Source organism: Zeus faber (assembly GCF_960531495.2).
Source record: "Zeus faber genome assembly, chromosome: 10".
NCBI lineage: Eukaryota > Metazoa > Chordata > Actinopteri > Zeiformes > Zeidae > Zeus > Zeus faber.
Window position 1 is genome coordinate 21,764,540 of NC_137199.1, and position 64,733 is coordinate 21,829,272.

The 64,733-nt window shown below is 44.9% G+C and overlaps 6 protein-coding genes across 8 annotated transcripts in view; 3 read left to right on the forward strand and 3 right to left on the reverse strand.

The window, feature by feature from the left end:
• Positions 1-9,721, reverse strand: part of lonrf4 (LON peptidase N-terminal domain and ring finger 4) — a 14,014-nt gene extending 4,293 nt beyond the window's left edge. Inside the window, exons 1-8 of the mRNA XM_080007802.1 lie at positions 9,236-9,721; positions 6,651-6,769; positions 4,935-5,057; positions 4,069-4,251; positions 2,423-2,552; positions 2,153-2,228; positions 791-905; positions 1-84 (exon numbers count right to left, since the gene is read on the reverse strand). The exon at positions 1-84 is cut by the window's left edge and continues 38 nt beyond it. Of these exons, the coding sequence (XP_079863928.1) occupies positions 1-84; positions 791-905; positions 2,153-2,228; positions 2,423-2,552; positions 4,069-4,251; positions 4,935-5,057; positions 6,651-6,769; positions 9,236-9,560 (1,155 nt within the window). The 5' untranslated portion in view covers positions 9,561-9,721. The remainder of the gene's footprint in view (positions 85-790; positions 906-2,152; positions 2,229-2,422; positions 2,553-4,068; positions 4,252-4,934; positions 5,058-6,650; positions 6,770-9,235) is intronic.
• Positions 9,722-12,917: 3,196 nt separating this feature from the next.
• med7 (mediator complex subunit 7) lies at positions 12,918-14,571 on the reverse strand. 2 transcript variants are annotated; one of them, XM_080008598.1, is made up of 2 exons: positions 14,450-14,571; positions 12,918-13,769 (listed from the first exon to the last, which is right to left on the reverse strand). In XM_080008598.1, the coding sequence occupies exon 2, from the start codon at positions 13,758-13,760 to the stop codon at positions 12,996-12,998; it is 765 nt and encodes a 254-aa protein (XP_079864724.1). In that variant the 5' UTR covers positions 13,761-13,769; positions 14,450-14,571; the 3' UTR covers positions 12,918-12,995. The 2 variants fall into 2 exon arrangements, with proteins under 2 accessions (XP_079864724.1, XP_079864725.1); XM_080008599.1 differs by having other exon boundaries at positions 14,472-14,567.
• A 2,965-nt stretch (positions 14,572-17,536) lies between these two features.
• Positions 17,537-22,733, forward strand: itk (IL2 inducible T cell kinase; the record flags this gene model as incomplete). The annotated part of the gene is made up of 17 exons (XM_080008196.1): positions 17,537-17,674; positions 17,795-17,899; positions 18,098-18,179; positions 18,309-18,434; positions 18,708-18,742; positions 19,389-19,540; positions 19,631-19,699; positions 19,798-19,852; positions 20,178-20,257; positions 20,498-20,634; positions 20,942-21,013; positions 21,330-21,507; positions 21,614-21,830; positions 21,921-21,985; positions 22,119-22,234; positions 22,317-22,474; positions 22,605-22,733. 17 exons carry the CDS (start codon positions 17,537-17,539, stop codon positions 22,668-22,670), a joined length of 1,851 nt encoding a protein of 616 aa, XP_079864322.1. The 3' UTR covers positions 22,671-22,733.
• Positions 22,734-30,016: 7,283 nt separating this feature from the next.
• On the forward strand, positions 30,017-47,283 carry cyfip2 (cytoplasmic FMR1 interacting protein 2; the record flags this gene model as incomplete). 2 transcript variants are annotated; one of them, XM_080008449.1, is made up of 29 exons in its annotated part: positions 30,017-30,133; positions 30,220-30,309; positions 31,016-31,093; positions 32,343-32,444; positions 32,996-33,177; positions 33,287-33,383; positions 34,073-34,201; positions 34,314-34,418; positions 34,511-34,599; positions 35,681-35,918; positions 36,624-36,776; positions 36,890-37,029; positions 37,599-37,746; positions 40,007-40,160; positions 40,669-40,825; positions 40,959-41,055; positions 41,165-41,241; positions 41,336-41,444; positions 41,594-41,713; positions 41,842-42,041; positions 42,144-42,231; positions 42,459-42,602; positions 42,727-42,817; positions 44,073-44,203; positions 46,023-46,095; positions 46,221-46,315; positions 46,480-46,718; positions 46,877-47,024; positions 47,116-47,283. In XM_080008449.1, the coding sequence occupies 29 exons, from the start codon at positions 30,017-30,019 to the stop codon at positions 47,281-47,283; spliced, it is 3,759 nt and encodes a 1,252-aa protein (XP_079864575.1). The 2 variants fall into 2 exon arrangements, with proteins under 2 accessions (XP_079864575.1, XP_079864576.1); XM_080008450.1 differs by having other exon boundaries at positions 34,517-34,599.
• A 3,078-nt stretch (positions 47,284-50,361) lies between these two features.
• On the forward strand, positions 50,362-57,477 carry hmmr (hyaluronan-mediated motility receptor (RHAMM)). The gene is made up of 20 exons (XM_080008419.1): positions 50,362-50,487; positions 50,680-50,778; positions 51,120-51,205; positions 51,322-51,399; positions 51,489-51,677; positions 51,816-51,902; positions 52,042-52,153; positions 52,262-52,327; positions 52,410-52,483; positions 52,755-52,828; positions 52,907-53,229; positions 53,338-53,486; positions 53,819-54,054; positions 54,230-54,346; positions 54,421-54,624; positions 54,717-55,403; positions 55,521-55,590; positions 55,693-55,869; positions 56,905-57,070; positions 57,174-57,477. The coding sequence occupies exons 1-20, from the start codon at positions 50,442-50,444 to the stop codon at positions 57,188-57,190; spliced, it is 3,057 nt and encodes a 1,018-aa protein (XP_079864545.1). The 5' UTR covers positions 50,362-50,441; the 3' UTR covers positions 57,191-57,477.
• Positions 57,478-57,821: 344 nt separating this feature from the next.
• On the reverse strand, positions 57,822-58,898 carry insb (preproinsulin b; the record flags this gene model as incomplete). The annotated part of the gene is made up of 2 exons (XM_080008197.1): positions 57,822-57,967; positions 58,706-58,898. 2 exons carry the CDS (start codon positions 58,896-58,898, stop codon positions 57,822-57,824), a joined length of 339 nt encoding a protein of 112 aa, XP_079864323.1.
• Between the last annotated feature and the right edge of the window lie 5,835 nt (positions 58,899-64,733).

The following is a 64,733-nucleotide window of genomic DNA, read 5'->3' on the forward strand; positions in this document are numbered from 1 at the left end:
CCTCTCCTCCAGCTCTGCGGGGAAGAGGTGCGTCATGATGTCCTGCAGCAGCACGGTGGTGTTAAACTTCCTCTCTTCAAAGTACTGAGGCGGGGGAGGGGGGTCGGGTATTGGGTATTTTGATGATCATGGTCAGTAGAAGGAGGGCAAAAAAAAAAAAAAAAAAAAAAAGCAAATCCACAATAAAGTACTATATTTGAATCCTTTGGAAGAAACAACGGATGGTAACCATCACAACAGGGGTCTCAGGCTGAAACGACCCGGCATTTAGCCAGGTCGTCTTCTCCTAGGGGTGGTCATGTTGACCGTCAAGAGAGAAACAACGGCCCTTTCTCAATCTGCGTTCTTGTCCGTACTTGTGTTCTTGTGGACTTGTGAAATGTCATCAGTCGCAGCCCAAGTACTGTTCCAATTCAAAGTACGCATCAAACCAAGTCCAGTCCAAATGCCCGGATGTGGACTTGCTCCGCCCATTTTATCGAGGATGCATCGGTGGTGACTTATGTGGACTTGGGAAAGCCAAGTATCCCAGAATGCATTTTGCACCAAGCGGTTGGTAATGGTATTGGTCCCCGGGAGTCTACTCCCGAGTCCAACTTGCCAAGTCTGAACTGCCAAGTCCGCAAGTCTGGACTTCGCCTACTTGGTATTGAGAAACGGCCAACCTGTTTTTCACCCCCCGGGGGCCTGTCGTTTGCAGGCCTGTCGTTAGCGTCACAACGTGCTACAACAGCACAGGCCCTGTCTCGGGGCGAAATGAAATTGTGGAAGTGGTAGAGGCGGTGGTTACCTCCTGCAGCGGCTGCTTGCAGAGGGGACAGCGCAGGTTGTGGTCCAGGCTCCTCTTGGTGCAGTTCTTGCAGAAGGTGTGGCCGCACGGCGTCGTCACCGGCTCGTGAAACAATCTGAAAAGGGGGAAAGTTGGGAGAAGGACAAAGAGATGGAATACACTGAGCAGATCAGCGCCGCAGTCGAGGGATCCAAGCCAAATCACGAGAGAGCGAGCGATACCCTATGGCGCCTCAGAGTGGACAGGATGGACGGATCATTGCCGATGCGACTCTACTTTAGACCTTTTTTTTTTTTTTTTTTTTTTTTAAGATGCTCATTCTATTTTAAAATGATTTTCATGGCCAGAAAGTTTGGAAAATCCCCAAACAGCCACGCAAACACCAAAAATGAAAACATGAATGGGAATTTCACTCCTGGAATCAGGAGGACGCAGGAGCCACACCCTGCTACAGCTCATTTCAGATGTAGATAAATAACTGTGTCTACATTTTTAGCTGCTGCAGAGGTGAAAACAGCAGCTTTGGAAAGAAAAAGCCTTCCACTGTATTTTCAGTCAGCCATCTGGAGTTGGTAATATAAAAAAAAAAAAAAAACCCAGGGGTGCGACTACGACAGAATCCAAGCCGATGGGGAATGACTGGGACATGAATCAATATGCATCAAAACTGTGCATAAATCCAGCGTTGTCCAATAACATCAAATCATTCACGCTGTGACAGAGTGTGAACAAGTCTCATTAGACGCAGCATTAAGAGCCATTTAGTTTTCAAGACACAAGCGACAAGAGAAAATCGTTTGCGGCGTCGCAGCTGCCGATGCCTGGTGACCAGACAGGAAGGGGGTTGTTTGGTGAGGTGCTCCCGATGCGCCACAAACCGACTGTGCTCAGTTCATCTCGATTCGACTGGGTCTCTCTCTCTCTCTCTCTCATTACTCCGCGACATTTCTTTTTGCCACGGCATCATGGGAGATTTTTACCAGCTACTGACTCCGCCCCCTGTTGGCGTTTAATGCCCCGCGCCCCCTGGGGTGCCGGCGGCTCGACACCGTCAGCTTTTGAAATACAATAATGACATGCGCTCGGCCAGCATCCCTTCCTGTTCAGACTGCTTGTTGTTTTGTACCATGACGTTTATTGGAGTATCAGCTGTGCCTTTCAATCTAAAGTTGTATTTACAACGTTTAGTGTTTTAAATACGAAAATAAATGAAGAAATCTATATATGTATGTAAAAAAAAATTATAATAACAGCACAAACAAGGCTGAATCTCAGTCAGGGTGTGTGTGTGTGTGTGTGTGTGTGTGTGTGTGCGCGACAGGAATGCATCATTGGTTAGAATGAGCGCGGTGTACAACCCACCTGATGCAAAGCGGACACTCAAAGTCCGAGACGCTGAGAACAGCCAGGGTTTTATCTCTGCCCCGACCGGGTTCACCTGCGGGGGAACAACCGCACGTTGAACTGACGTTCTCCGATTGAGGAAAAACCTCACGATGGAGGGACGAGCAAGAACCAAGGAGAACAGGGAACGGCTTCAAAATATCATTCGACAACGCCGTCGCTGACAATATTATTCAGAAAACAACAGTGATGCGGCTCTAATAAAAGAGGGCTTTCATTGGGCTGTACCTCGGCCCTGCCGCTCCTCCTTCCTCGTCATCATCTCCTCGTCTTCGTCCGGGGTGGGAAGGAAGGAAACCGCTTGGCAGAGGCTTAGGCAACACTCGGTGCTGGAGCCGCCGGGCTTCACCCTGGAGCTCTGGGGACACGAGGACCCGGATCAGAGGTTTTAGAATTTGCCAAGTTATCAGGGATTATGACACTGCTATTTGAGCCAAATACATATATTTAAGCCTCCAGTTGAAATGAGAGACCGGTGCAGTAGACGCAGGAAAAAGCCATCAGAGCATCTGAGCATAGTCAGGACAGGCAGACTTTGTTGTATAAGGCATTTTTATTTTTCTAAATTTAATTTCTAACTAGTAACACCCAATAAACGAGGACATCCAATTTCGCATTACATTCAGATAACACAAAACATAACACTTAACGTAATATTTTCAAATGACCCAAGTCTCCTTTGTGTATTAAACTGTAAATGTCAGTGCTCCCAGGACTCCGGTAGGTCACTGAAACATCTCTCCTCATGAAAACTCGGCATGGCGGCATTAAGTCCCCCCGGTTGAGGAGAGTAGTTTGAAATGATGTCGTAGAAATTGATTCATAAAAATTACAGCATTATGTAACGTTTGGTATTTGCGCCCCCTACAGTTTCTGAATGCAATTGCACTTTTTTACGCCACAGTGGTAAAACTCGGTTTGGTGGACAAATGTGAACCTTACCGGTCACGTTTCAACAACAGTCTATGTTACAAACGCAGATTGAATGCACGTCTAGATTACGCCGCCCCTCGCCGCTTCCATGAGCCACGAGGAGAGAGGGCGTGGGGAGGGATGGGGCCCCTGCTACCGGTGTCAGGTGCCAAATGTGCAGATCGGCTGAGGGCGAAACAAAACCCGCCGCACGGAGAGAGTGAGGGCCGGCGGGCGGGGGCAGGGGTGCGGGCACCGTGCGCTTAGCTGGCCCGTCTCAACCGCGTTGTTAGAGGAGGTGGAGCGGCTACCTTTTGTACGAGCATTAGTACAGGACACTTTGACGGGCATGTTTATGATTTTTCAGGGGGATTTTTTTTTATGCATTTTACCAGGCAAACAAAAGGTTATTACCGAAGCCAAACATCAAGCGAGTGACCTAGTGCCGTAAAGTGTAGCGCACTTTTCCCGTGTTTTTGAACACAGAAATTACATTATGCAAGAACAGGTGTTTGGGGTGCCAGTCTCCATATTACAAGTCGGTGTATCATCCAAATGATTTTGAAGCTGTTGTTTTTCGGTAAAAAGTTGCTTTAAAGTGAACCAAATCAAGCTCCTTTTCACTCCAAATGAACTTAAATGACCTCAAATCATACGTAATCCAAGTGCAGTATAACGTTGCAAATGTACTTAATTATATAATTATTTTATAAATATAATTTAATTAAGAACAAAGTAATGTCAAGAATTCAAATATTTAGCAATGTTCTCCCATCGGGGCACATTCCCTTGGCTCTGTTCACTCCTATCATAACACAATGAAGGAAATAATGTTTCATATTCATTTCATATTGACTGGTGGAGGTTGGATAAAGACGCAAATCATAGATAAATTGAACACTGACAATTTAACAACGTACCGGGTAAGAAAGCGAAGTAAATGCCTTCTCAGAGAAGCCTACCTGGTTGGCCGCCCGCGCCCCCTCTTCATCTCCCTCCTCCCCTGCCGTCCTCCCATCAGAGTTTGCGGGCCCCCGGGGGTCGCTGAGGCTGGTGATGGGGCAGGGCTCCTTCAGAAAGTCTGACACCACCTGCAGGATGCGGGGCACCTCCTCCGGCACTGCCATGCCCTCTGCCCGCAGGATCTGGTGTTCCCAAACAAAAAATTACAGTTGATAATATCTGATAACATCCCCAAATATAGATTGATAGACAGACAGACAGATGGACAGACGCTCACATCTGAAGTAGGCAATAATAAAAATAAAAATAGAAAAAAAAGGAAATGGTGACATATATTAAGCCAAAAGAATGACTGGAAGATCGATAAATTGGAAATATACAACAAATAAAAACAAACCAAACAATTAACCTTAAACAAACCTAGAGAAACATTGAACAATAAAAAAATGGCAATATACAAGAGCCTAGAAAAAAAAAAATGTACAATCAATATAAAAAGCTAAATTTGGCAATTACCTAGAAGTTCAGTATAAAATAAATGAGCCATTTCTTAGATTTTTCTGTAAATATCTCATTTGAAGAAAATAAACAAATTTCTGTATTTCCGTCTCAATCTTTAAAATTAATATTACCTTGAGCTCGAGGACATTTTTCTGAATAAGTGTTTACACGCTACGCTCTGGTGTTCTATTTGGGGCCCAGCCGTCGCCCCAGACACCCCAACCCGGAGCCGCCCCCTCCCTCCAGATCTCCCCGTCCCGGCGAGAGGAAACACCACGGGACAGGAGCTCACTCGCACCGGGAACAAACACGCCCGTTGGCCACCTCCGCTCAGGGTTATTTCGGGGGGGGTTTTGGTCCAGACCTTTTTAATCTGGCTCTTGGCGGGGACGAGGTCGGCCTGGAGGGTGAGGCAGCGATGGAACTGGATCAGGGCCTCGGTCTGCCGGCCCAGCTCCAGTAACACGTTCCCTTTGAGAAAGAAGCCCTGACACACACGGGGGGGTGGGGGTTTATATATATATATATATATATATATATATATATATATATATATATATATTCACACCTTGCATTTTCGAAGATAAAATGCTATTGTTGGGAAATGCATCTTTGACAAGTCAAAATGATGGTACCAAAATGTCCACATTCATAACAAGTCAGAATTTTTACTTTTCTCCCCGACCAGACGGTATTTTTAATGAGAGCTTCATTTTTAACAAGTTCAAATCGCAGTTGTTTATATCAGAAAATTTATTCTTCTATCAGCAACTGAATTTGAACAACCGAACAAAATAGTTGATAACAAAAAAATACTTGATATCAATTATATTTTGACCACATGTTATAAGAATAATAATAATAATAATAGTTGAAAATAGAAAAGGGAAATTAATCTCTGATACATACTATTTCATTTCTAATAAAAATAACTGATATTTTAATTTGTTTAAATTTAATTTCACATAATATTTAAAAAAAAACATGTCTGATAGAAATTCAATTTGAATTCTGCATACAATTCAAATTCAATTTGTAATTACTGATATAAATTTTATGGATATCCGTAATTACGATGTTAATTTATCAAAAATGTCAAAATCTCATGAGTTAAGATAAAATGATGAATAGCGCTGACTAGTTTGAATTTAAATTCTGGAATAAACAACATAATTTTTATTCTTATTATTTCCTATTTATATTTAATATGAATAAAGTATTAAGTAGTGAAAATTAAAATGCGGATTGTATATCTGAGAAAACTATGAATACAGTATATGCATTTTCTGATAAAACAAAATATTCTAACTATTAAAAATGTAACTGCTATATTACTAAATGAATAAAAGGCTTAAATGGCTTGGCATAACTCTGAGATTAATAAATGTACATAACTTGAACAACGGGCGACATTCATACAACAAATGTTAAGAGACATCACAGATAAATAAAAAAAGACTTGTGTTAGGAAAGCAACAATGACATAACTTTAATCGGGCATGGTCGCGAGCTACCTAAGGTCCTGGTGATTCAGCGGCATGGTGACATAAGCAGTTTGCATAATTTGGGTAATGACATAACACCAAGCAAACACTTTGTACATGAAAAAGCATTGCGGGAAAGGTCAACTTGAGGATTAGGTAAACAAACAAAAAATAAATAAAACACTCAAAGTCAAGAGAAATAGCGACAAAACGTTGCATAAGTTTGTTTTCAGTTCGTGCAGGTTTGTGCAGCTTTATCTCCCATGCTCCTGAGTGAGCGTCCAGTCTCCTGCTAAACGTCCAGGTTACTAATATTTCGCTCACTGACCACCTCAATAATTCCATGAAAATGACTCATTCAATTACTTTAAGATATAGTCTTTTTTTACCCTTTGGAAAAACAGGTGGCAATAACCAGGTTTTGTTTTTTCCCCCACTGGTATCAAGAAGTTCATTGCAGCGCTTCAATTATCAACCCTCCATCAATCGCCCTAATGGAGAGACTGTAGCACACAGTGTTTTTTTAGGAATAGAGCAAACCAACAAGTGGAACAAACAACCCCACACGTTACGTCACACCTGGCACAGTCCCTCACCTCGGTCCAATTTGGGCGAAGACAACAGAGGTGGTTTAAGTCTTCCAGGGCGTCCGAGAGGCGTTCCAGACCCAGATTGGCCTCCGTTCGGTAAATCCTCAAACTCAAATCCTCCGGGGCTGGAGGAGACAGAAAATAAGCGGGTTATTTGTACAGATATTTGACATAACATTTGCGATGACCGTTTTCGTAGGCAAATATTCAACATATTGAAAATAAATAAATAAGTCAATAAATAATGAAGGTCACATGGCGGGTTACAAACACAGGCACGATAACGAACATCCCTAAAAATGGAGTTAGAATTGGCCGTCACTAAAGCAATTTGCCGCGGCGTAGCCGTCCCAGAACACAGCGGCAGATGAAAACGTGGAAACAACACATTACAGCTGTTTTGAAATACAGTTGTGGAACAGCCTCATGCATTTCCTTTGGATATGACATAACGCATGTGTGAATATAAACAACTTACCGTGAAAATGTAGAACTATAGTTTCCAAGGTCTGTGATTCTTAACCGTTCTTCACCTCAGGAACCCTCGATTTGAAACACATTAGGTCACAGACCCCACGTATGATGTGATTTGACTCTTATTGTTTTATTGTGATTTAGTCCAAATTTTCGAGACCCCATCTATGCTATAGTAAGAGAGATAACAGTGAGGGATCGGTCTATTAATCAAGCCGGGGGGACCCCCTGGGACCTCTTGAAGGACCTCCCATGGGTCCCCAGGCCACACCTTGAGGAACATTGTCCTCTGTGATGTGAGGAAAATATCTGCAAATGTACGACGAGCGGTTTCTCTTAGTTGTTGTGATTGATCAGAAAGCCCCCGGGGAGATACAAACTCTACCCCATCTTGTTCACTTTGGACGGGGAATTACTCCCCGGCAAGCTGCGTCCGCTCACCACAGCCTCTCCACCGTCCGCGGATTCCATTTCAGCTTGAAGAAAAATGAAGGTTTTCATTTCGATCTGTCGCTCCATTGCTGAAACGCCGACCTTGCGTCGGCAATTCTCAATGGCGATGCTTCCACTGAGCGCCGTCGCGTTCTTTTATGAAACGACGTTACTCAGGTTACACGATGCATTCATGTTGCCACCTTCATTCCCATGTAGAGCCAGGTCCATGTCAATTGTTTATGATGGGGGAAAAAAAATTACAAATGGCTGGTAAATATACAGTATGTAAAGTATACAGTATAATAGACAGACTGTATATATTCTTGAACTCCTTCTTTCCGCCAAATGTTGATCCACCATCCGACATGCAGAACTAAGGATTTAAATAGGTAAAGGCAGTCTTTAATTGGATTGGCAGACAGGGAGCGCACACACACTGGGTTGATAATCCATTACAACACAAACACCCCCACTATTCCCACACCCCGCACCGAATCGAGAGGGGGGGGGGGGGGGGGGACGACTTCAAGTGAGGTCAATGGGGAGGCTTTTTGTTTTTTTTCGGGATGAAGCCATATGGCGTGGCAGCCCACATGAAGGACCTGCCCACAGTATGTCTCTACTACCTGCAGGTGTGGTCTGCTGGACGCTCAGTGACGTTTCACCGCCAAGATCCCAGGAGCTATGCTGACGTAATGATAACCTCACAGCGGTCACGTATACAGTGGACATAGGTTTTATAAATGACCCAGGCTTTATGTATAAAAACTGGGCCATTTATAAAACCGGGGGAATTTGCATTTTATGTAGGGCACACATTTAAATCATTTTACCAGAAATGTGCGATCACTTGGAAAATAATCTACACAGGGTTTATACTGATGCCCCATTATATGCGCATTCTTTATATTTATGGTCAAAAAGGAGGAGACATATCTAACGTGACCTTGTCCTAAGCACAGTGCTAAGAGAAGCTGTTTCATAACCCAGTTTGAAGCCACACCTTCAGGGCTGCAAAAGTTTATTATTAAAAGGGACTGCAGAAAAAAATATATAATAAAAAAATTAATAATAAAAAAATATATATATCTACATTGGAAGCCAAACTTGGAAGTCTTGGATGGAGCCTCGGGAACTCCATTGACACCTGTCCATATGTTCACTTTGTTGTTACGCGGCAGAAGAGGAGACATTGTGAAGGATGTGCACGGGTAGAGGCAGAGGGACATCTATATCTGCAATCACCACGGGACGTGTACATGTAAGCCAACTTGCATAATGCCAATAGGAATACTAGTTACCACGTTACACAACGCATAGCCTACTTATCTGGTTGCATAAGGATATCCCCCCCATGGGTTCTACTCTGTTTTTCCTCCTCTTCTCAGACTTCACATGCATTGTCATATATGTGTATTATGTGTATATGAGAATATGTTACATTATATATCTATATTTCACATGCCATTCATGTTATAGGTATATAAGTGTATGCACTGTATATTAATTAATATATGTAAGATCGTATGCATATTGCCATGTCTGTTTTAATTTTATTTTTTTTGCTGTTGTGCTGTTGTTCATTTGTCTTTACTCTGCCTGCTTTGTCTGGCGCAGCCGTCGGAGTTGCCCTCTTGGGACGAACGCAAAGTACCTCGACCGCCTGTCTCTGTGCCACTCACCCGATCGGATCGCCTCGTCGGCGACGACCAACGCCTCGGCGAACGCTCGCTCCCGGATCTTGCTCCGGATCCGGTCCCTGGCCCGGGTCCCCTCCGGGTGGCACTTCTCCAGGACCCTGGCCGCCAGGACGGTGGTGCTCCTCCCGGCGACCCCGCTCCCGGCGGCCGCCTCGCCGCGCCGCCCCAGACGCTCCCCGCACAGCGGACACCTGGGCGGGAGGAAGCCCGAGCAGCAGCGGCGGCAGAACGAGTGGCCGCAGGGCGCCGTGGCCGGATCGTGCAGGAGGAAGCCGCAGGTCGGGCACTGCAGCGGGCGGTCGTCCATGGCGACGGCGGCGGTGGCGGGGTCCGCCGCCCCCCGGGGACGGCGCGGCCGGATCACTGTGGTGTTGACGACGGGCGCGGGGTCATTCCGTCCCCGGTTCTCTGTTCGGACGCAGGCACGTCGGGCCCGGGAGGAAGCTCGCCACACGCTCTCACCGCGGCGCGTCTCGACCCGAAACGCTGCGTTACGTAAATAAAGACCCCGTGACCGGAGGCGGGCGCTCCGATTGGACGAGAGTTCGGCGTTCCACGCTGTTGTGAAACCCGGCGACGCCGAGTTTCATAACGAGATATATATATATATATATATATATATATATATATATATATATATATATATATATATATATATATATATATATATATAATAATATCTCTCTCGTTATGAAACTCGGCGTCGCCGGGTTTCATAACGAGATATATATATATATATATATATATATATATATATATATATATATATATATCTCGTTTCGAGATATATAATATATAACGATATATAATATATAACGAGATATATATATATATATATATATATATATATATATATATATATATATATATATATATATATATATATATATATATATATATATATATATATATGTCAGGCTGTTGGATTTAAAAAATCTTTATACAATCTTTTTTTTGTGTGTGTTTGTAGTGATGTTATTATTATTATTATTATTATTATTATTATTATTATTATTATCATCATCTCTCTTTGTGAATCGTGGCACAGAATTTCTTCCATATTCTTCCACCGCTCTGTCTCGTACCTTTTTTTTTCCCTCCCCCCATTTGATATATGATTAGCGTGTATTTTTTTATTTATTTTTTACTATTCTCAATTTAAAAACGGAGATAATAACTTGTTTATTTTACTGTGACAAAAAAAATAATAATAATAATAAAAAATAAAAAAATAATAATATATATATATATATATATATATATTTTTTTTTTTTAAATTGAGAATAGTAAAAAATAAATAAATAAATAAATACACGCTAATCATATATCAAATGGGGGAGGGAAAAAAAAGGTACGAGACGGAGCGGTGGAAGAATATGGAAGAAATTCTGTGCCACGATTCACAAAGAGAGATGATGATAATAATAATAATAATAATAATAATAATAATAATAATAATATCACTACAAACACACACACAAAAAAAAAGATTGCATAAAGATTTTTTAAATCCAACAGCCTGACACAGAGGCTTCCCTCAGTCCGGGGCTGGGATTCACCTTCATCGGCGCTTACGTATTGTAGTTGTGTGGCAGACAATTTTTTCAATGTGTTATTATTTTTTTTTTTACAATTGTGCAACAGGAACAGGGCAGATGCAGGTAGACAGGCACGACGAGCGGGTCAAGAGGAAGGAGCATAGTAAAAAAAAAAAAAAAGCAAAATTGGACGAGCTCCACCTTCACTTTCATTATTTATTCTTTTTTTTTGTATTACAGTCAATTTAGCCAGTTAAATGATTCAGTGCGCGTTTCAGAAGACACCGACTTTACTGTACTCGGTCATTGCTGTAACAACCTCAGCTCCTGCACTCTCACGTTTCCTCTCCTCGCAGAGCTGCTCCATTCACACCCAGCAGCCCAGCGCAAGTGTCTCATGAGCATAGCGTCCCACCCAAGAACTCAGGATGATGCAATACTAAAAAAAAAAAAGTACCACTATTACACCGTATTATTTTAATTGGTGCTTGGTACTTGAATTGGTTAATTCAAGTACCAAGCACCAATTAAAATAATACGGTACCAACTGCAACGGAAACGCTGTCCTTTTTCAATAAATCTTTTTTGACCTATTCATCAATTCTATGTGTTTACACAGGGATTGTTTAATTATATCATTGTAGATAATCTATATAATAAATATAATTTTACAGTATCAAAATATATGCAGTATAGATCTGGCCACCAGGTGGCGGAGCACAGTCCTTGAGTTTAACGAGCAAGAATGACCAGAAATCTTATGAAGTTGACTCTTCACTATATTTCTGCAACATAAAAGGTCAAAGTCAGAGGTGAGCACAGGACTTTTTACTTTTCAATGCCACTGGCAAGGGAATGGTTTGCTCTCCATTGCTTTCTCGGATTGGATGACCCACAAGGTTGTCAGCGGATTAAACTTGCACGACATATTGTTTACATCAGGCCTTTATATTTGTCTGAGTTGTTTTTCTGTTCTGTTTGAAAAAACATTTTTTTTTTTAGTACTTGCTCCTTGTATAGTAATGAATACCAAAGTTAAACCTGAAAATGTTCTGTTCTTGCATGTCATTGATTTTGCTATGATTTTATTCTTCTTGTTAAGGAACAATAAAGGCGCTTTTATTTTGGTGACTGATTATATTATTGATCGATTAATTTTATTTTCAAACCTGAATTTAAAATTTTGAGTGAGGTCATTAATTTAAATGTGTCCAAGACCACATTTAAGAGTTAACTAATATGTTGAAACTTTTGTTGATGCTAATGAGCTCAGTGTCATTTTAAGAATGACAGGTTTTACGCCACCATACATTCCACACTTGTAATGAAATATTAAGCCCATACATCCCGCAGCTCTCCAAACCCTTCATCTCATGGGGAAGGCTGAGTAAGATTACCAGGTTGCAACGTGAATGAAAAGTCCAGTTGATGTGTACAATTACCATCAAGTTCAAAGTTCTACAGATGTGGCTATCAGTGTTTATGGATGCAAGAAAGGTACCTGTGGCAGCGGAGGAGCTGGATGCACCCTCCCAGGAATAAACTCTTGCTGTGGCACTAAACCCAAAAACATATTTTGAAAAACAACCCCCAAAAGACGTATGGCAGCACACGTCAACTTTAGGAAAAAGGGCAGGGACAGTTGGTGAAACAGAGGCACTGCCACTACCATACATCTTTGGATGTTGTGTTTTGAAGAACCTTATCATGTCCTCCCCACTTTTTAATTAGACGCAAGACTGGATTTCCCAGCATTTACACCAGATGAGTTTCTGCATGCTAGGCGCCCAACAGAGGCCTGAAAAGTCCAACTAAATTTCTTGCAGTACTAAGTTGATGACACAATTCAGGAACCTCCTAATTTCCAACAACATGTACTTAAATGATGATATAATAAAATAAAATGTGATAGCACCAGATATGTAATTTCTAATAATTTATGTAGTGGAAATGTTAAACCATTTACAAATTTATTGAATTTGTTTTCAGTGACTGGAACCACATCAATGCAGTGAAATCCATGCCTTCTATAGCTAAATCTATAAAACTTTAAGATACCGTGTTTTCTGTCATTAAATTATGACCAACCCTTTAACATTAGAAAAGACTCAAAGACATAAAGAACAAACGCTTACTATTATATATTTACACTATAAAGAAAGATCCCAATGCTTCAGCACACACCGGGAAAAGAAAAACATGAATCAAGCAATCTCATCAATAATACTGCACATGGCAGCGTCTTTGTCCCATATTTTGTCTCTCTTTAAGGACGACGTACTCGTCTCCTGCTGAGCGGCCATGCAGCTCTCCCCCACCTCCTCTACGTCCACGGGTTCGGTTTTCAGCCTGGGGGGAAGCCCGGAGCAGCCGCTGATGGCACTCGCGGCAGACGACCCGCCCCTCGATCCCTCCCCGACCCCGTTCGGACCCTCCATCTGGGGCAGGTCGTCCGGCAGAGAGGCCAAGCAGCCCTGGATCATCTCCACCACCCTCTCCAGGTGCTTCTGGAACCTCTCCGCCGTCTCCAGCCGCTGCCTCTTCTGCACCTCCATCATCACCCTGAGCGTCTCCCTGGCTTGGTGCGGCCTGTACTCGTTGATCAGGTGGTGCATGTGTACGAACAACAGTTTCAGGTCCTCCAGCTTCTCCTCGCGTTTTAAACTCCCGGGGCTCTTGATCAGGATGTCCAGCAGGTCGAGGAAGTTCACCAGGATGGACATGTTGAGCTTCTTCAGCTCCCGCTTGTGGTCGAACTGCATGGGGTGGAGCCGCTCGATGCCCTGGCTCTCCAGGGGCCGGATGATGAGGTCGTCGCACTGGAACTGATTCCCGAACATCATGTAGCTGTCCCGGATTGGGGGAGGCGGCTTGGGGGCCAGGCCCTTGCGGATGTTTTCATCCGTGTATTCTTTTATGTACTGCAGTGGCGGCGGAGGCAGGGCGCTCACCTGCTGTGGTTCACCCATGGTGGTGACCTGCGAGGGTGAAATAGGGTGCGTCACAGAGGGTTATTATTTAAAGATCGCCGAGCTGAAGTTGGTTTAACTTTCAAATGTGCTCGTAAAGAAATGTCAGACGCCAACAAAAGGGGCATTCGGCCAAGTGAACATTTGTCTTCACAAAGGTCAAACCAAGCGATCTGAATGCTCCCGTCGACAAATGCTACCTAATTACTCACGGGCTCTGTGGGCTCCATGAAGTGTTTGGGATAAATGACGGTAACATTTAACCCACACATTTTCCAACAGTGCTCTACAACGATGAGAACGGAGCGTACCCCCATTTATACACACACACACACACACACACACACACACACACACACACACACACACACTTGAATGAGTTAGCTACATTAGCTTGGTGCTTAGTGAATGAGATTACTGACGTTTATCCTCACTACTAAATGTATATTTATGCAAAGATTCCACTCATACGTTAAATATGTTTTCACACACACACACACACACACACACACACACACACACACACACACACACACACACACACACCATTAAGACACGCCATTAGAGTGGTGGGGAACAGGCAGTGCACAGATAGCATTAGCTAGCAGCTCAAACAGGCGAAGCGAACGTTGAACGTCCCGCATGACTACGCAGCCGGTCAAAGCAGGACGGCAGGGCGCTCAACACACCTCGCGGGTGAATCCAATTCACCTGAAGTGATTCTTTAAGGATCAAATCAACGGCGAAAGCGGCGAATTTGATCGTTGGCGCCGGACATGCAGCAGGAAGCGTCGCGTCTCCTCCTTCTGCCAGTGCTCCCCCACCACCCCCCCTGCAGCGCCACCTACTGAACCGGAGGGCGCAAGCTCAGCGCTGCTGCTGCTGCTTCTTCTTCTTCCTCTTCTTCCTCTTCTTCTGCTTTTCGTTGTACGTCGGAGTGCAACCGTTGACTTCGAAGGCGCACGCCGCCACCTGCTGCACCGGCGCATGCAGAAACGCCACTCCCAACACGTGATGAGGGCGGAGTAAACAGCGTCTGCCTAAACAAACGACGCGGATCGCTTCGTTAACGCTCAATAAATAGAATTATCTAGATCCCGTCGTCGCCTTGCGTCCTTCAAAAAATGGAATGACGGCTTTGTGGGCGCCCATCACCGTTGTTGCCCAGTGCTCCCTCGAGGTTCCATTCTCCCTGATCCTCAGGAGGAGCCGCTCCCGCTCTTCCTCGCACATATTGCATTCCGTCAACATTTTTGAGCGTTTTTTTGCAATGAGGGATCCCGTGCGATCAAAGATTTAACCGATTTAAACTAACTTCTCCCCTCACACCCTGTGCATTTATGGATTTCTGAACATTGTAATAATGTCGGCCCCCTTTGGCCCCCCGTCCCCGCCTTTCCTGCCTTTTCCCTCATCATCCCTTTTTTTTTAATTACTGCTTTTCCTTCCCCTTTACCAAAAGGAATATCCAAAATATCTTTCCTATTGATAGCACTTTTGTCAATTTTATCTGCTCATATATTCCCTTTAACGGCCACATGGGCAGGCACCCAACAAACTCTTATATCCTTTCTTATTCTGTGACGTCTAAAGGGGCTCTGGTGAATTTCTGTTTTTGTCCATCCAAATCCATTCTCCTTAAATCAAGTATACTCCCAGCATTCCTCTAGCACACCCTTGGCTGGGTTGTCATTGCTGCACCCCGTTAAATGGATCCAGTCAGACATCATCTGCTTATCCCTTCTCAAATCTAGCGGGGCCTCTCCCCTGACTCTTCCTGTATTGCGTTGATGGGGGTTTGTTGTTATTATTGCACCAGTACAGATTCTGAGAGCTCCATTTTGTATGATGTTTTGTGCTCCGTATACAGGACATTTAATCTACTACAAGAAGAAGAGGAATCTTTAATTGTCACGCAACGCACCACACGCATACACGCTTTGGATGGTGGCTGGTGGAATGAGGTCTCTGCATTTGACCCATCCTGGCTTGTCCTTCCTCCAGAGGGGCAGCCAGGAGCAGTGGGCAGCATTCGTCGACACGCCCGGGGACCCGGTACCAAGTGTCCATCGCTGGTCAGACGATGATGTGTGCATGTTTTTGGTGGGGGTCCTTACTGACGGTAGGTGGAGGAAACCCCATGTGAGCACAGAGAGAACATGCAAACTCCACACAGAAAGGCTCCTATTTCGGAGATAACCCACCGGAGCACGGTGGCCAACTGCATACTATTAACAAAATCATGATGGTGTGATAAAGCCCACACTAAGGTTTTTGTGATGATATTTTTTTTTTAATCAGTGTTTGTGTTTATTTTTATGTGAAATCTTGTGTTTATGCCACCAATTGCATACACTGCATTTTGTGTGTTTGCGTAACATAGATAATTTAATTTAATTTAATTTTGTATTTAATATCCGTAGTTTTTAACTTTGTTGTGACGTCGCCTGGAACCGAGTGCGGACCCTTTGCAGGGAAATGTTTCAGTTTGAAGTTTGAATTCTAAAAAAAAACATTATTATAAATCTGATTATTAATTCACCATATATTGTTTTTATTATATTATTAAAATACACACACTGAGCACTTTATAGGAACTCTATACATATACTGGGTAGGGAGGGCCTCTATTTGTTTTCAAAACAATTCATCTTGGTATGGATTCCAAACATGTTGGAAACATTCCTTTGAGATTGTGATCCTTGTTGATATGATTGCGAATGTCCCGTTCACATCCCAGAGGTGTTTCACTGGATTCCGATCCGGTGTCATGTTCATGAAACCAATTTGAGATGACTTTTGCTTTGTGACATGGTGCATGATCATGCTGGAAGTAGCCGTCAGAAGATGGGTAAACTGTGGCCATGAAGGGATGCACGGGGTCAGTGTGGCAGTACCGCCTGCCACACGCCACCGGAAGTGCGTTTCCAGGGCCCTCCGGCACAGAGACACAGTCAATGGGGTTGAAAACACACCAGTTATATCGCAGAAAGTGGGCTAGGTGTAACAAGCCTGGAGCAGATGTAAAACATGTCATGACAAGGGCTCTTCTCGCGTATGTGTGCGGATGGGGGTTTTAGCTGTTGCTCATTGATTCCTGGCTGCTTAAACCACACCACCCCCACACCACAGTATGCAAATAGGCTTTGGCATTCAAGTGATGATTGATTGGTATCAATGTACTTCCTATGAAAAATGCAAAGTATTAAAAGAAAAACTTGTCATATCCAATGCCCTCATATAACAGAGCCTAGAATTATGGTATTAAGTGCTACTGAGCCTTAATTTTCCTGCAGATCAGCGCTCATGCATATCCCGATTAGAACTAATAACTCACTGATGAGCAATCCTAAATCAGCAGTTTGATAGCTCCAGTCCCACCGCCCCGGGATATCGATATTTGTTTTGAGATGTACAGTGGAAAAAACGAGTAAAAGTTGAAAGTCACCGAAACTGATAGTACAGATATAATATAAGTACCAATACTTGAAAAACACACATAAGTACATTAAAACAGTACTTAATTACATGCCACCACTGTTTAATTGCACAGTGTATCGCGCATCTGTGTGTACTACTGTGCATCTGTCACCGTGCATGTCTCAGCCCTGCTTCCAGGATGTGGTTCAGCCGCTGGAACAGCTCACACAGGAAACGCAAACAGAAACCCAAGTCTCTCTTTTTCGGAGGCATTCATCTCAGAGCTCTCTGTAGTCCTTGGGGGACAGCAAACACACATTTTCTCCCGTTCACCCTGTTGCGGAACGCTGTCTACCATGTATCCCAGGGTTATCCTGAAGGGGACGATGATCAAAAAGTCCCAGCAGAAGAGGAGGACGTCTCCCTGCAACTACAAGGAGAGGTTTTTCGTCTTGGACACGCAGGAGTTGAAGTACTCCGAACGCCGCCCGGGAGTGAGTACAGTAGGCCTGCGGACCCTCTTTGGGACCTCCTTTTGGGAAACTTTTTCGTTTTTGTCGCAAAAATAAAACGCAGTCCAATAAATGCTCTTTTTTTTCTCCCCGCCTCGCCAGAAAAAGCCCACGCTTAAAGGTTGTATTCTGCTGTCGAGAATTAGGTGTGTGGAGATTGTGTGCAGTGATGTCCCCATACCGTGCCACTATAAGTATCCTTTCCAGGTAAACACACATACACACACACACACACACACACACACACACACACACACACACACACACACACACACACACACACACACACACACAAACACACACGCACGCACAAACATGCGCGCAAGCGCGCACACGCACGGTGAGCATTTTATGCACTAAAACATAAAATAAACATAACTGTTTATCCCAAAAACATCCCCCCAGGTATTCCATGACAGCTATTACCTGTACATCTTCGCTCCGGATAATGACGTTCGCCTGAAGTGGGTTCGAGCGCTCAAAGAGGGTGAGTTCCTCTGGTAAATACATTTTTAAAAGGTGTAAAAAAAAAAACAATAGTAAAAATAAAGGTCATCATTTGTCAATAATTAGTGGTGTCGTATCTGAGTTGATTCTGATTTTATTTGTTCTACAGAGACAAAGTATAACCAACTGGTTGTGAAATACCATCCAAACTTCTGGATGGGCGGCAGATGGAGATGCTGCCAACAGACGGAGAAGCTGGCGGCAGGCTGTCAGGAATATTGCCCAGAGGGCTACGGTGTGTGCTCCCACAGATGTGCTATCATGTTGTTTATCGTTGTTTTATTACTCGCCTCAACGGGAGTATTATTCTGACATCGGGGGGGTATAACAACACACAGCAGCGGAAAGCAGAGCTGCAGGGCTTTCCGATGCTTTTAATGCCATTTCTCGTTTTGTTTTGTCGTCCGCCGCGATGGAAAAAGCCCCTGAAGTGCAGCGTGAAATGCATTCTGTGTCAATGATAAGCACGTCAACTCCTGCACTTCCATTCTTTTCTGTCGCTTCAAAGGTTCAGTGGCTCTTCCCAAAACACCAGAACTGCAGGTATGCCTTTCTCTAAAATATTACACAACTTCTAGTTGAACTTCCATACAAACAAGTGGAAATCCTCAGTAAATGCTTGACCTACGGTGCGCTATGTGGTGTTAAAATGCGCTTGTTCTTTCTTTCATTCTTTCTTTCTTTCTTTCTTTCTTTCTTTCTTTCTCTTTCTTTCATTCTTCCTTCATTATTTCTGGCTTTCCCTTTTCTTTCCTCCTTTATTTTTTCTTTCTTTCTCTCTCTCCCTCTCTCTCTCTCTCTCTCTCTCTCTCTCATCTTTCTTGCTTCCTTTCTTTTTCCTTTCCTCATCCTATCCTCTATTCTACCTTCATTCTTCCTTTCTGTCTTTCTCCCCTCCGTCTTGCTTTTCTTCCCTTCCTTTTTTTTCTTTCCCTCTTCCTCCATCATTATCTCTTGCTTCCTTTCCCCTCCACCGTGCTTTCCTCCTTTCGTTCTCTCTGTCTTTCTTTCATTCTTTCTTTCTCTTTCAAGAGTATCAACAACGTTTCTGATGAAAGCACCCATGACGTTCACATTGCTCTGGTTTCTTCTTAAATAGTTTCAGTCATATACCACAACACGTTTATTAATCCCTCGGGGTTAATGCAGAAATATTATTTTTCGGGGAATATTCTTTCTCTCCTGACAGTGGAGCTCCTATGACCCGGGGCAGAGGCTGGTGATGGCTCTCCGGGACTACGCGCCCATCGGAGCCTCCGACCTGCCTCTCGAGAAAGACCAGGAATATGTCCTGATGGACAGCTCCCACCCGGAGTGGTGGACCGTGCGAGACGTCAGGGGGTAAAATGGGAACGCTGTCCTCCGCTTATCGCTCATGTTGAAATTGTTCCTCACTTCCTACACACCGCGTGTCCTCTCGTCTCTTATAAGGAAAACCGGCTTCGTCCCCAGGACCTGCCTCCTCGAAAAGACTGCCAGCACAAACATTGACAGATTCGAGTGGGTGACTCCTTTAATGTTACGGTTATTGTCCCAGTGTCCTCCCTACTCTCTTAAGAACTGTTTACTTTGAATGGGGATGATTTGTTGTTTTGCAGATGGTACAACAAAGACATAACCAGGGCACAAGCGGAGGACCTGCTGATGTCAGAGGTAAAAGCCTGCAGCACATTTTGCAAGCCAGGGTAAATAGTTTGCAAACCGTCGGTACCTGTGCTGCTTTGGTTTATTGTGTCACTGATGCAAATTTGACCTTTGAATAACGTATCCAAAAACACAGAGGAATGTGAGAATGAAACAATATGAAGCCGTTTTTCCGAAACCACCACTTCCTTCCATAGACACTTTGTTCTTTGCTTTGCCGTTAGACGCTCAAAGGGAAATGGCAGGGTTGACTGAGAACGAACATGATGTCGCTCCCAAAATGCATTAATACAACCCCGTTCGTTTGGATTTTTCTTTTAACTGCAAATTCTAGGGGAAAGAAGGTGCGTTCATGGTGCGTGACTCGAGACACGCAGGCGTCTACACAGTGTCCGTCTTCACCAAAGCACCGGGGTAATCAGAAGTTGTTTTTTTTTTTGTGTGATACTGTATGTGTGATATTTGAAACAGCGTGTTGTTGGTTTCAGATGCAATTTATTTCCCAAACCAACCTGCCGGTGTGCTGACTCACTGAAATGAAATGGAAATTATTTGGATTATGTTCATACACTATGGCTCTTTACATTCGGTGCATTTATATGTGATGTGAAGGATCGTACACCTGCCATAGACCCTCCTATCATCCCTGTTTAGGTCCAATGGAGAGAAGAATCCCAGGGTGAAACATTATCATATCAGAGAAACAAAGGGAAGCGGGTTTTATTTGGCAGAGAGATACCTGTTCCTCACTATTCCAGAGCTCATCAACTACCATCAACACAACGCTGCAGGTAACTCAGCAAACTGCCTGTGAGAATAGCTCAAACAGGAATGCTGATGATGTGTGTGTGTACGACCAAAACTTGCATTCACATTTGTTATGATGATTTAAGAGATTATTGCACAATACAGATTCTTTTTTTTTTTTATTACTTGTTTTTCTTCTTCTGGATTTGTTTTTGCAGACTCTGATAATGTGGTTGTCTGTGTGTGGGCATGCACTGAATGTACAGTATATACTGTATAAATAAATTGTATATGTGGTATGGGTTTGTAGTGTATTTGCATGATTATTTCTGTGTTTTGTTAAATTCACAGGTCTGATCACGCGTCTAAGAAAACCCGTATCCCAGAGAGACCTTTCACAAAATCCTTACATACACACAGAAGGTAAGTTGTGTCATTCCTTCAATTGGTTCACACCAGGGTGAGAGTAAGCAGTTTTTCTTTGATAATGTTACCATTTAATATGATTATTTAAAATAAGCACATTGCTTTTATCCACATCCTCAAAGGTTTATAGTTACATGAATTCAATAATCCCATTAGTTGCTTATTCCCGTCTAGGGTCAAGGACCTATACTGTTTATTTTGCCTTTGGCATATTTATTTTGATATCAGGTCCACTAGTCGTGTTGGTCCCTTTTCATTTCACCCCCTTTTGCAGATTTGTGGGTAATGTCGTTTCCCGCTCTGTTGCGTCTAGACGCTGTGGACCAGTGGGAGGTGAACCGCGAGGAGCTGATCCTGGGGAAGGAGGTCGGCAGTGGCCAGTTCGGGCTGGTGCTCGAAGGACGGTGGAGAGGCAGAAAGGTGGCAGTGAAGATGGGCATAGAAGGAGCCATGTCAGAGGAGGAGTTCAAAGAAGAGGCTCGGATCATGACGTAAATACACATCCTGTCGGCCACCAGCATAGGAAATTGGAGCGGTCATCAAATTTAAGTTGTGTGATTTGGGTCGGTCAATGCCTGCGCGTGTGCTTGGTCACAGGAGGTTGTTCCACTCCAAGCTGGTCCAGCTCTACGGCGTGTGCACCCAGTGCTCCCCCATGTGTTTGGTGTGTGAGTTCATGGAGAACGGCTGCCTGTCAGATTACCTTCGAGCCTGGAAAGGACATCTGTCTTCAAAGACCCTGCTGACCATGTGTCTGGACGTCAGCGAGGGGATGGCATACCTGGAGAGTTCTAATTTCATCCACAGAGATTTGGTATTCCAGTTTAAGTCAAAATGCGTGTAACACAGTTCTATACTGGAGCTTTCCTAACTCCTGTTTTGGCATACTCTTTCTTTCCTGCAGGCTGCTAGAAACTGTCTTGTTTCAAAGAACAATGAAGTGAAAGTGGCTGACTTTGGGATGGCGAGGTATGGGTCTCACATCAGACACGATGGTTTTATCACCATGTTGTGGTGCTATAAATGCAGTTGGCCTCGAAATAAAAAAAAACTGCTAAAATATTTGAAAAACCTTCATATGCATCGTGTGCATCCGCTGCAGATTTGTTCTTGATGACGAGTACAAGAGCCTGCACAGCAAGTTCCCCGTCAAGTGGTCGGCTCCGGAGGTGATCCGATTCTGCAAGTTCAGCAGCAAGTCCGACGTCTGGTCGTTCGGTAGGCTCGCCTGCGCGGCGTCTGTCTTCCCCTATTTGTCTTCAGGGTTCAATGTATCGTTTGTAATGGTTCCCTGTCTCAGGCGTGCTCATGTGGGAGGTTTACAACGAGGGCCGGATCCCCCACGAGCACAGCACTAACACTGAGGTGATCGAGTCCCTGAACAAAGGCCTGAGGTTACTGAAGCCACGCCTGGCCACGGAAACCCTCTACCTGCTGATGGAATGGTGCTGGAAAGAGGTATGATAAATGATAATAAGAACCCAGGTGTCCCCTGTATTTAAAACAGGGGACGCATGATTACGTTAACAGAATGCCTGAATCTGATTTTACCATCGAGTGTGTGACTTGTGCGTTTTCTCCTTCCCAGATACCAGAAGATCGCCCTTCATTTGCTCTTCTGTTGCATCAGCTGGCCTCCCTCTCAGACCCATGAAGATAAATATATATAAATAAACACAGTATAGAGAAACAATATACTGTATACTGTGTGTGTGTATGTGTGTGTGTGTGTGTGTATGTATGTATATATATATGCATATATAAAATGTTGATATATATATATATAAATGTTAATGTTTGAGCCACTTTTATTTCCAAACATTGGCATTTCTGTCATTCTTTTCATTCTCAATTTTTAACCCCCTTGCCAATACCTTTCTCTGAAATAATGACTTCAGAAAATGCATTCATCTTGATTTTATTTATTTATTTATTTATTGTTAATTTGTTGTTTACTTGTAATGTAAATATAGTGTACTCAGTTCTACTTTGTGCCATTAATTAAAAGTTGTTTTGATATCCTGCGGTTTGTCAGTTAAGTAATAATTAGGTAAAACTGTGTTACAACGAGGCGTTTGGACTACTCAGTTTAAGAAAAATAATTGATTCAATCATGAATGTTCATTAATGTGTATTGTCAGAGTGTTACTGAATTTCAATTTTTGTATTGTTATTTTTAAATGTTTTTTAAATTCCTTAACCCATTGGCAACAACATTCTCTTAAATAATCAATTATTATAGTAATATGTTGTATTATAGCAGATGATATAATAGTATGTAGTAGATTATAGTATACTAGGTTTCTAAGGAAGATGATTAGGGGCACATTCAATAAAAACAACATTATTATTATTATTATTGTTGTTGTTGTTGTTGTTGTTGTTATTATAACTATAACAATTCTGACTTTACTCAGCATTCTCACTTAAATCCCTCAATTCAGAATTCATAACCACGAGATCTGAGGCAGGATTCGAGAAGAATTCTGAAGAGAAAAATAATAATTCCGAATTTGCTCGAAAAATCCCGAGTTGAATCTCCGATTCGTTTAAGATTCGTCCGTTTTGAGGGGGGGGGGGGGGGGGGGGGGATCCGCAAAATGTAAAAAAAATAATAATAATAATAATAATAAATGAAAAAAAAAAAAAAAGAAGAAAAATAATAAATTAAAAAACAAAAACGAAACGCGAGGCGGGCGCATCCGCCACCGAGGCTGCGCATCCTCAGCACCGGCTCCTCTGAATTAAAGGCGTACTGTCTCTTTAAGGGAACGCACTTGCAGCCATTTTCTCCTCTTTGTGTGTGTGCGAGTGTGTGTGTGTGTGTGTGTGTGTGTGTGTGTGCGTGCGAGTGTGTGTGTGCGTGTGCGTGCGGGGTGGTGGTGGTGGAGGATTAGCGGATCGGCACCAGGCGAAGCCACAGCATCCATCTGGGCAATATTTAAAAAAAAAACAAACAAACAAAAAACAAAAAGGGGGCGAGAAGAAATAGAGCGAACGTCGTGGGAAGTACGACGCCGTCCGGACGCGGGTTTTCTGGACGGACATGCGATTTACGGGTAAGCGGGTTTTTTTTTTTTTTTTTTACTCTTCCCCTCCCGCCCCCCCCCGCCGCCCCGCCGGCACGGGAGATGCGCGGGGGGGGTTTAAACGCGGTACGTGACGGCCGAGATGTGGCGGCTTCCTCCGGGACGCGAGATGGGTGCGGTGGGGAGCCCGGAGCGGCTACTACCTGGGCTGCGAATGCACGTTTTATTTTTCATTTTTTAATCTCTGTATATATATAGATATATATATATATATATTTTTTTTTTATCGCCACCGCCCGTCGATGGAAGCCGCCGTGTTTTCTTTGGGGTTTCGAGAACGATCGCGTCGGTTATATTCTGCGTTTCTCTGCAGGGGATCGATGGTATTTTCCGGGGTCGGCGTGTGTGTGCGTGCGTGTGCGTGCGTGTGTGTGCGTGTGTGTGTGTGTGAGAGAGGGGGGTTGGGAAAATGACCACCACCCACCCCCCCCCCGCCACGTCCCTCCGACCCCCTTCCCCCCGTCTCTCATCTGTCATCATCATCTTGTCTTTTAAACTGTTGATTTTTTGGGGGGGGGGGCGAAACAGTAGTAAAGGGTGTTTTTTTTAATTTTGTATTTTTCTTTGGGTGTGTTTTTTTTTTTTTGAGTGACGGCGGTGGGGAATAATGAATGGAGGGGCCTTGCAGGGACGCCGGGATGACAGGTTCACCTACTTCCGCCTCAGTCCTCCACGCAGGGCTCCGATGGCGCCGTGATCAGCGTCCGCTACTTGAAATCTACTGGGGTGGTGAGATCAGAGCAGATGACGTCATGTCGGGGACTCGCGCGTGCACCTGACAGCTCCGTCCACAAGGCCCCCCCCCCCCCCCCCCCCCAAAAAAAGAGCCACATTTTAGGAGGCGGGTGTAGTTGCAGTGGGACGGAATGAAGCAACACGGGGCGAACTGCAGTCGGGGTGCACTCGCGGCTCCGTCGTCGGCTCGTTTTTTCGGCGTGACGAGCGCCAACCATTTCGCCGGACGCGTGAGTTTTGCAAAAAAAAAAAGGATGATGTCATGGGAGGACCGGGGGCCATGCACCTGGCAGCTCCACCCAAAGCCGTGTCGACACCTTCGCCATAAGGTGCATTTTTGCAGGGTTGGGTTGGGTGAATTGCGTCGGTCGCCCCCTCTCCACCCCAGTTGCACAGTCCAGTGACTATTATCTTTCCCCCCCTGTATGAATATTCATGTGCCTTTCTGGTGTGTGTGTGTGTGTGTGTGTGTGTGTGTGTGTGTGTGTGTGTGTGTGTGTGTGTTGGAGGTGGGTGGGGGGATGACGTGACATCACAGGGATCATGGGACAACAGCAGTTTTGTGTGGCCTTGTTGTCACTCACGGTCTAAATGAGCCGTCGTCCCTCAAGCACCCGCCCCTCTGCCGGCGTCCCGCCGTGACACACTGTGGCCGACCGGCAGCACGGATCCTGCCGGAACACACCCGCGCTGTTATGTACGTGACGTCCGGGTGTGTTTTTGCTCAGGATCCCTCTCTGCACCCTCTCCCACACAACCGGAGTGGATCCCTCTGTGTGCGCGTGTGGGGGTGATGGCATATTACACGCATTGGCCTGGGGGAGGATCCCATTGAGTTGCATGACCCAGACCTGACACACTTAACTCTATTATGGCCTCTCTCTCTCTCTCTCTCTTTCTCTCTCTCCCTCCCTCTCTCTCTTTCACATTCCGATATTATTGTGAGGAAATAATGACCAGAAACGGTGCCGGCATCCGCAGTCAGGTGCCGTCGATGACCATGCCGCTTTTCCATCCTCTCTGCTCATTGGAGATTTTTTTTTTTTTTTTCTAATTTTGGGTCTACAACAGTGGATCATATCCTATTCTATCAACATCCTCTAATTGGCATCCCAGGTCTGGATCAGTCCCTCGTACTTGGGGGGGGGGGTCTGTGGACTGGACTCTGCTAGTAAGAGATATACTCTGCGCTCGCTCTTAATTGTATTTATAAATTGGTTCCCTTTCCCATTACAGGGCTGAATTTCAATTTTAAACAACAGTGTTGGGAAATATCAAACCCGGGCCTTGATGCAGCCCCTATAGCGGAGTAGCTCACAGACCCATTTGTTGATCCCACTGACTGTCCTGCTGATAACAATACACGCATCTCTATGCCGTCTGTTGATTGTTTTTCCGATTTTTAAACCACCGGAGGCTGAACTGTCGTCTCGTGTAGCTGTTGTCGTTCTGCCACAACCTAAACCCATAGGTTGCCATAGGAATACGAAGGGGAATGGAGGGGGCCCTCTGCCGTGGCCAGATCCGTGTGCAGAATCGCAGTCACGCACAACGTGTTGAGCGAGGTCTGGTCTACTGTGGGAAAGTTTACATAGACATCCCAGAATTCAGTGGCTTCTGTGTTCCCAGGCAGAGTTGGACATTCAGCAGCACTAAGCTAAGTTTGTCTGCGAAACCCCTTCTGTCGATGCCTGGAACTACGAAACATGTTTTTTTTTTTATGATATACTTATACAGTACGAGTTGCCCTGTTGCATTGCATAAATAGGCTTTGTACATGTGTTTTAAAATGATCCATTATATATCCTTTTATGGGCCTCTCAGTTTGACATTAATTTGAACAAACCAAATTCTGTGGTCCATTTTTCTATTTAATAAGAGGTCATTTAGTGATTGATAGGGCTGGGTACTGGTACCAATACCTGTGAGGTATCGACCGAAATGACCCAATACCAAATTGTATTGAAACTTCTCCAGTCAAATGATACCTGCATTCCATCTTTTTTTAGTACCCAGATCTAGAATTATTATTATTATTATTATTTTTTTTTTTATGGTTTTGCTCACAGCCAATCGCCGCAAGTGTTCTCCGATTTATTGTGGCACGTGATTGGCCAACTACCGAAGCAGCTGCAAGCCACCCAATCGCTGGGAGCGCTTCTCGATATCAATGCGACGTGTGATTGGCTCACTACCACAGCAGCAGCTACAACCACAGTCTGTTAAAGGGTAGGCTCACAGTTCTTCAAGTCTGTCTTCAAACAACAGCCAGGTGTCCATATGAACAGTGAAAGAGGTTTTCCTCGCTGTAATCATCCCTCCTCCCTCCTCCTCCCTTTAAAATGACGCTGGCCCAATACTTCATTGCACAGTTCATTGTTATTTAATAGATATTTCTATCCTTTGAACACCCTCGAAATATATTTGTGTAAAAATAATTTGGATGGAGAGAAGTGGTGGCATTTCACACAACTGAATGGCTCCATTCACATGATGGGTATAGTAGGAAAAAAAAAGGTATCGAAGGATGTACTCCATTGGCATCTGTATCACTTTAATGGTACTGGTATTGGTACTGCTATCGTCATTCTTTTAAACAATCCCCAGCCCTAGTAAGTTCTGATTGCTGAGGGCGAACATTGGTGATACTGACTAATTTGAACTGGCTTGTTAGAGTTCTGTGACAGTTCTTTGTGCGTCGGTGACAGCTCGATTAGACAGGAAACCCCTCCCACCTTCGCTGCTGAATGAACACATCATAATGTCGTATGGCATCTGTCGGTGTAACAATCAAGATTTACTTGCAGTACGGTATGTTCTTGTTTTTTTTTTCTGTCCTGGCATTGGCTTAACGTCGGTCTTCATGGTATTCCTTGGTCGCACACAGCCATTGGAGCCTTTTTAAAGCTCCGAAGATATCGGCTTTGGTCGCTGCGCGGAGATGAGCCCTGCGTTGATGCAAAGCTCGAGCTGAGTTACCTACTTGTCACAGTGACAAGACGAGATTAGATCAGCGGAGTGAAAGCACATAGTGAGCGAGTAATTTCTTAACCGTCATTAACCAAGACTGTTCAAGGGTCGTCCATAGTAAAAGATGCCGACACTTGGTACAAACCCGGAATAAGCGTTGCAGGGGAGGAGTCCACTTTTGTTATGGATTCAAACGTGGCCGGCATCTGAAATTATTACATTTCACTGCATATATGTATGAAAGTGTGTATATGTATGTGACAAATAAAATAAAAAAAAAAATCTTGAATCATCTTGACGTTGTGCGCTCAGAACAGTTTTCACAACTGTTTGTGTACTAGGCTGCTATGAAATGTCAGTTAAAGTCAAGTAGGTTGGTAATATGGTTGGTAATATAGTTGGTAATATGGTTGACTTTATTTTCTTTTATTGACTACCGCCAGTAATGCAGTAGTGCTATAATCATTTAAGCACAATATGCTGTAGATGACTGTGGGTAGCATTAGGGCTAGTTATTATTATTATTATTATTAAGTTATATTGGGTTCGCAGCGAGCTGAGATCTTCCTTTGGCAAGGGGAAGAATGCCATTTCTTTGCCAGATCTCTCTCGCTCTCCCCACCATACTTCCATTTGCCCCCTGCTCAGTTCATTTTCATCCCGTCTCCCTGGCTGAGGCATATTAATCTGATTACCAGCCACGTCAACTCTGTCTGTCAGATCAGAGGTAAAACACACACTTCAGAGAGGCACATGATCCCGGGTGCGGCCGGATGGATCAATCCATAGAAATGCATTCACACACACACACACACACACACTTTATTAATCATTAGTTCTCTGACCCATCTTGAGTCAGAGAACTAAGTTCACACTGCAAGCTTTAGTGCTCAATTCTGATTTATTGATTTATACTGATTTATACACACACACACACACACACACACACACACACACACTATTGTGTAGGTCTCATCTGGTAGTACTGTACAAAGATTTGTTGTGGCCAGGCCGAACTTTCAAATTTTTTGACAGTCTTGCTATCTAGTCCAAACGGTTTTGCATGTGACAGACAATTACTTACGCTGAGGGAACATAAAGCAACTTGGAACTCGACCCCTTTGTTGCTTTCGACACAGTTAACCACCAAATCCCCTCCACCCCCTCTGTGCCAAGATATTTAGGGGTGATCCTCGACAACCAGCCGTCCCGCTGAAGCAGCCTGCCGCTTTATTTTCTCCACCAACATCCGCAGAATACGTCCATTCCTCACCAGAGAAGCATACCGTGAGGATCCCTGGTCCCACTCTTGCGACCTCTCTCTCCCCGGGCTTCTCACCTCCACCGTCAGACCCATGAGGCGCTTTCGCTCCCCTCCCCCACCCTCCCAGGTCGCCGATGAGGTCTCAAGAGTCACTCATCCTCTTCTCATCCCTGGCTCGGCATTGGTGGAGCGCTCCCCCCCCTACTCTCATAATGGCTGAATATCTACAGTACATCCATCTTCTGTGACTGAGGACCAATTTCTTAATGTTGCACCTGGACCCTACTTGCCTCTCTACCGCTTAAGGATCTTCATCGATCATAAATGGTCAATGTTTCTTGTTCTTACTGAAGCTTAGCTCATGAAGTGCTTTCGTTGTGACTACTAATAACGAATCAACTTCTTATATATGTATTGGATATAATGTAATGATGTGTATTGATATATAATAGAGACCTCTTTGCTTATAATTTACTGGTTGTGTACCCTTATTCACTCTGAAAAGAGAAAGTAGTCTATTCAAATAGTCCTCTCTTGTTGATATTTACAAAAAAAAGGGACAGTTTAAGGCCTCAGTTGTTCATGGCTGAAAGCACGGCCATTGTACAGGTACAGAGTTGAACACCGACAGATGTGGTTAGCGAAGGGGAAATGAATCTCGTACTGTATCATACAGACTCGATTAGACAAAAGAGAACCTGTTTTCAGCGTAATATTTATTTTTCTGGCATGTACATGAAAATGGGAAATGGTGATCTGTAGCTCGAGGGGAATGAAATGATGGTGGTGGTGATGGTGACTGATTCGGTCGATCCGCCAAATTCTTTCCTTTCCCTACTCCCTGTCTTGGACCCCCCCCGGTTCAGATACCTTTACCCTCGTCTCAACCCGTCTCTCTTTCTCTTTCAGACCGGGGTGCTGTGTGAGTGACCCCTCATTGCCATGACGACCCACGTGACCTTAGAGGATGCCTTGTCCAACGTGGACCTGCTGGAGGAGCTGCCGCTCCCTGACCAGCAGCCATGCATCGAGCCCCCTCCCTCCTCCATCATGTACCAGGTACCACCAGGTTCCCACAGACAATGTCCCGAGCAGATATGTTGAAATGGCTTTGAAAACTAATTCCCCCCCCCCCCCCCCCCCAGGCTAATTTCGACACCAACTTTGAGGACAGGAATGCCTTTGTGACTGGTATCGCGCGATACATAGAGCAAGCCACGGTGCACTCCAGCATGGTAAGACAAAAGCTCCATTTTGTGAGGTCGTACTGCATGTGGACATGGCACCCAGCGTCTTAGTCTTGGCAGTGTCACTATTTGCTTTTTGGGGCGATACAACGGAGTGATGAGACCCTCAAAGGGAGCCTTGTCCGTCTCTGGATTACATATCATTTGGTCCCTTTCTCAGGGTTTGGCAGCACATGGGGCTTGAACAGACACACACCCACCCACCCACACACACACACACACCAAACAGAAAGCACAGTGGACCACTCAACCAAACTCCCCCTCCTTTTTGGGGCGGAGGGTGTGATTTGACTGGCAAAAAGGCTGATGCTGTAGCTTTATTTAACCTTATTTAAATCAGGAAGTTCCATTGAGGTGCAGCTGGGTCTATTTGAGGACGGTTCTCTTTTAAGTAGACGGACGGGGAGTCGCTCTCTCACCTGCTTCCGACTGAACCCTTTGTGAAAAACACAGTATGCTCGACCTATTCTCCCCCCCCCCCCCCCCCCCCCCCAAAAAAAATAATAATAATATAAACATTTGGGAGGGATGAGACTGGTAACAATAAAACAGAAGAATACAGTATGAGGATTTGTCTCCCATTTGATTCATGTATTACCAAAGATGATACATCATATATATTATCACTAACGTGTGTGTGTGTGTGTGTGTGTGTGTGTGTGTGTGTGCGTGTGCGTGTGTGGTCCTGATGTAGAATGAGATGCTGGAAGAAGGGCACGAGTACGCTGTGATGTTATACACCTGGAGAAGCTGTTCCAGAGCCATTCCCCAGGTACCACACGCTCACAACGCATGTCTCTGTTGTTGGTGTTGATATGGAGATACTGTATATGGGTTGTTCTAGTCTCGAGATTTCACTCGCAGCGAATCTTTCAGCAAAAAGAAGGGGCGTACAATTTTGCAAAAGCTAATGCTTTTTTTGGGCGGACTTTCCATCCCTTTACAACATGTCCTGCCTGTCCGACTCTAAGATGACTCGCATGCGTACAATGACGCGCGGCTTTCGATGAAAATGCCCAGAAGCAATGTATGTTTTCCATCATAGTGATTATGCGCTTTATTGGAAAATGCTGCAATACGCCGTGTTATTTGCAAAACCGAAAGTGCCACTAACGTCAAGCCCTCGGCTCAGAGATTCACCACAGAAGTCAAGTGTGGTGACAGAATGTGCGGAGAGTAGCGACGAAGGATGCACCCTTTCAGTACCCTGAACCAGGGCAATATTAACCGACAATTCAACAGCAGTTAAGCCTTGATTCCATCTGAGCTTGTCATTTGTTCACACGCTTCTCATTCCTCTGCGATTGGGATTGAAATGTGGTAATGTCTTCATGTGAACAAACCAGAGTTGTGTTTTAGTATGACAGGATTTTCTGGATCGATGAAATGAGATGCCCTGCTCAGAACTAAATGCGTTCATTTTGTCGTGGAAGCTGGTGGATTGTTTTCTAATCTGAACCAAAAATGTTAAAATGGCAACAGTTGGTGTAAATGCAAAGTTACTTTTAGAATCAAGATAATAAGCTGCTTCATCGATTCCTGTCCTGAGGGGAGATTGTCCTGTTTTAGTTTTGATGTTTTGTATTTGTCGTATTTAGGATAGGTTATGAATTGCATAAACACCTGAACAACTTGCCCAATTGTCTTGCGTCCACACATTGACTGAACTCGTTGCTAAACAACAATAAGCAGCCTTTATTGTTCCCTAAAACAATGAGTATTTTGTCACTCTCTAAAGGTGTTGTCTCCCAGATGCCTCCCCACCCGAGGCAATTCTGTGAAACCACGGTGGCCTCTTTTTAGGCAACGGTTCAGCTTCATATGTATTCGCACCCAGAGGAGTGCAATTCAGACATTTGCACAAATAAACCATAAATACAGACGTAAATGGAAAAACATCTCTGGATGGGCTCAGTTTTAATCGAACGATCCCAAATGAGTGTCTGGCCTGGAACATGGTCTGACGTCCGGCTCCTGTGGTGACGTCCGGCTGTTTAATGGCGCCCTCTTGTGGCTTTTAGGTGAAGTGCAACGAGCAGCCCAACAGGGTGGAGATTTACGAGAAGACCGTGGAGGTGCTGGAGCCGGAGGTCACCAAGCTCATGAAGTTCATGTACTTTCAGGTAAATACTGTAATCGGGCCACATTCAAGCCATAACAGATGCGAGGGGCGACAACTTATTATAACCATATTTGTACATTTTTATCACATTTACTAGTGCTGTTAAATAGGCTGCAGTCTTGCCCGTTATCGTGGAATATTCAAAAATATCTTCAATTTGAGTTGTGAAAATATATTGAATCTTGGAAGGGAAGATAAGTAGGCCATGCCCCCATTACATAGTGAAGTAATAAAATAAGACCACACCCCCAAAAGCAGTTTGAAGGTGGGATGGGAACATAATTAGGCCGCGCCTCCTAAATCCTGCTCTCTGATTGGCTGGGTGAATACTGTGCTCTGATTGGCTGGGTGAATGCTGCGCTCCGGTTAATATGAAAATATAATAATTAGTGTAAATATAAGTTAAGTACGTAAGTAGGTTATAGGCCTTTGTACACGTCCTCATTTTGTGTTGCTGGACTGTCTTGCCCGTAGCAAATTTTAGGGAACAGTAAAAAATCTCACGACTCAATCTCAAAACCCTCACGTCCCCGTTTCCCGCGTCCTCCCCAGCGGAAAGCCATCGAGCGTTTCTGCAACGAGGTGAAGCGCCTGTGCCACGCCGAGCGCAGGAAGGACTTTGTGTCGGAGGCGTACCTGCTCACCCTGGGCAAGTTCATCAACATGTTCGCCGTGCTGGACGAGCTCAAGAACATGAAGTGCAGCGTGAAAAACGACCACTCAGCCTACAAGAGGTGCTCCCGATGCGCCACAAACCGACTGGGCTCAGTTCATCTCAATTCACCTGCGATGTTTACTAATTCTCTCTCTCTCTCTCTCTGTCTCCCCGCCGTTCGTCCTCAGGGCGGCCCAGTTCCTGAGGAAGATGGCGGATCCACAGTCCATCCAGGAGTCCCAGAACCTCTCCATGTTTCTAGCCAACCACAACAGGATCACACAGGTTGGAACCATTAACAAAACTGCTTTTGTGTTTTCCATCCCATCGTGTTACATGCATTTAAAGTCTCATGCTCTATTGTCAATTGAGCTCATCCTTATAAAGCGTGTCATAATGCCCCATTTTATACTTACATGCATAGTTATTATAAATGTTACCCTTATTATTATTATGTATCAACAACCATATTTTGTAATAAATGCAACAGTTTATAATAAACACACAACCTATAATGTGGGGGTTACGACAACTTTATTTGATGAATATGTGATAATTCAGAACATTATGTAACACCAAAATTCTTCCTAATCGTGAATAAAATGTCACATTTAGTACACTAGTAACTGAGAACATTTCACAAGGCAAGCATCAAAACCGAAAAAAACACACAATATGTAGTAGGTCGTTATAAAATGCGGCAGGTTATTACAAAATGCTGTCATTGCATAATAATGAAAGTCAAATGTGTGACATTTTGACACATTACAAAATTCTGCACTATTATATCATGCGTCATGAATAAACTCAATCTGCGATGAAACATGTAACTCAATGACGACTTTATTACATAATATGTTGTTATAAAGCAGGTAAGTTAGATCCATTTGGGAAACATTTTTTTTCCAGATGTGCATCATGTTGTTGTATTTTTCTCACTGTAAGTGATGACGTTTCTCCACGTTTCCGCGCAGTGCCTGCACCAGCAGTTGGAGGTCATCCCCGGCTACGAGGAGCTGCTGGCCGACATCGTCAACATCAGCGTCGATTACTATGAAAACAAGATGTACCTCACGCCCAGTGAGAAACACATGCTGCTCAAGGTAGAGGGAGGAAGAAAAAAAAAAAGCAGAAAAATACGAGAAGCCGTTTGTTTGGTTTTCCGGTGAGTTTGGGGCGGAAAAAAACGCTTCTCCTGTCGCTCTCCTCCACCAGGTGATGGGGTTCGGCCTCTACCTGATGGACGGGAACGTCAGCAACATTTACAAACTAGACGCCAAAAAGAGGATCAACCTGAGCAAGATCGACAAGTTCTTCAAAGTAAGGGCCGCGCATTTTCGCTCACCGCTCAGTTTCGGGTCCGGTGGAATCCGTCGCGGCGCTTCCCCTCACGGTGATGTGTGTCGTGCCAGCTTCAGGTGGTGCCACTGTTCGGGGACATGCAGATCGAGCTGTCGCGCTACATCGAGACCAGCGCTCACTACGAGGAGAACAAGTCCAAGTAAGAAGGAACCCCGCCCCCCGGACGCCGCTGGGGGGCCAGCGGCGGGCGCCACCGCTGTCGGCCGACACGGCCGTATAGACTGAGGTTTCAGGTCCAAGAATTCTCACGATAACTGCAATTAGAGAGTGTGACTGTTTTATTTTCTTTTTTTCATTTTTTCTTTGAGACAGCGCCACTAACTGTATGTGTCACGATTCATATTTGAGCCTTTGAGCAACAGAGTGAGGCTCAATAAGAGTCTTTCTTACCGTACTTTCAAAACATAGATTACCGGTCACATTGCATGTAAGGAAACTGTTCCATATGACTTTAAGGGTCATATACATTATTTAACTCATATATATCTTTTTGTTTTTACTAGAGATGTGTAAATCGAATATCAACCTCACACTCCTAGAATGTCCTGCGACCACTGTGTGCCGAGTGGGCCCCACCACTCTCTGCGACCCCAAAGTTAAAAACCTCAGACTTAGTGTTAGTTTGGGATTATAGGGAAAGTAATGATTGACACATAAATAATTTTTCTGCATTGGAGCGTCTAACATTTGGCAAAAACAGCAACTTTTCCTTGTCATATTTTCTATAATATCAGACGCTTTGGATGTGGCTCTTGGTTTTGGGGTTATAGCATCTAATGTTGATACCCAATTAAAACCGGGGGTGTCTGACAGATATCCGTTACTTCGTGGTTCTCATCCTGGGGTCCGGGGGCCTCCAAGGGGTCCTCCGAGAGGTTCCCGGCAAAATGATAAAGAGTTCAAATTCCACATTAGTTCATTTCAGTACCAATTGAGAATGTACGATAATGACTGTTCCGATCATAGTTTCACTGTTATCTCTCTAACTCTAGTATAGGCAGGTATTGAAGTTTGAGATAAATCATATCATACAACAAAAATATTCTCATGTTGACCAGAGACCAAAATCTTATCACGTTTGCTTCGAATGGCAGCGAAATGTCTGTGCACATGAGGGCCCTCACTCCTCTGTGACGAAAGCCCCAGAAGCCTGTCCCCAGTCTCCTTTCTCAATCCCCCCCTGTCACAGCCCTAAAAATCGGCCCCTGCTTTGCGCCCAGGTGGACGTGCACCCAGAGCAGCATCTCGCCGCAGTACAACCTGTGCGAGCAGATGGTGCAGATCCGGGAGGACCACATCCGCTTCATCTCGGAGCTGGCGCGCTACAGCAACAGCGAGGTGGTGACGGGCTCGGGCCTGGACAGCCAGAAGTCAGACGAGGAGTACAGAGAGCTGTTCGACCTGGCGCTGCGGGGGCTTCAGCTGCTGTCCAAGTGGAGCACGCACGTCATGGAAGTGGTGAGCGGGGCGCTGAAAACTGAGGGATTGTGTGTGTGTGTGTGTGTGTGCGCGGCGTTGAAATAATGCTAGTTGTCTGTGTGAGTCGGCACGCTGTGATACGAGAAGGTGCTTAAAAAGTCTATGAATACAATTACAAAGGCAATATCCATTGAAATTATGACGTTTCAATATACACATTTTGTCTGATTCATCCGTATTTATTTTTATTCTGCGTTCTGCTGCACCAATTTATTACCTAAACAATTCCTAACTAAAACTATACTATATAATAAGTACTTACCTATATACTTTCCTTTATACTTCGTTGAATAAGAGTGAGAGTATTTGTGCACAAATCTGTCTTTAGATTTTGTTAAAATGTGTCTAAATGTCTTCAAAATGTCTTCAATTCAACTTCACATATATTAACCCTTAATATGAATTCATTAGTATGACATTTGATTTGATGAGGTCTTAATTTCAACATACACATTTTGTCTGATTCATCCATATATTTCTCATTTGTCAAAACGAGTCAAGGTCCCTTGCTTTATTGAATAAGAGAGAGATGATCAGTCCAACAATCTATCTTGGAAAGGTTTTAAGAAGAACTCAAGAGGGATGACACTCTGAATGGATATTCTGTGTTGTATTTACGGAGATTTTTGAAATGATATGATCCATCCAACCCTTGAATGCCTTCCCGTCGAACCCGTCTTCCAGTACTCCTGGAAGCTCGTCCACCCGACAGATAAGTTCTGCAACAAGGACTGTCCCGGCACCGCCGAGGAGTACGAGCGCGCCACACGCTACAACTACACCAGCGAGGAAAAGTTCGCCCTGGTGGAGGTGATCGCTATGATCAAAGGACTGCAGGTAAAAAAGATAAAATATGTACATCAGGAATTTACACAGGAAGTGAGGATATTATATGATCTCACTAAATGTGCGGCTCTCGGTGAGTATTCACTCTTCGGTACGTGCTGCAGGTGCTGATGGGTCGCATGGAGTCCGTGTTCAACCAGGCCATCAGGAACACCATCTACGCCGCGCTGCAGGACTTTGCCCAGATGACCCTCAGAGAGCCCCTGCGTCAGGCCGTGCGCAAAAAGAAGAACGTGCTCATCAGGTAAATCTGGAGGAAGGAGACGAGCGTGTCACACAATGACTTTTTAATGAAAGCAAAGACCCTTAAAAAGTCTTAAAATGTCTTTAAGTTCAGTTTCACAAATATTAGGCCTTAGCAGTCCTTGAATAGCCTTAATTTCATGAAGTTGTAATTTCAACACAAATATTTGTCCGGTTCATCCATATATTTATTTTTGTCAACATTTGTTTGTTAGTCAATTAAACATTTCTGATTTTCTAAAACCATATATATATATATATACAGTATATATATACAGGTGTGTGTGTGTGTACTTCCATTCATACTACCTGCAATACTTTTCACCATTTGTTGAAAAATCTGTCTTGAATTTAGTTACGTTTTTCTTAAAAAGCTCTTAAAAAGGTTTGCATTTTTATGGACATTTCAGTGTATTTTAGTATTCCATATTTAAATATTTAAGTTTAAAATATGCCACCCAAATTAAATGCTTTGCCTTGCCTCGTGTGTGTAGATGCTGTGTAAATCTTGTATTTCTAAATGGTGGCTGATTCCCAGATGAGCTGACTTCTCTCCTGCTCTTGTGTCAGCGTCCTGCAGGCCATCCGTAAAACCATCTGCGACTGGGAGGGGGCGCGGGAGCCTCCCAACGACCCCTGTCTGAGGGGGGAGAAGGACCCCAAAGGAGGGTTCGACATCAAGGTGCCTCGCAGAGCCGTAGGACCCTCCAGCACACAGGTACTTGGAGGGCACATACCACCCCTGATGTCTGATACTGATTTGATTTTGACTTTTGATGGAGAGCGTGATCGAGCGTTAAAAAAAAATTAAATAAATTAAATGTGGAAGGGTCAGTCATTATGTTCTGTATCAAAATCGTAACTCATGATTGGCAGCGCAAAAGTGGTCTCAATGCAATTCGAAAGGAAGAAGTTAGGCGTGTGGGTGTGAGGAAAGCAGATTATATTCCAATCATCATCTTCTAGGCATCCAGAGCCAGGGTTCCCGCGGATCCTTAAAAGGCATTTTATTCAGTCATCTAAAAAGACGACCTTAATTGGGATTATAATGTCTGAAATCAATCTCTCAAAGGTATTAAAAATGCTGAGATAGTTTTTTTTTCCCCCCTGACATTGCAATTAAAAACGCGGAGCAGGATAGCCGAACCGACAACGCTCATATTTTGTTTGCAAGCCGGGACGCTCAGAGCAGATGCACAGCTAGCGACGCCACGGGGAAGTGCAAATGTAATGAAAATTGGCTTATTCATCCAAGATTTTTGCGGTAAAGCTGATACCGAACCAGGCAACGTATGAGGCATGTTTTTTTTGTGCCGGGAGTGTTTCAAACTCGGCACGGTGACTTTTAAACGTGTTAGGGTAAGCCTTGCATAATGCTTGGAAAGCGGGCTTCACCATGTGGCAACGGGAGAAGGTTTTTAGGGCCATGCGCACTCTTCCATACTCAGTTTTTTTTCTAAGCATGTGTGGCAGTTTGGCCGACCACGTGTCGACCAAGTAGCGTGTTCAGGGACCTCCAGCCCAGAGACGCAGACGAAGGGGTAGAAGACACACAAGTTTATTGTGGAGAGGGGGCTTGATGGAACAAGCCCCGGAGCAGATGGACACAGGTCATGACAGGGCTCCTCCCTCCTGAGTGAGTGTGGGGATGGGGGTTTTAACCTGTTGCTCGTTAGACCAACCGACGAGCAACAGGTATGCAGCCACTCTGATCCTGGATCCCCAATTAGACCCAGGTCAGGTGTGGCTGCTCAAACCACGCCATCCCCACACCACAGCATCTTGTCCTATGATGTGACGCTTCACTAAAAGACAAAATACCTGGTGAATGCAGCAGAATAGCTAATCAGAATTAGTTCTCGGCCAGTTGTGCCTTTTTACCGATTTATGATTTCTAAGTTATTGTTTTCCATGTGTTCCACTCTAGAAAATGTTCCATGTGTGAAGTAGATCATCTAACTTTTCTCACTGGACCAAAGAAAGTCATGTTTTATGTCGCAATAAACATTTGAGCAAAATGATCCTAACCCCAAGTAATTTATGTTTTTTTTTTGTTTTTTTTTCAATTGTGGTTATTATAAAGTTGGTCTTAAATTTCATTTAGAGTGGCATTAATTTAAAAAAATGTCTTAAAAACACTTAAATCTACCTTGCCATAAGCTGTTGGAACCCTGTGAGCTAACGGGTCTTAAGTCTTTAGATGGGTCCACAGAAACAGGCGATCAAAAGAAGGAGGTGGACGTGCAGAAAGCGATGAAACGTTCCGCGGTAAACTACCGCAACCACACAGGCGATTGGCGGAAAAATCTTTCATGTCCCCCCCCACCCGGAGATAAACACCTGGAAAGCCAGACAGTGAGGAAAGGGCACGTTATCAGGGCTGGACGCCAAAACACGCTGCCATCAATTAGGTGATTTGTATTGGAATTGCAGTCAAGCAAAATGAGCGACTTGAAAGGCACCGACGGCCAAACGATCCCTTTCGAGCTTTTACCTCCTCGCCCGACTCGAGGTGGGTCCTGCAAGAGAACCCGGGAGTTGAACTTCTGCTCCTCATCTTGAAAGTCTTTGCAGCTATTAGCGTCGTCATTGCAAATTCATTGTGGAGAGGTTAACCTTTGGCGTCAAAGTGTTACATCAGCTGCTGTCGTAGCTGGGCAACAGCTTGGCCAATTCATGAGGACAAATATGAGAGTTAATGGTTAGAAGAGAGGGCAAGAGACTGAGTGGAGCCATAACAGAAAATATCTATATACATTTAAGGGAATCAATAATATATTTCGTGGCCGATTCAACTGGGTTATAGCTTCTTAAAAAAAAAAACCCCAAAAAACAGTTTTGCTCGTTCAAAACAGGCATAGATTTCAGGGCGCTCGGTTCAACGACTTAATTCACAGAGTGAGAATCAATACTACGCCGCCTCGCCGTCAACCAATGTTTTTCGACGGCGATATCATCCTCCCGCCTCTCGCCCCCAGCTGTACATGGTGCGGACCATGCTGGAATCCCTGATCGCCGACAAAAGCGGCTCCAAGAAAACCCTGCGCAGCAGCCTGGACGGGCCCATCGTGCTGGCCATCGAAGACTTCCACAAGCAGTCCTTCTTCTTCACACATCTGCTCAACTTCAGCGGTGAGGGGGGAACGCCCGCTTGTTTGATGAAACGGTAGAAGTGCCGACATTTTAAGGTTAACCCCTTAATGGCGGGGGCCGCTACTCTTTGTCTGTCTTACCTAGATTTAGACGATTTAGATTCGATTTAGATTTTCATCCCTGTGTGTCCAGTGTGGAGATGGCGATGGGCTGTGTGCTAACTGTGCTAGCTCAATGCAAGGCCGCGGATGGGATCAACTAGCCTAGCCCGGGGGAAAATAGGGGAAATACACCTTGTAGCATGTCAAAAAGTGGAGTTATTTCAGCGATACATCTTGTGTTTTTATGACGAGTAAAGAAAACGAGATCTTAGTTATTTGTTTGTGCGTATCCCTTTTAATAAGATTGAATGATTTAATCCCTTTAATGGGATGTTTTCGGTTTGAAATCCTATGGAATCAATTTAATTGACCGATATAATGATACATGATGTATTTTTAAGCGACGCAACCTAATTTCTCTCTGTTTTCCGCCCACCCCCGTCCAGAGGCCCTGCAGCAGTGCTGCGACCTGTCGCAGCTGTGGTTCAGGGAGTTTTTCCTGGAGCTGACGATGGGGCGCCGGATCCAGTTTCCCATCGAGATGTCCATGCCCTGGATCCTCACCGACCACATCCTGGAGACCAAGGAGCCCTCCATGATGGAGTAAGACCCTCCCCCATTCCCAAAACGCACAAGTTGCTCGTTCGCTCCCCTAGAGCGCACGCCTGTGTACACGTTGGAGTCACGTCATCTCAGTCATTCTCCACGTTGACCTGAACGTTCATCTCCTCTGCAGATACGTGCTGTATCCTCTAGACCTGTACAACGACAGCGGTTACTACGCTCTCACAAAGTTCAAGAAGCAGTTTCTCTACGATGAAATCGAGGCGGAGGTATTGTCCTGCCCGACGGTCTGAGGATTAACACCGTCGGTTAAAAAGCTTTATTTAGCGTCTCCGTCGGTCGACTTATATACTCCATCCTTTGTTTTGTTTTTTTCAGGTCAACCTTTGCTTCGATCAGTTCGTCTACAAGTTAGCCGACCAGATATTCGCCTACTACAAAGCCATGTCCGGAAGGTGAGACGCCCGGCCACGGGCTCCGTTTCAGTGACCGCCCAGCCGGCGCAGACAATGGGTCGATCTAACGGGTTATTCTGTCTCCGCTCGGCAGCGTCCTCCTCGACAAGCGCTTCAGGGCGGAGTGTAAAAACTACGGTGTGATCATCCCGTACCCGCCGTCGAACCGCTACGAGACGCTGCTCAAGCAGAGACACGTGCAGGTTTCCCTTCTTTCCGTCCGTCTCAGAGCCTTTTCCTTTTGCCAAAACCGACCACAGAATATCAAGTTCGAAGAAGAGTAATCCATTCAGTAATAGTATAAAATAGCCTTCTTAGACTCTATTTTCTCATATCCCCTTCTCACCCAAAGCTACTAGGTCGCTCTATCGATCTGAACCGCCTGATCACGCAGAGGATTTCGGCGGCGATGTACAAGTCTCTGGACCAGGCCATCAGCCGCTTTGAGAGCGAGGACCTCACCTCCATCGTGGTAAGGAACCGGGCGGGGGACGCGCTTGTTCCATCAAGCCCCCTCTCCACAATAAACTTGTGTGTCTTCTACCTTTTTTTTCCCCGGTGCTTCGACATCTCTCCCTCCTCTCTCCCCCCCGGCGACAGGAGCTGGAGTGGCTGCTGGAGATCAACAGGCTGACCCACCGGCTCCTCTGCAAGCACATGACCCTGGACAGCTTCGACGCCATGTTCCGCGAGGCCAACCACAACGTCTCGGCCCCCTACGGACGCATCACGCTGCACGTCTTCTGGGAGCTCAACTTCGACTTCCTCCCCAACTACTGCTACAACGGATCCACCAACCGGTCAGCTTCTGTTTCCTGCGCGTGTACTCTTTATTTTACTTTTATTTTTTGTCTTGTTGTTTTTCCATCGATGAGTCATTCGAGATCTGTCTTTCTGCCCAGCTTTGTACGCACGGCGATTCCCTTCACCCAGGAGCCTCAGAGGGACAAACCTGCTAACGTGCAGCCTTATTACCTGTATGGGTCCAAGGTATCCATTCAACCGCACTTTTTCTCCTGTCATCAGCATCTTTAATGCACTTCCACTGTCGATTGTAAAAGTTTGAACAATCGCGCAATCTGGAAGTTTTCTGTGCACCGTGGACCTCCATGGACCTCCATGATCTCCCGTGGACCTCCGTGGACTCCGATGCACTGCTGGACACTATGTCAATAACTTGTCTTTGTCTTTTTTCCATTCCTCTCTCCCGCCGACAGCCCTTGAACATTGCCTACTCCCACATATACAGCTCCTATCGGAACTTTGTCGGTCCGCCTCACTTCAAGACCATCTGCCGTCTCCTGGGCTACCAAGGCATCGCCGTCGTAATGGAGGAGCTGCTGAAGATTGTCAAGAGCTTGGTATTCGACTTAACTTTCCCCTCCCCCGGTCTTCCATAATCATGTTAATACAATCAGCCGGCTGCAGGTACTGTCCCTTTTTAATACTTTAATTCGTCTCCGCCTCCTGCTTCCGGCTCTCCAGCTCCAAGGCACCATCCTGCAGTACGTGAAGACGCTGATAGAAGTCATGCCCAAAATCTGCCGCCTGCCTCGCCACGAGTACGGCTCCCCGGGTGAGCGCCGAGCCCTTTTGTTCTTTTTTTTTTTTTTTTTTCCACACAAGCAGCAGACCGTCTGTGTCAGTTATTCTCCGCCGCGTCGCCCGACTCCATGCGTCAGGCAAATCCGGCAGTCCGAGGAATTTGCAGAGATTCCTGGTTACCCAAATGGGCACGTGTCGGCTTTTCTGGCTGTGTAAACCTGACCTGGCCGCCGGGGCATCAGCCGGGTCTGCTCGTGCAGATTAGAGGCAAAGTCAGCTGGGGAATCCCTATGAGCGGAATTAAGTAATCTCTAGATTACTCGTGTTCTGTACTTTGGGTGCTGTACCTAGCTTACCGTCAGTGATCTTATTGTCAGCAATTACTGATCCTTCCATCCTTGTCGGGTCAAGGGGGTGATTCATGGGCAGAATGTGGGTCAGGGCAGGGACGCTCCTGAACCCAGGGCCCTTCAACGGGTGGCGGCATAGGGGGAGGGGTGTCGTTTCCATCGTTCTCTATTAATAATCACTCGGATAATTGTTCATTTTGTTTCATATTTTTGAGATTTTCATACATAATATTTATCGTGTGTAAGTTTGTTGTTGGGGTTCACGCCGGGGTCATGCGCTCGATCGCCTCAAGACGGACACACACGCACCTGTTCACATTTCCCTTTGCGCTTGTGTACGCATAAGCGGCGATGTCATTTTCACACAGACTGTCGTTTAAGGGAGACATTGATAGTGTTGAATATTATGGTGGAAAGATTGTGATGTTTGCTCGGCATCTATTAATAGCTTCAGAGTGTTATTCTGGCCGACTGGCTTACCCGTTTATTATAGGAAACTGCTACCCTGTGGTGAAAAATGTCTTGAAATACGAATACAATTGTCTTGAATTACAATTACCCCTAAATCCCTACAAATAAATTAATTACAACTTTGGAATTTATGGTCCAAAAGATTTCAGTGAAGATTAATACGTTGTGCTATTTGTACAGATATTGACTATTAACTAGAATGCACAATTGAATTTCATATTATTTGTATAAATATTATATAATACATATAATATAATACAATATAATATATACTATAAAGATTTAGAATTAATAATAAATATTATAACGTAATAAGTCATCTTTTTTTCTCTGGGTAACTTCCTGACCACACACTCTCACACAGTATGTGAGCGTACTTACTGTCTGTAAGTATTTCTTTTATAAGTTGTACTCGTGTACATTTGCCCCCTTTTTTTTTTTTTTTTTTTTTTTTTTGTATGACAGGAATTCTGGAGTTCTTCCACCACCAGCTCAAGGACATCATCGAGTACGCCGAGCTCAAGACGGACGTCTTCCAGAGCCTGAGGGAGGTGGGGAACGCCATTCTCTTCTGCCTGCTCATCGAACAGGCTCTGGTGAGCTCCTCCTCCTCCTCCTCTCTCCAACCCTCCGTGGTTATGTCATTTTTACTACACCCGCTTTCTCCGCCTGCTGTATTTTTTCCCAAGAGAAGTCACTCTTCTACTGCTTCTCCTGATCCCCTCGGCTTACTCTATGACAGCGGCGGCCAGCGGGAAGCTGTGGCGCCGCTCATTTGTGGATGGCCACTGCTCTGGTGCCATCTCTGCCCAATGTTCTGCAGATTCCTGTCCATCGCTAAACTGACGTGTTTCAATGTTCTCAGACATTCTGAGGCTCCTCTGTTCAAGTGCCCCTTTTTCTTGTTCTGAAACGCAACTCTATTTCTCCCATTACATGCTGGCAACTACCGCAGGTGGTAAGGATTTAGATCTCATTCATAACAAATAACACCGAGAAGAGATTTTTTTTCTTTCTTTTTTTCTTTTGTTTGTCTCGTTGGTTTTCTGGCTTTTTTGTCTCTTCTCTCTGCTTCTCTACACCACTTTGCCGCACAAAGCCTCACCTGCACGTGGCCACGGAAGTCAAGGACTCATTGAGTCATGTCTTTTCACGGCGGGGGAGGGTTGGTTTAAGGCTTTTGTGCCGACTACAAAATACAATTTAGAATTAAAAGCAGCTGCCGGATCCAGACCTAAATCCGCTGCAGTTACCAGGTCCTTGATTCCTTGTTTTCCATGGCCGAGGTGATGCTTCACCGCTGGTTAGTTCACGGAACGCCACTCGTCTTCACTTTGCATGGTTTGCTTCCTCTCTGAGCGCCTTTTAATGCCTCTCTCTAACAACATCTTGTCCCTATAACCCAATTCCTAGCACTCTCTACCGACTCTTCTCTTGAATGCATGGTTTGGAAAGAACTGCTTTGATCTGGAGCATGGCTTGTGTGAGGTCGGGGTTTTGTAGTGTGTTTATTATTGCATGGCCTCCTTATTCCCATTGCATAGTTTAACTCATGTTATGGGACGTTTGTTTCTTTGTTTTTTTTTTGTCGTTTTTTGCCTGTGTCTGTATCTTGAATCACCACAATTGTCGGCGAAATTAGTTTTAGAAAGAGACTGATTTGCATCGGACCAAAATATGTCAGTCGAGCAGTTCAGTTCAGTTCACCTAATTACACATAAATATCCAGCATGTGCATATTGTAACCACTGACTATTATTATTATTATTATTATAATTATAATTATTATTATAATTATTATTTTTTATTATTATTATTATTATCATTACTATTATTATTCGTAGCCATTCATGAACTCCGTCCACGCTGCTCAAGGTCCATTGTTTGGGGTTTTAAAGCTTGCGGCGATAAAGCAGATCAGACAGGATAATGTGCTTATGCTGTGACAAGTTATAATCCTCTGAATATTTGACCCCGGTGATGTCATGATAAACGCAGCCTCGCGATGAGCCCTCAGAGTTACATCTATCTTATCTCTGCCTCAGCATACGGGCAATGCAGGTTGAGAGGGCTTGTGTATATATATATATATTGGAATTCCAGAGTTGCAAAAGAACAGTTTTCTAACCTACTATAAATGTAATGTCAATATCACCCATGTTGACGTTACCATGACGTATCGCTTTATTGAAAAGTTGTTTCGGTCCTAGTTCATGGCCTACACAGACCCAAACTAGGTTTTGAGGCTTAAGGCGAGACGATAAAAGCTAATCGGCGTCCCTTGCACTTCTTCAAAGTGCCATCTCAGCACGACTCAGCGGGTTCCCCGCGGAGGCCGTCGGTGCTGCACGGGGCTGTAGCGTTGTTTAAAATGACCCGTTTCTGTGTTTATATCGCCTCTGTTCAAAACTCCAGTCCCAGGAGGAAGTGTGTGACCTGCTTCACGCCGCCCCCTTCCAGAACATCCTTCCCAGAGTCTACATCAAAGGTAGCTGCAGGGTTACCGGAGGGAGGGAAAAGGAAAAAAAAAAAAAGCGACCAAATGTGATGAATCCTGTTGCCGCACCGGAAATGCCAGTAATATGTTGTTGTTTTTTGTGCACGTTTACTCAGAGGGAGAGCGTCTGGAGGTAAGAATGAAGAGGCTGGAAGCAAAGTACGCCCCTCTCCACCTTGTGCCTCTGATCGAGAGGCTGGGAACCCCGCAGGTGAGATCCCCCCCCCCCCCCCCCCCGTCCCGCAGATTTGCTCCGGCATCAAATAAACACCCATCCGTTAGAAAATGAGCTGTTTGGGTTTCCCTCATTTCATTCCACGTCCATGCTTTCGGTACCATGACTGTTTTTGTTTCTTTTTTTCCCCCGACTGACAGCAAATTGCCATAGCTCGTGAGGGGGACCTGCTGACCAAAGAGCGCCTGTGCTGCGGCCTTTCCATGTTCGAGGTCATCCTGACGCGCATCCGCAGCTTCCTGCAGGACGGCGTGTGGCGCGGGCCCCCGCCCACTAACGGCGTCATGCACGTGGACGAGTGCATGGAGTTCCACCGCCTGTGGAGCGCCATGCAGTTCGTCTACTGCATACCGGTGGGCACGCACGAGTTCACGGCAGAGTGAGTGATCGGGGGGGGGGGGGAAACGTGTGAGGGACCGGTTCGGCCGTTATAGCCGTAGCGGAGAGCGGGCGTAGCCTTTCGGTTGGGGGTATTGTTTTCACTGCTTCCCTGCCATGTTGCTTTTTTTTTTTTTTTTTTTTTCCTCTCTCTTTTAGGCAGTGCTTTGGGGACGGGCTGAACTGGGCTGGGTGTTCCATCATCGTGCTGTTGGGACAGCAGCGCCGGTTTGACCTTTTCGACTTTTGCTACCACCTGCTCAAGGTCCAGAGGCAGGACGGCAAAGATGAGATCATCAAAAACGTGGTGGGTACACTGCGGTCGGTAGCTTCGCAAACGTAGAGTTTCGATGGTACGTATCTCAGTTGCTCTTCAAGCGGTTCGATGCTTTTTCCAGCCCCTGAAGAAGATGGCCGACCGCATCAGGAAGTACCAGATCCTCAACAACGAGATCTTCGCCATCCTCAACAAGTACATGAAGGCCGTGGAGACGGACAGCTCCACCGTGGAGCACGTCCGCTGCTTCCAGCCTCCCATACACCAGTCTCTAGCCACCACCTGCTGAGAGGCTCTCCCACAGCCGTGACACCACCTTCCCGCCTCCAGTTGGTCCTGCGTTCGGCAGCAGATACACCACAGGGGGGCGTTGCGTCCATCGTCTCCATCTTTGTCGAGACACGCGGGGGGGCGTTCGTGTCGTGTATCTGCGGCCGCCGCTCAATAAAATACTAGATAAGCGCGTAAATTCGGATCACGCCAGAGGTAGAAGTGTCGCACACTCACACACCGTTTTTTTTTTTACTTTTCCATCCCTGTGGCTAATTCAGACCCGTGCATGCCTTCTCTTTCTTTAGCTTTACATTTGTGGATTGGATCAGAGAAGCAACAATGCCGACAGTTCGATAATAAAAAAAAACAAAAAACATCTGTATTCCTCATTTGTTTCCGTTTAGCTGGAGTCCTCAACATTCAGTGTCAAGCCCCAGATGGACCATGTAAAAGTAGAAAACACCTCAACGACTGGGGGGGGGGGAGAAAAAAAGGAAAACTTTTCTAGACGATATTACACAATATTTAACATTCCAACGCGGTGCTCTGATGCGTACGACCACAGCTGCTATTAGTACTGCTGCAGGCACCATTGTTGTGTGGTGGCTCAAACTAAATCTGGATACATCTCTGGATGCAGGTTTTTTTTTATTATTATTCTTTTTTTCTTTTTTTCTTTTTCCTCCATGAATTTTCCTAAATATTTTCCGCGGGCCATTCTTGTGATAAATTGTTTAACGTGATTTATTTAAATATTTCGCATGGCACAAACCTTCATGACTTTTCACCTTTTCAAAGCGAAGGGTGAAAAGTGACTTTTTTTATTTTTATTTTTAGTTTTTTTGGGGGGGGGGGTTTGCTTTTGTTTATTTTATTTCACTTGGTTGTCTCGCCTCCAAACAGATTTTATTCAATACCACTTCCACTGTAAATTTCACTATTGAGCTAAGTGAAGTGTTGAGTGTTGTAACTGTCCTTGCTTTTAATTATTGATAATTTAATTTACATCGTTTGTATACTCGCCTCTACTACTGACTGGAAACCTCATCGACTGTTTTTATCGTTTGTTTTTTTTTCCTCCTTTATTTTCTCATTTTCTTGAAAGGTTTTTATATTCTGTACATGAATGCAGTGATATTGTTTACCATTTTTGAACTCGACTTCTTAATCTAGGCAACTGTTTACTTTTTCCAGAGTTAAAAAAAACAAAAATAAATAACAATGAAAGACGCAAACGTTAGCAAATACCTCTAGGTTGTGTAAGACAATGTTATACTAGGTCAATCAGCTGTAAGAGTGAATGGATGTGTTGGTCCGTCAGACTGACGTCGACAAAAATAATCTTGCCTGTACATTTAAATCCATTGGAAGCGAAAGAGGGTTCCATTGATACTACCACAGCTGTGATTAAAGGGTGGTTTCCTGAATATATTCAATATTTACTATTGTTGGAATTTTCTTTGTTAATCAGTGTTACAAAATGATGACGTGTCCCTATTTTTTTCATAAGAAATTAGATGAAATTCAATCTTAAGAAAAGAACCCTCTCCAAACAGCCCCTATTATCATAATTTTTTTTAAACTATTATTATTTTTGCTCCATTTGAATGAAGGCTTTCTTCTGTTATAATACCACTGGTCCCTCATTGTATTTATTTACACATCTCACATGCGTTGTTCATTTAAGGGTTGAATCTGATGGGGGGGGGAGAAAAAAAAAAAAAAGAAGGTACAAATGCATCGCCGTCATCATCAAACCTTAAGCATGGCAACTGTAATTTATTGTCATCGATGGCTCCATTTGTGACATAAGGTTTTTTGTTCATGATATTGTTGTACGAGTGACCATGTTTTGAAATACAAAAAAGAAAAAAGGAGAAAGAATATATGATGTACAACAAAGGTCCTGCGACGGATTTAAAATGATGTTGTATTTACATGAAATAAAATTGTCTAACTGAAATGAATGAAAAATGTCTGTGATGCTTGGTAGTGCAGTTGTATGGTTAAAGTGGTAATCCGACCAGCCCAGAATTCCACTCCAAACTGCAATCTTTTTTTTTTTCCTTCCCACCTACGGCGGTCAAATTATTTTCTCTGAAGTATTTGAGCCTTCCGATCTATTTTTATTTCGTTTTATTTTTTTTCTCGGTCCCTTGAGGTGTTGGGGGATCTGGCTTTCACTTCCTCGCACGCCCAATCTCCGCCTTCCCGCTGGGAAAGGCGGACCCCGCCGCCCGCAATGGAAACCACATAGAAGAGGCTGTTTCTTAAAAAGTGCCAGCGAAGAAAAATGTTAAATATGGGATTTTTACAACAAAATAATCTGATGTATTACCACTTTAATGACAGCGTTGCCCGTATTGCATTTTGTTGAAGATTACAAGTTAAACTTTTTTTTTTTTTTTTGGGGGGGGTTTTAGGACCGTGGGCTTTGATGGAGCGTATTTGAGGCGATGCATTTCAACTATGAAAGACAGCTTAACATTTTATTTCAGCGGAGAAGAAAAGGCCCTCCCAAATCAATGACGTCAGAGAGCGGCTCGCGTCAGCCGGAGGGGCAGGGAGGGGTCGGCCGCCACTGAGAGCTGCAAGCTCATTGGCCACTCGCGCCGGTGACGTACATTTGAAACCTCAGACGTTGACGTTTCCTTCGTCAGGCTGCGGTTGAAAGGGTGGAAACAATGTCGTAGCGGCCATGCCAGTGAAGCTGAACTGAATTGAATAAACATATATTTTATCTCCGGGGGAGGGAAATAAACAGACACGTCCTTTTTGAAACGGTTGGGGCGAGCCGTCAACGATCACACAAACTACTATGAGTACTACTACTACTGCTACTACTACTAATACTTCTACTAGTACAACTACTAGTACTACTACTAGTACTACTACTAGTACTGCTTCTGCTTCTGCTCTTTCTTCTTCTTCTGCTTCTACGTTGTGTGCTACCGACCTGACGTCAGCGCCTTGGGACGGAGAGGGGGCGGGGTCAGCGGCCACAGAGCTGGAAGCCCATTGGCCAGACGTGCGTGGTGGCGTAATTTCGAAAATTTCAGCGGCGAGACGTTTGTTTTCGTCAGTCTTCGTGGACTGTGTCGGTCTGCAGTCGTTGCTCGTTTTTTACGAGTAATTGTTTAGTTCCCCGGTAAACAAACAAACAAACAAACAAACATGTCCTTTTCGAGGGCGCCTTTGAAAAGGTTCAACGAGCATAGCGGTAAGTAACACCGACGAGAGCCTCGATAACGCTACCTGAATGCTACAAGTGTTAGCGTCTCCCACGCTCTTCTCTGTCTCATTTGAGCCAAGCGAATTGAAGCTAATGCGTCGGCCCTCTTCGCCGATAACGAGAGGCTAACAGGCGTTGTGCTGTGAATGAGCTGTCAACCTTCTCGAACCTTTACCCAAGGCTGTGCGCCGCCGCCGGGCTCCTACGAGGTGAAGTCCGGGGAGCCGAAGGGAGCTGCGTCTTTCCAGAAGGCTGAGCGCTTCAGAGCTGGGAAGACGGGTGCGTTCACGGCGGGTGTCTGCTGCTGGTCCTAAGAAAATACTTCAAAATGTCTTAAAATCAGGTTTTTACAAGTTTTAGGCCTAAATAAAAATGATTTAATGCTCTTGCATGTGAATTTATGAAGTCACTTTATCTGATTTGTATTTATGCGTTTATATATATATATATATATATATATATATATATATATATATATATATATATATATGTGTGTATTTGTCAAAATGAGTCAGCTTCTTCTGTATCGGAGCCAACATGCCTGATGTCATAACACCCCAAGACTACCACTGCCCTCATACTTCCCCAAGAAGACAATAGAGCTGTGTGCTTGTTTTCAGGAGATGCGCCCCAGATGCCCCCACCATCACCCTCCAAATGTGTCCCTTTGTCACCAGTGCGCCGCACAATGTCTGTTGATGCACTTGTAAGTTGTTTTTGTTTTAAATTTCATTTGCCTTTAAAGGCAGCAAGGCAAATCTAACACCTGGCATCCCTTGTCTGCAGTAATGCAACCTTATGTATGTATTTTGTGTCATTTAGGCAGGTGGGTCGAGTGCAAAGAAGGAGAGGACTGGGATGACAATGGAAATGAAGCAGCAGAAGCTCCTGGAGAAAGAGGTATGTTGTCCACTGACCAAATCTTTACCAATTTGCATCAGAAATCTGTTTATCGTCGTTCATTCTGTAACTTTGATTTCCTCTTCCAGATTCGCAGCCTGGTGCAGCAGCGAGGGGAGCAGGAACGCCGTTTGTTGTCCCTCGAGGATGAGCTGAAGAAAGCGGAGGCCAAGCTGCTGGTGGCGATAAGGGAGAAGACGGGCTTCTCTTCGAATGCCACCACCATGGAGCGACAGATCGCTGAGCTGAAGAAAGTCAACGAGTTCCTGAAGAACAAGGTCATTTATGTTCTCTGGACATTTAGGGGTTTTCTTGTATATCCTCTGATGTATGCTTCTCAATAAATCATTAGTTTGACTTTTGAAACAGTTTATTTTATAGTGTTTACGTTTCTAACTGAGTAGGTGAATATCTAGGTTTCCGCCGACACTTCAAAGAAGAGGATTAACTCTCTAACAATGGAACTAATGGATACCAGGAACAAACTGGATGTGAAAAATAAGGTATAAATTTTGCCTGGTTTCAGGAGAAGTGGAATATAATAAATACCAAGCGCTAAGTCACACAATTATTTTCAGTGCTTTCAGTATTTTGCGGAGCACTGCAACTGCTCTATATGACTTATTTTTGTGTATTCCTCAGGAATTTTGTTTCCTCGAAATAAATACTGTGGGACAGGTACAGGAGTTAAAAACAGACTTGGAAGCTGCGAGGGCTGCAGTTGCGACTCTCAAAGAAGGGAACAAAGACTTGGGTAAGATTTCAAGTGTTTAATGAGGTGTTTTTATTTTAAATGATATATTAAAAGTTGCCGAAACAAGCGTGAATCGTGAAATCTAAATTGTGATTCCATGTTTTACAGAGGAGCTCCAACAAGACACCAAAATGCAAAATGGAGAGCTAGAGACTGAGGTGGATAAGCTGCATGGTGAGTATTTGTATCTTTCGGCATTCCCTTGTTGTTTGAGACTTGACATGAGTGCGAGTAAACTGGAAAAACCTATTTCCAGCTGTAATTCGGGAGCTGAGGGAGGAAATCAAGGTGTTGCAGGACTATTTGGACACAGCCAATGACCAAATCCAGGTAAAACTATATACTTTATTGTGAAATTATTTAGGAATTGGGGGGGGGGGGTGATAAGACTGGGAAAGGTGGGAGAGGAAAAACTACATGGCAGATAAGTTATTTCTCAGGCTCCAGGTCCCATGAAAGAAGTCGTCCTTTTCAGGAAGAACTTGTTGAAAAAGACTGAGCAGGACAGAAGCGGTCTCACTTGGATGAGTTCTGCAGACCCTAAGGGGAGTGTGCGAAACTAATATAATATGAAGTGAATGCTTTAAATATCTGTCTGTAGGATCTCCGGGTGAAGCTTCGTGAGAAGACAGAGCTGGAATGCACAGCGGCACATTCTCTCCAGGAGGAGAAAGCGTAAGCAGAGGCCTTAAATGTCTGTGTAATCTCATCACATCTCCCTTCCCGCGATGCTCAATTGATGTTTCTCTGTAGTCGACTAGAGCAGGAGTTGCTGCAGTGCAGGGCGGAGCTGCTCATGTCGGAGGACGCCCTGAGGCAGAAAGAGGAGGATTCGACGCAATATCGCCAAGAACTGCAGGCATCTCAAGAATACTTGCGGGATGTGGAGAAGGGGCTGGAGCCAAATGAGAATAAGGAGCAGCTGGAACAGGAAGTGGAGAACTGCCGGAGCACGGTGCGCCAGCAGGAGGCGGAGCTGGCGAGGCTGAGGGACGTGCTGAGGAGGACGGAGCAGGAGTTGGATGAGAGGGTGGCCCACCTCGCCGAGAGGTGTCTGTTCTTTGAGGAGGAGAGGAGTACGTGCACATAAAAGTTGTCTTGTCTTGATTGTGAGATTTTATTCTTGAATATATTAAAAGGATTGTCATTTTTTTATTTGAACCGTGCTTGTCTCGGGGTTTCAGGCAAGACCCAGGAGGAGGGGATGAGGAGAGTGGAGGAGCTGAAGGCGGAGCTGACCTCCCTGAAGGAAGTCAAGAGAGAAGAGAAGAAGAGACAGATTCAGCTCCAGCAGGAACACGCTGCCCTCAGTGACGAACTCAAGAAAGAAAAGGTCACACCCTTTACTTAAAAAATGTATAGAAATATGTCATTTTTTACATGTCATCTACTCTGAAAAACATTTGAAGTTACAAAAATATCAAATGCTTGTTTAAAATATGCTATAGTCAAGCTTTTCAGACAAAATTATCCATATTTGAAATTGAAGAAATAACTAGAATTCAACTGTAGAGACAAACTATAAAAAAAAAAAAAAAAAGCAAAGGAACTGTCAAGCAGGGGTTGTCAGCAAGGATACCAGCATATGACTAAAAGTTCACCATTCACCTACCCACTTTAAGCTCTCTTTACATGCGGTTCTTCTATTTATTTATTTATTTTCAGGGACTTGTGGACTCCTTGTCTGTGATCGTGGAGCAGGAGAGGGAGGAGGCAGAGGAGCAGCTGAGGCAGCTGAAGGACGAGATGGAGGAGGTGCTGGGCGAGCTCTCCGCCATGGAGGAGCAGGAGATCAGGAGGCGGGAGCAGATGGAGGAGAAGCAGGAGGCCCTGCAAAGCCTGCAGCAGGAGAATGGAGATCTGGCGACGCGGCTGAGCGAGGCTCGGGCGTTGTTGGACAGGTTGGGGCCATCTTGGATTTTTCAGCTAAATATATGACAGCATTGGATCATTTAACAAGATGCAAAACGACATTGTTGATATATTTGAAGTGATGTGTGGTTTTGTTTTTTTTCCACTGACACAATTTGGGTGGAGTGTTGCAATAAACATTTTTTTTTTTATTTACAATATTAGTAAGCGCAGTGGGTTAGCAGTTTTTGAAGCGAAACACTTGGCAGCCGTGGAAAAACTCAAGGAGGAGCAGAGAAACTCTCTGAGCAAACTTGAAGACCTCTCCACTGAGCTCAAAAGGTGAACAACTGCACTCCCATCGATTTTGTTACGCGGAACATTGAAGCTTTAATGATTTGGATTTTTCCTTTCAGCACCAATCAGGCTCTGAGTGACGCAAAAGAGAACGTGAAAGAACTGGAGGCGGAGGTGGAGCGACTGAGCCGGCATTTGAAAGAGGAGGTGGATAGAGTGATTCAGCACAAAGAAGAAGAGCTGGAAAAAGTGAGGCAGATTTTGAAGGAGCAGCGCGAGGAGCACCTCGCTTCCCAGCAGACCCAGGAGAAAGCCAGAGAGGAGTATGCGCGGCACAACACACTCTCTTTTTTAAAAATCTATGAAATATTTGTCGTGTTTGTTTTTAATTTTCTGTCTGTGGCACTTGTGGCAGAGTCGTTCTCGAAATGCGAACTTGTCTTGCCGAGAAAGATGAGAGGATGGAGGCCATGAAGGCGAGTCACGCCGCCCTGGTCGCTCAGCTCGAGGAGGAGATCCGGCGGCAGAAGGACGAGGCGCTGGTGCAGCGGCTTCAGGGCGAGAAGCTGGAGGCCCAGAAGCTCCTGCAGCGCGTCAGAGAGGAAGGCGAGGAGACGCTGAGGGAACTCCAACATGAGCGGGAGGAGAACGCCAAGGCAAAGGCCGCCCTGCAAGGAGAACGAGAAGCCAGGGAGGCAGAGAAGGAGCTCTCCTTGCAGCGCATGGCCGAGACACTTGGCCTCCAGGCCCAGCGAGAAGAACTGGATGAACAGAGTCGGATTCTCCGTTCTCAGCTAGAACTTAAAGAAAATGACGGGCTGGCTTTGAGAAGCAAGCTGACGAGCGCCGAGCAAGAAGCCGAGCAGCTTCGGTCGCACCTGGACAACATCCGGCAAGAGCATTCCATTCTTGGGACCCGAGCGGAGCGCGCGGAGGAGGAGAACCACGCTCTGCAGCAGGAGGTCCAGGGGCTGATGCAGGACGGACTGGCACTGCAGGGCCAGGTAGAAATCCTGGCCCAGGAGAAGGTCACCCTGCAGTGGGAGGTTGAGGACCAGAGGCTCCAACTCCACAGAGCTCTGGCTGAAGCTCAGGAGAAGAGGTAGGTGGCTGGGGTAGTACCTTTGAAGTTACAAAAATATGTCGGTTTGTCATGTTTAAAAAAAAAAAAAAAAAAAAAATCACCTTTTTTTATTTTATCTTTCTTCTTTCTGTTCAGTTCAAGTTCAGAGACAGAGAAGTGGAAGAAACTGTATGAAGAGTTGTTTTGTAAAGTCAAGCCCTTCCAGGTAAGTCTCGGTGGTAGCAAAATGTTTCCGTGGTCTAGAACCAGATTCGGGGCGTTCTCGGATTAGGGCTAATGACGAGATCTCGGCCGCGTGTTCCCACAGGAGCAGCTGAATGGTTTTGCGGCAGAGCGAGCCGCCCTGCTGAACGAGAACGGGGAGAACCAGGAGAAGCTGAACCGCCTGGCCAACGCCTATGCACATCTGCTAGGTCACCAGAACCAGAAGCAGAAGATCAAGCACGTGGTGAAGCTGAAAGATGAGAACGTGGCCCTCAAACAGGTGACCTGCCACGTGGAGTTCCTAACGGCATGTTGTCCACCAGTGTCATGGACTTATGGTCTAACACAGCTGATATTTTAGATTTTTGATATCAGATGGCAAGATTCATGTCATATGTACCAGATTTTAAAGAAAAGCAAGTTTATTTATTGCTTGCTTGACACAGAAACATGTTTGTTCGTTTCCATGACAACAAGTGAACAGTCAGTCAGAGGGAAGTTAAAGCAGGGATGGCTCTTAAATCCTTTCCTCCCAGTGGCTCCCTGCCTGCTCCAAAATTGATATTTAAAAATATTGAAAAAGAAAGAAATATCACTATGCACTGCGCTGCCACCCTCTGTGGAAACTGAAACCAAAAATAGATGTGGGGAAAATTTTTAAATATACATATAAATGGTCTATTTTACTCAGTTGAAAGGACCAAAATATTTGCTGTGGCTCCATTAATATGAGGGGAAAAAAATGTATTAAAAAAAAAAAAAAGAAATCTCAAAAACGATTCAAGTTTATCTCATTCTAAAAGCAAGAATGTCCTTCGACTATAATCTCCTCCTTGGATTATCTCAACAACTGTTCACCCGATTGACTTCACACTTTGTGGGTGTATCGCTGGGGACCTTAGGACGTGCAGCGTATAATTTGGTGCAATTTGGACAAGCGTCACATGTAATATTAATAAACAGCGAGTCAGCGGGGGGCGGGGCTTCGGGGCTCTACAAGTGTCATTCCCCCGGTGTTTGACTTTAACCGGCAGTTTCATCTTCCATTGTGGAATACGGGACTGAGTCGTGACATTTTGTTAAACTGTGCCATTAAAATGACAAGTCTTACATTTTGAACAGGCATGTACTAGTTTATCAAATGCAAAAAGACTTGGTGGTATAACTGCAATGAAATGCTTAAATTACGTGTTTCCTCTCAACAATTTACACAAAAGTTTACTTCGAAGAAACTACGATATTTGTATTTCATTTTTTTATACTTGAGATTTGTTTTGGGCTTTAAATAATTGTGTTCTTTTCGCTGTGTGGCCAGGAGCTGACTAAGCTCCGGGCCCAGGTGAGCCGACAGAAGAGCGATCTGGAGCAGGTGAGGTCGCTGCTCCCTGGAGCTCAGAGGCGCAGGTTTGATCCCAGCAAAGCCTTCCAGCATGACAGCAAGGAGAACAGACAGCCCCAGACGCTGGCTGCGCTCAGAGAGGGTGAGTGCCGCTCAGCCTGTCGCTCATTTGCACGAGGAGGTTTTACGCTGTTTTGTCAGGGTAACTTGTGCAGAGGACTAATAACGTATCTTTTGTTTGTTAGGGAACCATCAATTCTAGCTGGGAGGAAGAAACGACTCTTCAGTGAGTTGTTTTCTGCTGATAATTGATTCCATCTTCATTTTTTTAGTTTGACTAACTTACTAAGCAAAATGTGAACTTTAAGGTTGTAGTCTTTTCGGCTTTTAATCCTTTCTTTAAAAAAGAAAAAAACATGTCACCGTGGCAGATTTAGGAAATATTTTATTGGGGTAGAGTGTTATTCTTTCAATTTTACACCCTTTCAAATTTTTTTTTTTCGTTACCGTGTATATGCTCTTTGTAAATAAAGACTGCTGTGAAAACTCTTCCCGAATCTACTGTGCCATGCCCCCCCACCCACCCAGTGAATAACAATGTTGTCATTTGTCAGTTATGGCTCGTGTTTGACCATGTGCCTCCGCAACCAGTAGAGAGCACTCTAGGACTGTAGCCAAAAAATGAAAAGACCAAAAAAAAAAAAAAAGAAAAACCCATTGTGCATCCCAGTCCCAACTTCACAATTTTGCACAGACAGCGTCGGGTTATCGGTCAAGTAGCTTTATTTCCTTTCAGTCATAATTGGATGATACATAGCGGGCCAAGTTTCCAGTCACAGGTTGACAAAGGCGTGCTAAATGACAAAATGTAATGTAAAGACGGGCTGTGAGCCTCATTCACAGTAGCTCTCCAGGTGGTAAATGCTGCAGGGCTTATGGCAGCACTGCTCCACGATGCCTCTCTTCACCTTGGGCTCCTTGTGGCCGGACTGACGCCTCCACAGCCTCTTCTCCACTCTGGACCCTTTAGACAGGAAACCTTGGAGGTGGAAACACAACGTTTTATTTTTATTTTCAATTATTATTATTATAATTTTTTTTTTTTACAATCTCGTCGCGGGCAAGAGAATTGCGGACCTCGTTCGCTCACGCTACCGTTTGGACCGTTCACACTTAATGGAGACTTAATGGATGTGTAACCTGAGCTCGCCAATCCGTTTAGTCTTGTTTAGGTCTCCTTCAGGGAGGGATATGAGAGATCTAGCAGAGGCACATCATAGGTCAACCTGCAAATGTAGGCTTTGTAACAGAAAATGTATATTTATTTTTATTTTTACTACTTTCAAACAAGAAATATATCTTAAAGTTATTTTTGAATGATGGGGAATGTTAGAGGGAATTCACAGAATTCATTACATTTTATCGGCCACAGTGGGAACCTTTAAATAAGTCTGCCCCACTGTGGATTTCAAACGAGGCCACAGGAAAGCCTGGGCACACTAATGATGGGGTCTGAGAAATGCATTGGTTTAAGTTCTGTAAACTGCGGCATGTTGTCCCCAAACATTGTTGTCCGAGCCAACATCCAAATTGGGTTTCTCATTAGACGGCTGGTCTTTGAACACAACGGCAAAAGAGACCGGGTCAGTGGGAGGTCTCCAGGCAATGTCACGTTTTCGCCCGTTTGAAGTCCCACCATCAAGGGGATATTTGGAACCTGTTTCACGGAGGAACTTTGTAAAAACGCTGTCCGCCGCCTTCGCTGATTTGCCCTCACCAAGCAGCGGCTGCACATCCCGCTTGTGCGTCGCTCGGTTCGGATTGTAGAAGAAGCCGCGCTCCCCACACACGAAGTAGAGCGCGTCCACCAGGTGGGAGCCGCACAGGTGCTGTGTTGGCGTAGAGGCCAGCCCTGGGGAGGACAGCACCAGCAGAAACAGAATGGACACAGTCCATGGTACCCCGGCCATGGAAGGGGGAGTCTTTGAATAGAACACACAGACAATAACTAGTACACATGGAATGGAGCTTCATCACCAGACGTTTGACTCAAGCAAAGAACGCGTTGGGGATAATGTAACAGCTGGTTGGTCGTTATCGCAAAATAACCCGCAACTTGGTGGTCACTCTGAGGGGGAGGATATCTTGCAATAATGACCCACTGGCTGGAAATTATCCAGGCAGGGAAAAGCAGTTGCCTGTGATGACGGTCATTATTAACACAGGACTCATTATTTAGAAATAACTTGCTATCGACCAATCAGAACGGAGAATTCCACAGAGCCGTGGAATAAAAATGGATGAATGCACGCCTTGTTGGGCTTTACCCCGAGAGCGGGGAGAGAGTGGGTATAGTTTACCAAATTAATTGAGGGGGGGGGCGGGCTTTTGTCAATTTAGCTCGGCTATTACAAAATGAGCTCCTTAAAGTGAGTTTTAATTATCAAATGATTAGGGTTTGGAGAAGTGGGGGAGAAAAAACAAAATGCTGTAGGGGCTGTAAAGTCAATACATGGCCGGGATCCTTGGCGGTATAATAGTTTACAGGAACGGCAGAACTACAGCTCCCAATGAGGCCTTTGAATGGGGCGACAAAAAAACAGAATAATTCAGCCTTTCATTGCATATCAAAGGCCAGGAGGAAAAAAAGCCGGTCGAAAGGTCGGGAGAAAAGCAACGTGGCGGACCTCGAATCTTGTGACTCTAACAACCCTGCGTCAGCCCAAGTGACGGCAAGATATGTGCGAGGAGAACAAAATGATGAGCTGGGTGTTAACACAAGGAGTCCTTTAATACTTCAACGGAGACATCTATTTTTCAGTAATTGAAAGAAGACATTCTGGAATATAAAGAATCTTAAGCTTTTTGGAAGCCAGAAGACCAAACCCCATTGAGACCGTTCCTGTTAAAAAGGTCTTTATAGATAAAAGGTCCCATAAAGTCATGCATAATATATCCATAATGTGTATTTCCTGTTTGCCATCAAATCGTTTTAACTACTGAAAAAAACCAAAACAAAACAAGCAGTTTGAGTCTTGACTTGATGGAAAAAGAGAGAGAGAAAAAAAAAAAAATCACAAATCACAATGTACTTGTTCATTCTCCTTGGAGTTAGTTAGTTTCCCCTTTCTGTTTTAGCACCGCCCCCCTTCAGGGTGGAACCAGTTCAACGCTAGACGCCGCACAGGTTCTCCGTGGCCGTCCCGGCGCACCTGAGCGCACTCGAAAATGAAAATGAATCACTTTAACGGTGCCTTTAAAGCAGGCACGTGTGCTCTTACTGGCTTGCCACTGCTCTATCCCCTTTGGGCACCTGCCAGGCTATCCTGGGACCATATATTATTTGACACTACACTCCTGTCCTCCGAATGGTTCTACCGTTTCTATATATTTATTTTGTTTCAATCGCAGTCGGTGCCATTGGTGAAATGCATAAAGTCCGAAATGCACAAAAGCATGCTTACCTGTGTGGAAGAGGCCTCAGGGCAGCAGCTGAGCAGTTTGCAGCTACAAGTAAAAAGGGCTATAGCGATACAGAGAGAACTTCTCTTCTTGGCTACCTTTACCGTTTTTAACTCCCCCCCTGCCCCCCCCACCCTCCACCTCCACCTGGCCTCAGTCAACCTTAGCACCCTAACTTGTAAGCATGTTGATCTGCTCTGAGTTCACTAAGACAGTTGCTTCATGTAGTCTGCGGCCATCATCACCACGGACAAAGGTAAGAAGGAAGTCGCCCTGAGTGATATACCATTTCAACCCCTGCTGTGTGGTGGCCTGGGTGGTGCTCAGCCTGGAGGCTCCAGACAAACACCATATGCCACCTGCTGATCGCACAGCACAGGGCGCTGCTGACCACTAGTGGTGTCCCAGAGACACAGTCCCATGGAGGAACACCCTGGAGGTGTGAGACTGAACAAACTGGTGGTAGTCGCATGCCATGAATTTCTTCATGAAATCTCACCCATTTCTAATTTGTCACTGATTTTAACCTGATTAATGACGGCTTAAGATACCGATAGCTTAATCTACAGTGCGGCGAAAAATTTGCCCCGTACCTCATTATCCCTGTGATTGCCTGTCTGTCACACTGAATGGTTCCAAGTCTTGACTTGGTTTAGACAAAAATCGTATTGGACAAAATTGAAATATACAGACAAAGGGAACCTGGAACCCCTTTTTTTTATTATTACTTTTACATCTAGATGATAGATTAAATAAGTGTAACAATTTATTTTAATTTAAAAATAAAAGTTTAATAACATTGAAGTTAGATTTAAATTGTTTTTTTTTTAATTATAATTTCATTTCTTTCATGAAAAAAGTGTTCAATCACCCATATCCCCAATGTAAAAAAGCAATTGCCCCATTAATAACGGGTTGCACCGTGCTTCCTAGAATTTAGATATCAGTCTTTGCCGCGTTCTTTGCAGAACTGCGTTTGTTTAGACACAGTGGTAGGCCAACATTTCCTGCATGAGCTGTCTTTATTTAAAGAAAATAATTGTGTTTAATCTGGTTGCGCGGTCTAATATTACATTTTGTCTAAGGATCTGAAACCAGTCCAATATTAGAGGTGATCAGGAAGAGGAAAATACTTTTTCAGAGCAGTGTAGATACCTAGATATTGAACTATTATTTTTTCATTTATTCAAGTAGAATGATGAATGCATCCTCTTTTGCGTGCTATAGGAGCTTATTTTATTGTATTTTTTATAAAGAATCTCAGTGAGCTGAACTCTGGTAATATGTGTTTTTGTTTCAAATAATGACACCAGTTCAAGGCAGAGAAAGCACGAAGCACAGTTATCGACGACCCCTTTGTGTCTGTGGTTCACTTTTTAATAGGGATACTTTCTTTAAGTTGCTATTTTGAATGTCTGGACAAATTCAAAGAGCAAATGAATTGATCGCGTGAGGATCCATCAAAATCCAATGTAACAGTGAAAGAAAAAATAAGAAAAAATATTTTCCATCAGAATCTGTATTGGCCAAGTACAAGACGCATTCACAATTTTTCTTGGTGCAGGTGCAAAAGTAAAAATAAAGAGATGAAATAAAAGTGTAAAAATATACAGATACAAAAGATTTATATCAATAAACAAGAACTCAGAACTAAAAAAATCATGTGTTTGTTGATAGAATATGAAAGATTGTTCAACGAGATGGATAGATAAAATTTAAATATGTTTATATTTAATTTAATTTAACATCAAGGCTGAAATCAAAGTTGGCCCTGGAAATTGAATTATAAATTATGGATTATACATTTATTGAATATATCAAATGTTCCCCATCACAACTGAAGATGTTAATTTATGATGTTGTTTTTCTTCAATAATTTGTTTCTTTAACGGATGTGGCAGACCAAGAGTCGTGGTTAAGACGGATTGTTGTTATTACTATTATTGTTTATTATTCATCATTTTCGCCAGCGAGCCGTTCTCAAAAGTCATGCCATGTTAGCGCCCCAGTGCCAGAAAGTCTCCTTCCCTAAACCCTATTGGTGGGTAGAGACTCCCAGCTGTGCAGACATTTGGGCAGGGGTGTGGCTGCTGTGGGCGGCTTGGCCACGACCGCTGGGACTGCGCCCTGATGGAAGTTGGCCAGCTGGTCCGGGTGGCTGGCCCGCCGGACCCTGACCGGGGCCTACCAAGTACTGGTAAAGCTAAGCGGGGTAGATATCGGGCTTTGCTGGACTCGGGCTGTTTGCAGACAATGGTCCAGCAACGGCTGGTACGACCCAGCGCTTTGGTGGCGGCATCATGGGTGGAAATTCGTTGTTGGCTTGGGGATATCCTCACATATCCGCCGGTCCAGCCCCATGGACCATTTTTCGCTGGAGCAGTTGCGAGATGATACCCTGTGTGTAGCCTTTGAGTGGATAGTTAAAATCAATGGCGTGTTGGTGTGCCCGGACGCCGCACTCACCCACCCGTACTTTCCGGTCATTAGGGACAGGTTGTATAGAGTGAGCCGTGACACTCAGAACCCGATGGTCACCTCGGACATGATAAAACACTATAGCAGGTCATGTCCAGCTTCTATTGGCCGGGCATTTAGGCAGATATAGACAAGTGGTGCGCCGCCTGTGCTGAGTGCCAATTGGACAAGCCCCTCGCTACACCATGAGTACCATTGAGGCCCCTCCCACTAGTCGAGGTCCCCTCCCAAAGACTCTATGGACCTCGTTGGGCCGCTAGAGAGCAGTGCTCACAGGTATCGTTTTGTATTAGTGCAAGTGGATTATGCAACCCGATACCCCAAAGAAGTGCCCCTGCATAGTAATTAGGCCAAAAATATGGCGCAGGCACTGTAACAGTTCCTCTCCCGAGTCAGGGTTCCCGAAGGAAATCCTGACCGACTAGTGTACTTCCTTTTATGTAACCTCATTTCGGGAACTTTATGAATTATTGGGCGTCAGCTCAATTCAGACCAGCGTTTACCATCCTCAGACTGATGGTCTGATGGAGCACTTAAATAAAACTCTGAAAAACATGATTCAGAAGTTCGTTCATGACAATAGCCATAATTGGGACAAGTGGTTGGAACCCCTGTTGTTTGCACTGCGGGAGGTTACCCAGACCTCCACAAGACTTTCTCTCTTTGAACTCCTGTTCAGCAGGAGACCCTGGGGCGCGCTAGACCTAATTAATGAAAACTGGGAGGGTGGGCCTCGCACCAGTAAGAGCAAGGTACAGTCTGGGATGGACCTGAGAGCAAAGTTACACGTGCTGGGGCAGCTCTCAGAGAATTTGCTCCTGGCTCAGGAACGTCAGCACCCTTTAATTCGAGAGGGATTCTCGGCTCAGATAATTCGCACACACTTGCCCAATTTGGCAAGGGCCTTTTGTGGTCACAAGGTGGGTTGGTCAATTATGAGGTCGAAAAACACCTGGCCCCCAGGCACAGATTTATCACCTGAACCTCTTCAAAGAATGGAGGGAGGGGGCGTCTGTGGCTCTGGCTGCGGCGGTCATTGAGTGGGATGAGTTGGGGCCAAAGGTTCCAAAAGCGGCCGATCATACCGCGGCCCTGTTTAGTGACCATCACTCTCCAGGCCAGAGTGAGGACGTGGCCACGCTTCAGCGTCCCTTCTCTGAGGTTTTCTCCTCCCTGCCAGGCCTCACGTCCTTCATACACCAACATGTGGGGCAACCCCTGGGGTGAATGTGCGCTCTGGGCAGTATCGCCAGCCTGAACCTAAGAGCAAGATCATACAGGTGGAATTAGAGGCCATGCTGGACATGGGGGTGACCGGTGAGTGACCGGTCTAGCCCCATTGAGCTGGTCTCGAACACGTCGAGACCCAAGACCAAGACCAAGAAGGAGGTGAAGCAGTTCTTGGGGCTGGCTGGCTACTAAGAGGCTACTAGAAGGTTTGTTCCTAACTTTTCAGAGCTAACCAGCCCCGTGTCTGATTTAACTCTAAAGGGTGCTCCAGATCTGCTCCAGTGGTGGGAGAGGTGCCAACAGGCTTTTGTGAAGGTAAAGTCAGCTCTCTGTGGGAAGCCAGTGCTGTTTAACCCCAACTTCCCTCTCTCTTTCTGTCTGCAGACCGACACGTCAGACAGAGTGCTGGGCGCGGCTTGTCCCGGTAGGTGGAGCGGGCTGACCGGCCAGTGCTGTATCTCAGCCGCAAGCAGTCCGTGCGGGAGTCGAGGTACAGCGCGCTCGATAAGGAGTGTGAAGGATGAAGGACACCAACGTGCGGATCACCCGGTGGTACCTGCCTCTCCAGCCCTTTAACTTGGTTGGTCCGTAGGCCGGGGGCGCAGATGGTGGTGGCTGACTTTCTCTCCCGCTCT

Coding starts and splice junctions, on each gene's coding strand:
- med7 (XM_080008598.1), bottom strand. CDS start 13,760: ATGGGTGAACCACAGCAGGTGAGCGCCCTGCCTCCGCCGCCACTGCAG.
- hmmr (XM_080008419.1), top strand. CDS start 50,442: ATGTCCTTTTCGAGGGCGCCTTTGAAAAGGTTCAACGAGCATAGCG. Junction 51,678..51,815: donor ACGAGTTCCTGAAGAACAAG/GTCATTTATGTT, acceptor GTGAATATCTAG/GTTTCCGCCGACACTTCAAA. Junction 52,484..52,754: donor CAGCCAATGACCAAATCCAG/GTAAAACTATAT, acceptor ATCTGTCTGTAG/GATCTCCGGGTGAAGCTTCG.